The following is a 68,342-nucleotide window of genomic DNA, read 5'->3' as shown; positions in this document are numbered from 1 at the left end:
CCTGTCACCCCAGTGCCAAACACCAACCCTTAAGAATCAGACATTTGGGGCCCGAGCTGTGGCATAACAGGTGAAGCTCCAGGCTGCAGCACCAGCATCCCATATGGATGCCAGGTCGAGTCCCGGCTGCTCCACTTCCAGTCCAGCTCTCTGCTATGGCCTGGGAAAGCAGTGGAGGATGGCCCAAGTCCTTGGGCCCCTGCACCCGCATAGGAGACCCAGAGGAAGCTCCAGGCTCCTGGTTTTGGATCAGCCCAGCTCCAGCCATTGCAGCCATCTGTGAGGTGAGCCAGTGGATAGGAGACCAGCTGTATCACTCACTCACTCTGTCTCTCTGTAACTCTGCATTTCAAATGAATAAATAAATCTTAAAAGAAAAAAGAATCAGACATTTTTGTTAAAGGTGATTGCTGTTCATCTTTGAGTCATTCTGAAAGCTTTTCTGGTCAGAAGTACTACAGTATGCCTTGTACCAGATGTAATAGTACATGAATACTTTAGTGCCAAACTAATTTAATAGTTTTCTTCAGTTAAGTGGTTTGCTTGTTTTTAACTTCATATTTGAGTTGTGACATGGTAGAAAGCTGTCTCCTGGGCTCGGGCACCTGATTGCACTGCATTGTACTCTGAGTGGGTGGTCACTTTTGTAAAAGCCAGTCCCCAGGCAAGGCTCCTTGTGACTGGAATCCAGGGGATTGTGCATCGAGTATTGTGTTCCATTTCAAACTGCTAAGAACGATGGCAAGGCTGACAGTTGCCATTTTCTCTGACATACTCTCCCTGTCCTGAATGACGTGTTCTCAGGGTTCTTCTCTTTGAACTTTTAAGTACTTAAAAATCTTAACTAAATTGTAGGGCCTCTAGAGAGCAGGAGTGAGTGTGAGAGCGTTTAGTTCTATTGACCCCAAGACTAGCTACTTTCCATATGGGCAGTTTTGTTGGGTGTGAAGTTTGCCATAGAAAATAAAGTGGCTTTGGATGCTCCAAAACTCTCAGAACCTTGTAGAAACACCTAAAAGTGCAATCTGACATTCGGCTTTCAGAGCCAGCACTGTCTTAGAGGTGAGAAATGTGTGCTTGTGGGTAGTTGGCAAAAGCTAGGGTATCAGGCAGGCACCGTGGCTTAACAGGCTAATCCTCCGCCTTGCGGCGCCGGCACACTGAGTTCTAGTCCCGGTTGGGGCACCGGATTCTATCCCGGTTGCCCCTCTTCCAGGCCAGCTCTCTGCTGTGGCCCGGGAAGGCAGTGGAGGATGGCCCAAGTGCTTGGGCCCTGCACCTGCATGGGAGACCAGGAGAAGCACCTGGCTCCTGGCTTCGGATCAGCATGATGCGCTGGCCACAGCGGCCATTGGAGGATGAACCAGCGGCAAAAAGGAAGACCTTTCTCTCTCTCACTATCCACTCTGTCAAAAAAAAAAAAAAAAAAAAAAAAAAAAAGCTAGACTATCTATCAGAGTATCTGCAGCTTTCCCCAGTTAAGTAGACAATACTGATTTGGTCCATCTGGGGAATGATTCACCTGCCAGTCAGCATCACTGTCCTCCTTAGAAATATGGCTACCTGCAAGGTTGTTGAGAGAAGCTGCCCTTATTTTAGGTGGCACTGAAGGCTTCCAGTCACCTGCTGCAGTGTGACAGCAGGAACGAGAGGTATCAGGATGGTCATCGCAGTTCATCAGCCCTCTGGAAGAAGCAAGGTGGCAGGTTAGGGGGTAAGTGCTCTTTCCTGAGAGTAGGTTCAACGTGAAAAGTGCATAGAAGTTTCAGATTCATGGGTATGGGGGGAATCCTCTGTGATTTTTCCCTAGACACATGTATCCCTGTGCTAACAGTTCCCTGATTCAGGTGACAATTGGATGGGGTTATGTCTCATTGTCTACAGAGCGAAGAAAGGACTAGAGTGTTTTGCCAGGGTGGGAAGTGTGGTCTGGTCTTTGGTGCCTGAGTAGATGCTGATGCATGAGTGACCACCAGAGGGCAGTGGTGACCCACAGCTATAACAACCATGAGGTATGTGGTCAGTGAATCTGCATGGACAAACCTGAGGGGCTTTTGTTGGGGTGAGGAAGGTTCTTGTAGGATTGGCTTTGTTCCTTGTGTCCAGAACCAGATGAGCCAGTGCCCAGTTTTCAGGCTCTTAGCCCTACTCCAAGTGAGGGAGAAGCTTAGTGACTCGTATTCCAGCCCAAGGCCTACTAAGGAGTGTCAAGCTGTCTCCTGCTTCCTATTGCTCTTGTAACCAACAGACTGAGCAGGGTCCATGCCAGGACTCTTACCGACCTGCCTGCAGGTTGCATGAGGGCAAAGCCTCCTCATTCTTTTTTTTTTTTTTTTTTAACATTTACTTTATTTGAAAGGGTTACAAAGAGAGATCCTCCATCCACTGGTTCACTCCCCAAACGGCCATAACAGCCAGGACTGGGCCTGACCGGAGCCAGGAGCTTTATCTGGCTCTCCCATCTGGGTGCAGGAGTCCAAGGACTTCTGCTGCTTTCCCAGGCGCACCAGCAAGGAGCTGGATCAGAAGTGGAGCAATTGGGCATCAGCGGGTGCCTATGTGGGATGCTGGCATCGTAGGCCATGGCTCAACCCACTATACCACAACGCCCAGCCCCCGGTTCATTCTTCCTGTGAGCACAGAGGTCCCATCTACCTGCATCTCTCGTTGTGCACTGTTGCCTTTTCCCAGAGGCAGCAGGCCTTGTGCTGCTTGACTAGCCCAGCCTCACTTGCTTGCCCACGGACTCAAGGCAATCAGGACATGGCCCCTTAGCCCTGAGGATGGAGGCCTGGGGACAGGAAGAGCAGGGCTGGGGGCCATGGTGCAACCTGGAAGTATTCCTCTCTTGTCTGACTCTGTGGTGTGTTTTGGGCCCCAGGCTCTCCAGTCTTCCAGGCCAACAGCTGTGAGCCTCCAGGGCCGCCACCCGGAAGCCAGCTGCCTCTTCGTGGGGAATTCTTTGAAATTCTAGGCTTGGCCATCTGGGTATGCAAATATCTCCAGATTTGCTGAGCCCACCAAGTGGCTGCAACCCAGGCAGGGCTATGAAAATTTACCACCACTACCCCCAGCTGCCAAAAGGTGCCTCGGGGCTCTGAGGACACCCAGGCTTTTCCTACTGATAGATTCTGGTGGAAGAAGGTCTTGGGTACGCCCCAAGTCCTGCTCTGCTGGCTCGCCATATGAAAGAGTTTTACGTCCAAAAGAAGCTCTGGACCTAAGAAATAAGAAAGTCCCTGGAGGAAAAAGGGGAGCCTTGGTCTGGCCTGGCTAGAAGGGTGAAGCTCCATGCTGGAAAAACTGCTGAGCAAGCCCAGGCAATAGAGCTGGTGCTTAGGCAGCCCAGAGAGGGCCAGTGGCCTGGCCCCCACAATGCCTTGCTCTCCTCCAGGCCTCCCCTTGGGGCTGGTTATCTGGCTGCAGCAGGAGGAATGTGTGCTTTGAGTGGGGAAGGGGTGGTCAGGGTCAGGGCGGAAACCTGGGAATGTAGACTCCCTGCCTGCCACTGTCCCTGTTGGAGGGAGGGAGCCATGGAGAATGTGGCTGACAGGCTCCAGGCGTGGGAGAGTGTCGGCCGGCCGGGCTCTGAGTGCGTGCAGGAGGGGGCTGTGCCTGTGTTCAGGAGCTTGTGAGAGTGAGAGAGTTGTGAGCACGAGCATTCCTTAGTGTTTATGCATATGGGTGTGAGCCGAAGGCTGTGTGGCCTTTGAAGAACAGCAGTCAGATCTGGATTTGAATCACAGGCCCATGGCTTTTCAACTGTATGATCTTCAGCAACTAATTTCTGTCCTTAGCTTTGATTTTCTCATGTAGAAGATGAGCACTTGGCCTTCAGCCTGGCCCATAGACAGTGTTTGGTGGAAAATGGCCTTAGCAAAAAATTTCTAACAATTTTTTTGAAAGGCAAAGTTAGAGATCTTCCATCCACTGGTTCACTCCCCAGGTGGCTGCAATGGCTGAGGCTGGGCCAGGCTGAAGCCAGGAGCCTGGAACCCCCTTGGTGTTTCCCACCTGGGTGTCGAGGCCCAAGCACTTTGGCCATTTTCCGCTGTTTTCATTAACAGGGAGCTGGGTCAGAAGTGGAGCAGATGGGACTTAGCCAGCCAGTACTCACAGGGTACCTGTGTCACAGGCAGTGGCTTAACCCGCTGTGCCACAACACCAGCCCTGGCTGGATCTGATTAAAGGGGTGTGGCTCTGGGTACTTACGGGTTCAGGGAAGTAGGTGTACAGTGGGATGGCTTTCTTGGGTTTCTGTACAGGTCTTAAGTCTGTTCTTCTCTGGGCAGAGCCAGCTTCCTGGGGTGCACTGTCAGCCTCTTTACAGCCCACCAGCTCACCCACCTACACTTGGCAAGGACAAGAGAGTGCCCACAAACGGGAAGGCAGATGGACAGGCATGCCCAGGCAGCCTGTATGTCCTACCTAGCATCTGTTTGTCCTTCTGCTATTGGGCGAATGGAGGTGTGCGGGGGAGTGGGAATGGGGAATCCAGCTGCCTCTGGAGGGGTGGGGTATTAGGGCAGACCTCCCCCAGCTTTTTCCAGGCATTGCCCAAGGAGGGAGAGGGAACTACTGGGTGATCATGGGATAGCATCCTTGCACTCCGTCCTAGGTCAGCTGGCCCATGCCTGTCCTTCCTAGTCAAGGAAGGCCTCTGCGTGTGGGGAGGTGCCTTGGGTCACTGGGCAGGATTTAGGATGGCCACAGAGAGGTTAGGGGATTAAATTAACCAAGGTCACAACTGAAGTTTAGGGGGAGCTCCCTGGCCACCAGGGATTCCTGGAAGCCCCTAGGTGGGCCCTGCCCTGAGTTGGAGGAAGTGAGGACTAGAGCCCAGCTGGCCTGGCGCTGGAGCCCCAGGAGTGGTCTGTAGGGGTGCTGAAGGACTGACACACTGGCCCTGCTCCCGGGACGTGCACTGCTGCGAGTGGGGGAGGGGAGAGGAGACTGCTGGGATCTGGAGCCAACCCTGCTTCCTGCTTTGAATTTGGAATGGGGAGAAATTTTCTGGGAATTCTGTGACTGATGCCTTGGTTTCTCTAGGAGGAAATGGGAGGGGAGAGAATGTGACTAGAGACTGCCCCTGGGGAGCTCACTTGGGAGGCTCTGGGGCCCTGCGTAACTGGGTGGGTGACCGTTGTCTTTGTGAGTGGCAGGAAGTGGGGCCAGTGTGCACTAGCTGAGTTGCACCTGGTGAGAGACGGTGGTTTCCTCTCCATGGGCCCACAGCCTGAGCCTGAGCCCAGCCTGCTGCCCCTGTGGGGGTTGGGGGTTCCGGGTGGGTGTGGCTGTGTGCTGGAGGAAGTGAGAACAGAACGCACACATGCAGTGGAGTGAGTTGTGTTGTTTCCCAGGTGTGTGTGGTCACAGAACTAATTTTGCTGCTGAGGTGAAGCAGGTTCTTGGGGAGGAATGGACCGGCCTGGAGAGAGTGATGCTAAGTAGTCCGCCATTACCCAAGTACAGATGGGTCTTCTATTAGTAGTGACCCACGGCCCTGTGTGGCGCGTGCTGGCCGAGTTCCTGGGCACCTGTCCTGCCAGCACGCTATGAGTTGATGCCGCTCTGCCCTGGCACGGCATGTGTTTACTGTGCCATGTTGCAAGGGGGGAGTCAGTTCCTGGGGTGCAGCTTGTTGTAGTCTGTATTGGGGCTCTTGATGCATCGTGTTGCCGATGTGCAGCACCACTTAGTGTTGAAGAGAGTGAGGCGGTGAGGGTGCGTAGTGTGTACTGTGTGACTCCCTGCTGGTGTGTGGTTGAGACCAGCTAGCCCAATGCCTGGCTCATGAGTGTCTGGTGTGGGGTCCTGTTGCAGCGGGGTTGTGATAGTGTGGCTGGTTGTAAGTCAAGGTGTCGTTCTGAGCGCAACCCTGTTGCGTGTCCATACAGGCCAGATGTGTGACCCTGTTGTGTGGTGACTTGGGTCAGAGACTGGTGTTTCCCGATACAGACTGTGTCCGAGTGACCCCGCCGTGCCGCTGTGCCCCTTTGCTGGGCTGTGTGTTTTTTGACCTCAGCCATGGGTGCCCCCACCCCGGCGGCCCCGCCGCCCCTCCCCCGCGCCGTCCGCCCTCGCCCGCACGGCGATCGATCGCCATTGATTGTCCCTGACGAGCTGCTCCACTTTCCAGCCAATGTCAGGAGGGGGGATCTCCGCCGCCCTGGCGGTGTCATTTCCACACACTCCCTGGGCTGCCGCCAGCACAGGCGTCAGCAAGAGCCGGCCTGGATCGCCCGGAGCGCGGACCGGACCGCCCGCCCTGCGCGAGAGCCCCCGACGGCGCGGCCGGCGCGGCCCCCCTTCCCCGGGCGGGGTGGAAGTTCTCCCCACACGAGTTCGAGCGGGACCCAGCAGGAGGGGCGCTCCGTCGCTGCGCCTGTGCGTCCGGGTGGGGGCGCGGGGCCGTTTCCGGCGGGCGGAGGCGCCAGCGGGCCAACTTTGCCGGCCCAAACAGATGCTAATGATTTTCCGGGAGGCGCCGGTTATCTCTGGCCCCAGCCGGCCGGTGTGCCGGGGGCCCCAGCCCGCCACAGACACCTCCTCCTCCTCTGCCCCCAGCCCAGGAGCCCGGGCAAATGACCACCTTGCTCCGGGTGGTTGGTGGGGGGCGCCGGCTGCCCCAGGTGGCCCCGGGAGCTGTGGCTGCGTGGGAATATTTGTTCCTTGTCCTGCTGGTCTGCTACTGCCTTCCCGCTGAGCAGCTGTCCAAAGCCCACTCCCTCGCCTGGAAACCGAGCTGCTTCGAAGCACAACCCAAGGTCATACGGACCCTCAGCTGAGCGAGTCCCCTTCGCTGGGAGCCACCCCCTCCGGGACCCGCATTCCCCAGCGTCCCCCCTCGCCGGGGGGCCGGAGCCAGTTTCCAGACTCCCCGGGTGGAAGTGCTGACGTGGCTCTGGGCAGCTGTCTGGGGCCGGGAAGCGGGGCAGATGTCACGCAGCCCAGGGGAGGAGGCGGCTCCGCGGGGAGGGCGGGCAGGGCCTCTGGCAGGGGGAACCGCCTCCTCCCCCTCGGGCCTGGCTCTGTCCGTCTGGAGCTGGGGCACAGACGCTGGGCCAGGCTGACCCGCCTCGAGTCTCGCTCCAGCTCCTCTGTGTGGCCGCTGACAAGTGCTGCAGCCTCTCTGAGCCTCTTCCCTCCACCTGCTTTGGCTGGGCGAGCCTCAGGTGGAAGCTGAGGTGTGCAGAGCCCCCGTCCCAGCATGCCGCACGCCGCTCCAGCCCAATAAACGTCAGCTGTTATTACTGTTGTCTCTGCAAGTGGGAACTGGGTGTGTCCGCACGCCACACTGAATCCCGAGGGTGCCAGCTGGCTTCAGAGGTCGTTCGAGCCGGCCTCCCTGCCTCACTACCCTGGCCCTCCGCATTTCTCATGCCTGCCTAGCTCTGTGCCTTCCCCTGCAGTGTCAGCTCCTCCTGACTGCCTGCTGCCAAGCTGCCCCCTCCCCGCCTCTTATCCGTGTGGCTCCCTCCTATCTGGCGGCCACATTGGGTCCCTCGAGCAGCACAGCCCCCTGGGAACAGCAATCGATGGGGCGGAACAGCCTCCCTGACAGATGGACCCACGGAGGCTGGGCTGCTTCGCAGAGCTCCCTAGGAAACCGGAGACAGGAGCTGAGCCACCATGGCTGCCTCCTAAATAGAAATGGGAGGGGGCGGGGAGATGAGGACAAGGAGGAGGCAGCGCTTCCAGCCAGCCCCCAGGCTGGGCTAGCCCTTCAGGGACGGGCCTGGGGGAGCTAGGCAGCCCCCACCGTTCTCCCAGGGCCCAGAATCCTCGTGGGGAGGGCCCATAGAGGTGGGATGTGTAAGACACCTCCGTGGACAGGTGAAGAGCTCTGCCAAGCCCCCTGTGGTGGACACGATGAGTCCAGAGGCGGGTGGGCAGGCAGCTCACCACATTGCTAAGGCCAGGGGGACCGTCTCTGCCTGTGGGTGCCAGGTGATGCGCTTTAGCGCCTACGTGGGCACTGGGGGCCAGCTGGGGAAGCTCCTCCCTGGCTTTACCTAAGGTTTCTCCACCTCAGCACTGACATTTTGGGCCGTGGGCTCTTTTCTTTGTCCTGTGCATTTTGTAGGATGTTTGCCAGCATCTCTGTCCTCTGTCCCTATTGGTCCCAGTAACAGCAGTTGTGACAACCAACAACTGTTTCCAGACGTTGCCAAATGTCCCTTGGGAGGATTTCTAGTCCAGAACCACCAGTCTGACCCCAGGACCTCCAGGGGGTACCAGGGACCCTCTATAAAGAGGGGAGAGGGCAGTAGGTCTTGCAAAACAGCCCCATCGCAGCTGTCTCAGCCCCAGGACAGGAGGTAGCTTGCCTGAGATGGCAGGGCTGTTGGCGTCACTGCTCAGCTGTGCCAGGCTTCAAGCCAACACCTCACTGCTGCGGCTACGGGTCCTGGGGGCGGGGGCGCAGGCGCAGTCATGGGGGTGCTAGGCCTGCCTAGGTGGCCGGCCTTCCGCTCAGCCAGCATGGGTGGTCAGCCCTCTCCCTTCCCCTGGTGACCGAGGAATGTCTCTGCTGTCTCCCTCTGGGTCAGGGTGGGGCTGGCAGCCCTCAGAGCCAGTGTGGGGGCTATAGCCACGAGTAGGAGGATTGTAGACACAGGGCCACCTGAGTGCTGAGCTAACCACTGCCTACACCAGGAAGGGAGGCCCTGGGGGTTGGCTGAGTGGCGCAGTGTCCCCAGCCCACCACCCTTGAGCCAGAGGATTCGGGATGGTTTCCTCTGGAGCCATTTTCTTCTCTTTCCCAGGCAAGCTCTCTGGTCTCACTGCTGGGAAGTCCCTCCCTCTGTCTAACCTACTTCCTTTCTTCTTCCAGCACCAGCCCTGTCCTGGCTTGCATGCTTGGGCCCTGGCCGAAACAGCGTGCAGCATTGCAGGCTGGCCGGCCAGGGCGGGGAAGAGACCCGCACCCGGGTAAATCACAGTCCGATGAGGATGTGTGCCGGTGGAGGGACAAGGGTGCCCAAGTGGGCAAGGCGTGGGGATGGAACTGGTGCTAGATGACAGACAGCCAGGACACACCGACAGCACCAGCCTAGGGGTCCCAGGGTGTGGGGAGGATGGGATAGCTAGGAGGCGGGCAGTGGCTTTGTAATCAGAGATGAGCCTGGCTGGCTAAGGCAGCAACTTGGGGCTGGGGTTTAAAATAGCGCCTCGGCCTGGCCAGGATCGGGTTCGGGTCACCCACAAGGCAGCGTGGCCACCAGCATCCGGCTCGGGTTTCTTGCTTTCCCGATGGTTTGGCAGTGGAAGAGGGGGCTACCCTGGTAAGTGGACCTGAGGAAAGGGGTCCAGGAAGTAGCACCACAGCCTGCTGACCCGGCCCTGACCTGTCTCCCTTCTTCCGTGCCGTCCCCAGCGCGAGACAGACTCGCTCCTGCACGTCCTGATGCTCACTCCGCCAGTAAGCGTGTATTTAGCACCAGCTGGGGACCAGGCCCTGCACAGAGCGTGGAGGGGGCAAGGCCCTCTCCCTCCAGGTTTCTCTGATGCTCCAGCCTCTTGTGGGGGGTTCTCAGCATGAGGAGTCAGGGGCAGAAACACCGCCGTGGGCTGCAGCGGGGAGAGGATAGTGCTCTCCAGAGACATGACTGTCCTAGAACTTTCCCGGGGTTCCCTGGAGGGAGTGGCCGAACAGATGGCCTGGCACCCCTGTGGCCACCGTCTCCAACAGCAGGCTTGGATCAGCAAATGCAGTCTGGTGATTGTCTTGTGTCCAGGGAGCCCAGGCTGCCCGAGGAGTAGGGAGACGGCCCAGAGTATCCCCTCTCATTTCTCAGCAAAGTGACTGGTGGTTGTGGCCCTGCCTCTCCCAGTACGCTGTTGGAAAGAGAGGAGAGCCGCTTCCCACAATGCAAGAATTCTGTCTGACCGTAGTCCCTCTCACTGCACTCTCCCTGGCTGGCATCTCTGGACCTCTGGGGGGCCTGGCGGGTAGGAGTTCTCCCCAGCGCTGGACCCGAGTGGGGGTGGCAGGTGACAGAAGGTGGAGCTAGGGCAGGGCTACCACCTACCTCTTGCAGAAGCAACGGCCAAATGACAGAGCTCACATATATATTTAAAAAAAAAAAATCGCCTTGTGTATCTTAATGATTTCTCAACAACCACTGATTGAAACATGCCCAGTTTAGCTGTGCCATAGTAACTTTTTATATTTCCTCAGGGAATCATTTCACTGTGGATCTCTTCTCAATCTGCAGTCGCGATTAAAAGTTGCTCTTGTTTTTTCTCCTCTCTGGACCCCCAGATGCCTCCCGAGAGAGAAGGTGGGCGTACCATCCATCCCCCTCTGCTAGCTGGGGGCGGGAGCCCAGCCTGCCTGTGGTAGTACCTGCGGTGGCGGGGCCAGCAGCGTGACACTGGGAGAGCCGCTCAGTGCCCCCCTCGCCACTCTCCCCTCACACCCGCCCCAGCTTAGAGATCTGAAGGTTGTGCTTGAGAGCACAGAAGCGGTGCAGGCCCGGCCCTGCGAAGACCTGGTTCACGGGGCGGGGGCAGAGGACTTCCTCCACGTGGTGTCCCCACAGAGGCACCAGGGTGCAGGGCGGGAAGGATGCTGAGGCCCTAACCAAGCCTCTGCCCACTCAGGGCAGCTTCCTGGTGCCGCCCTGCAGGTGGAGTAGGGGGGGGCTGTCTGCTCTCTTCTCCCCGGAGAATAGGGGCTGGTGGGGTTGGTCCTGGACTCCCTGAAAGGCAAAGGTTGGCCGTCCAGGGAGGCTGCAGGGCAGGGTAGGCAGCTCTGGGAGTTTCTGCGAGCCCCCCAGAAAGCCGGGTCAGTGCAGGAATGATTTGCCCAGGTGCTAGGACCTCCGGCTCTGACCCCTGACCTTTGACTTCTGGCCTGGGGGTGGGGCCCAGGGGACGCAGTGGCGGCCCTGGGAGTTAACGATTTACAAGAGGCCCCTTCCTGAGGCCTCCCTCCTCCCAGGCCCGGGGGCAACCGGTGACTGCCCAGGCGGCGGGGCGAGACACAGAACCAGTCCCACCAGTTCAAAGAGCAGTTCCCGCCCCGCCTGAGCCTGAGCACCCCACTCTCGGGAGTCAGCAGGGCACACGGAGGAGGGGGTGGTGGACGGGGGCCCCCGGTCTGGGGAGAGGCTGGGCAGGCTTTAGAAGGGGCTGGGAGACTGCTCTGCCCTCTGGGGCCAGATTCCTGAGCGGAGGCTGACCCCTCACTTCCAGCCTCCCCACACCCCACACACAGCCTGCGGGCCCCGTGGGCCCCTGCCCAGGTGCCCTCCCCTCCCCCAGCAGTGCTCACCCCTCCCTCTTCCTGAGTCCAGGGGCCAAGGAGCCACAGCTTCGGCCTCCTGCCGCGTCCCCCCAGTGGGACACACACATGTATGCCTGGAAAAGCCAAGGGCTATGCCGCCCCTCCACGCACGCCAGCCCCGTTCCCGCTGGATTCCTTGTCACTGGGCCCGGGTGAGCGGAGTGTGGAGGGAGAGAGAGTTGGCCTGGATTCTGCTCTCTCCCAGCCTGGTCCCCAGAGCCCCCTTCTGCCCCTTTCTCTCCCCCTGTTTACGCAGGTCAAGGCCGGCCAGGGAGCAGCAAACTGGCTTCTCCTGCGCCTTCTCCCTTTGCTCTCCCCCCCCCCCCCCCCATCCAGTGGCCCCGGGTGGGCAAGGCAGAGACCCAAGGTCCAGTGTTGAGGTGTGTGAGGCCCGACACCCCACACACCTCCGCCCACGCTGGTACCCCTCTGCCTGCCAGGGGGTTGTGGCCGAGGTCACGGTGCAGGGCAACCCCACTGAAGACTGCGCTGCTCCTGCCCCTTGCTCGCGTCCTTTGTGATACAGCTGAAGGGACTGGGCCCCAAGAGGGGTGGGCCAGGCGGGGCTGAAGACCCCGATGATGCCTGCACTCCCAGCCGTGCGGCCGATTCCAGGCACTGGGTGTTTAATCAACGACAGACATTAGCTGATAAACAGTGGTGGGCACTGCCTTGGACAACGCCTGCTTTTGCCGGTTTGTAATCTCCAGCAGGTGCTGTAGGCTGAGGATTAGGTAAGCACATGCACAGCCAGCGACCAGGAGGCATGGCGCCGGCACACAGCAAGTGCTCCGAGCTGTTGGCTACAGTCCTCCTTACCTGCACCTCCTTAGAGCCAAGCTTCAGGCCTGAGGCATGGGGGGTGGGGGTGGGGGCCCTCCCTCACCCTCAAATCATCTTTATGGGTGGTGGTAGTGGGGGGGAGAGGGAGGGGGAGACAGGTGAGCACATGAAAGCTATTTCTATGCAGTGTGGTCACTGTGGCCACAGGAGGGGACAGATGAGGGGCCCCCAGCAGGCCACAGCGTGTGCACCCAGCAAAGGGAGCTCAGGAGGCAGTGGGCGGGCCTGCAGTGCTCATGCCTATACTTGGATACGCCCCAGTGGGTTACCTTTTTCTGATCTGCACAAAGGCTACGTGTGGCCCCAGCTCGGGCTGGGAGTGGCAGTCCCAGAAGGTCCCCATGTTCTTGGGCTTCAGTGAGTTCACAGGCAAGCCAGATGGAGGCCCGCAGTGGGCGGTGTCTGCAAGGCCACAGCTGTGGGGGAAGGCGGAGCGCAGGGCAGTGAGCCTCAGGCCGTACCTGCGTGTGAGACTCCGCACCTGGACAGCAAACCTCCTTGCACTTGGAGAACAATCTTGGTGCTGATCTCACTTCACTGTCCTCATCTGAAAGATGGGGAGGAGAGTGCTCCTGGGCTGACGAGGGGCCTGCACTGTGGCGCAGCATCCCATATGGGCCCCGTTTCGTGTCCCGGCTGCTCCTCTTCCATTCCAGCTCTGCTATGGCCTGGGGAGGCAGTGGAAGATGGCCCAAGTCCTTGGGCCCCTGCACCTGCATGGGAGACCGGGTAAAGCTCCCAGATCCTGTCTTCATCCAGGTTGTTGTGGCCATTTGGAGAGTGAATCAGAAGTGGGAGATCTCTCCTCTTTCTCCATTCTTATTTTTTTTTTTAAGATTTATTTATTTATTTGAAAGTCAGAGTTACAGAGAGGCAGAGAGAGAGAGAGAGAGAGAGAGAGAGAGAGATATACACAGAGCTGTGGTGATCCAAAGCCAGGAGCCAGGGGTTTCTTCCAGGTCTCCCACACAGGTGCAGGGGCCCAAGGACCTGGGCCACCTTCCACTGCTTTCCCAGGCCATAGCAGGGAGCTGGATCAGAAGTGGAGCAGCTGGGACAAGAACCCGCACCCATATGGGATGCTGGCACTGCAGGTGGCAGCTTTACCCGATACACCACAATGCCAACCTCTCTCCCTTTCTCTTGGGACTCTGCCTTTCAAATAAATAAGATAAGTGAGATAGTACACTGTGACTGTGGAGCGTAATGCCCTGCTTGGGGTAAGAGCTGACTGAATGGCTGGCTGGCAGGGAGACTCCACAGGATTCAGCGGTGTGCGTGCGATCTGGGGGCCTGGACTGCCACACCCCTCCCTGGAAGACAAGGCAGGGAGATGCTGTGCTCCTCCATCCCCAACAGGTGTTGGTGACTTAAGGAACTCACTTGCTGACTGATTGGTCGAAAGAATTCAGAAGTAGGTTCTCCAACAAAACAACACTTAAATATTCCTTCCTGGGGGCGGGCGCTTTGGCGTCGTAGGTTAAGCTTCCACCTTCAGCACCGACATCCCATCCTATATGGGTGCTGGTTCAAGTCCCGGCTGCCACACTTCCTATCCTGCTCTCTGCTATGGCCTGGGAAAGCAGTGGAGAATGGCCCAAGTGTTTGGGCCCCTGCACCCGCATGGGAGACCCGAAAGAAACTCCTAGCTCCGGATTGGCTCAGCTTCAGCCATTGTGGCCATCTGGGGAGTGAACCAGCAGATGGAAGACCTTCAGTATCTCTCCCTCTCTCTGTAACTTTGCCTCTCAAATAAATAAATCTTAAAAAAAAAAAAATCCTGGCCGGCGCCGTGGCTCACTAGGCTAATCCTCCGCCTTGCGGGGCCGGCACACCGGGTTCTAGTCCCGGTCGGGGCACCGATCCTGTCCCGGTTGCCCCTCTTCCAGGCCAGCTCTCTGCTGTGGCCCGGGAGTGCAGTGGAGGATGGCCCAAGTGTTTGGGCTCTGCACCCCAGGGGAGACCAGGATAAGCACCTGGCTCCTGCCATCGGATCAGCGCGGTGTGCCGGCCGCAGCGCGCTACCGCGGCGGCCATTGGAGGGTGAACCAACGGCAAAAAAGGAAGACCTTTCTCTCTGTCTCTCTCTCACTGTCCACTCTGCCTGTCAAAAATTAAAAAAAAAAAAAAAAATTAAAAAAAAAAAAGAAAAAAAAAATCCTTTTTGGCGGTTGAGAGAAGGGCGTGGTGGTGACCGTGGTTACCACTGAGGGCAGTGCCCTCCCCCCGCCCCCATCCTTCCTGCACGTCCCTCACTGTCACACTTCGTCTGAGATGGAGAGTCCAATGTGGGTGGCTTCACGTGACAATGCCCGTCCTTGTGGACAGCTCTGCCCTTGTTCTCTCTGGTTCCTGTCTGCATGGGAAAGGTGAGGGCCTGGGTCTCTGTGGAGTTCTTAGCTGCGAGGAGACGGGGATGACAGCCAGATCCCTCCCCGTGCGCTGGGCTGGGCACACATCAGCACCACCCTATGCAGACCTCCCCCCCCCCCCCCGCCCCCGCGCTGGGCTGGGCGCACATCAGCACCACCCTATGCAGACCCCCACCCCCACCCCGTGCACTGGGCTGGGTGCACATCAGCACCACCCTCTGCATGGGGAAGCCATCACCACTCGGACACCTGGCCCTCCACCACGTCCAGGGCTGCAGCCCCTCGCCCTCCCGTGGTGGCAGTAGGGTGAGTCAGTGTTAGCAGGAGAGGCAGGTGGGGGTGGGCTGGGGCACCTGCACCTGGGATCCTGCCTCCCTCATCTATGCCCTGATGTGTGGGGCCGAGGCTATGAGGGATGACCATTTGGGGGTGCTCATTGTCTCAAAACCATGTTTCTACCACAAACACCTTGCTTTTACTCACCCGGCAAGTCCATCTGGAATGGCTTGGAAGGAGGTGAAATGAGCCGATTCTGTGGCGCAGCAGGTTAAACTGCCACCTACAGTGCCAGCATCCATATGAGCGCCAGTTCAAGTCCCGGCTGCCCCGCTTCCTATCCAGCCCCCTGATGATGCTCCTGGGAAAGCAGCAGAAGATGGCCCAAGTGCTTAGGTCCCATCCACTTGGGAGACCCAGATGAAGCTCCAGACTCTTGGCTTCAGCCTAGTCCAGCACCAGCCGTTGCAGCCATTTGGGGAATAAACCAACAGATGGAAGATTCTCTCTCTCTCTCTCTCTCTCTCTTGGTAATGCTGCCTTTCAAATAAAAAAAGTGAAAAGAAAGAGTTACAGAGAGAGAGAGGGGTCTTTTATCTGCTGGTTCATTCCCCAAATGGCCACACAAGTCAGGGCCATGCCAGGCCAAAGCCAGGATCCAGGAGCTTCATCTGGGTCTCCCACATGGGTGCAGGGGTCCAAGCGCTTGGGCCATCTTCCACTGCTTTCCCAGGAACATTAGCAAGGAACCAGATTGGAAGTGGAGCAGCCAGGACTTGAACTGGTGTCCATATGGGATGCCGGCATTGCAGGTGGTGGCTTAACCCATTACACCACAAGGCCGGCCAGGTAACTCTGACTTTCAAATAAATAAATCTAAAGAAAGAAAAAAGAAAAAGACGAAACACCTGCCCAAGGAGCCATTCCTTGACCCAGCTGGTCAGGGAGGACACTTCTAGCATCGGTGCAAAGAAGGAGCTGGCTGGAGGGGGTGCCCAAATTATCTGGCAGGGGTTCCTCCTGTGGCCTGGGATGCCAGGAGTGAGAAGCAACAGTTTTCAGATGGGTTCTGCCCTTTGACACTCCATAACCCCCTGCCTCTGGGCTGAGTCAAGGCCCCCAGGAGGGTGGGCACGGCCACTTCCCTGGAACCCCAGGCCCGACAGCCATGCCTGGGAGACAGCCAGGCCGCAGCACATGGACGAGGGGAGGAAGCAGAGAGGTGGGCGACGGTTTCGCTTCTCCCACTGAGCAGCCTGTGGTGCAGTTAACTCGCTGCTCTCTGAACTCCAGCTGGTTTCAGGAGGTAAGGCTGAACCCTGGGCTCCTCCCCCTCCCCAGGGGTCTAGGGGCAGCGCCTCTGCACAAACCCCAGGCGCAGGGATTCGGGAGAATGGGAGAAGACGTCCACTTTGGGATAACATGAGCCTGGGGGTTCGCTCTGTGGCTGCTTGCGAGGAAACCCTCTGCGGCAGTGGGCAGCCCAGGCTGGGCAGATGGAGGGGCCTGCTCGGCTGGGTCCACACCTCCAGCCAGCGTCTGTTGGGCACTGCTCTGCCCCAGGCACTGTTGCAAGCTCTTGACTTGGGTCAGTCTCAGGGCCCCACAGTGCAGTCGCCTTAGCCTCAGGACCTCGGGCCTGAGTAGGAAACAGGATCAGTTTCCTCGTCTGTGAAATGGGGACAGGAATCTCTGCTCCCTTGCTGCCCAGGCCCGGGGTCTTTGCGCACGCCCGCCCGGAGGTGCGAAGCCGGATGAGCGCTCTCCCGAGGCTTGTCGCTTCTCACTCCTCTGAACGAAGTGGGCAAAGGGACGGTGCTTTTTTTTGGAAAGTTGCAGGGTGGGGGTAGGTGAAGCAGGGCTCACGGGGCGCTGCGCCTGGGTCGGCGACGTCAGGGAGTGGGGAGCTAGCGGCGCAGCGACTGCGGCTCCAGCTCAATGCCTGGCGGCATCCAAGTGACCAGAGCAGCGCCGGGAGGGAGGCGGCGGGAGGAGGGAGGGGAGCCGAGGTGGAAAGGGGGGAGGAGGAGGAGGAGGAGGCAGCGGCGAGTCCGGTCCGGGTTTTGCCGGCAGCCCCCGGGCAGCGTTCAGAGCTCCTGCCCGGGCGGGCGCGCGGCGGCGGCGGCGGCGGCGGCGGAGCCTGAGCGGGGATGTAGAGGCGGCGGCACTGGCGGCGGCGGCGGCGAGAGCAGGCTCCCGAGCCGAGCGAGAAGAGCGGCCGAGCCTCGCCCCCGAAGCCGGCCCCGCGTCCCAGCCCCTGCCCAGCCCGCGCCCAGCCATGCGCGCCGCCTGCTGAGTCCGGGCGCCGCACGCCGAGCCCTCCGCCCGCCGCGCCGCGCTCCGCTCGGGGGTGATTAGTTGCTTTTTGTTGTTTTTTAATTTGGGCCGCGGGGAGGGGGAGGAGGGGCAGGTGCTGCAGGCTCCCCCCCCTCCCCGCCTCGGGCCAGCCGCGGCGGCGCGAGTCCGGCTCCGGACCCGGGCACGGCGGGCGGCTGAGCGGAGCGCACCGCGGCGGCGGTGCCCAGAGCGGAGCGCAGCTCCCCGCCCCGCCCCTCCCCCTCGGCCTCGCGGCGACGGCGGCGGTGGCGGCTTGGACGACTCGGAGAGCCGGTAGGTGTCGGGCCACAGCCCTCCCCCGACCCCCCCGAAGGCCGGCCCCCTCCCCTTCCCCGCCTCCCTCCCTCTCCTCCCCCGGGGCTCGGTGCGCGGCCGGGGCCGGAGTTCGCTGCAAGTCGGCGGAAAGTTTGGCGGCGCGGCTTCCCCCGAAGTTCAGGTGCGGAGAGCCGGGGACGGGGAAGGAGGGGTCCGCGTTTGGGAGGGGCGTGGGGCGCCCGCAGCTGGAGCCGCGGAGCCCCCGGAGCCCGGGAGACCCAGCGCCGGTGATCGCTCGGTGGCCGCTGCTATACCCAAGCCTCCCGGAGCCGCAGTGTGGTCGGTCGCAGATCACTGAGTTCAGACAAAAAGAGGGGTTTTAGGGTCGCGGACGGCGCGCTGGGCGCAGTGGAGTGGGGCCGGGGCCCTCCCAGCGGGGTCCCGCCCCCTCCCCAATGACTCGAGCTGGCCGGCGCAGGGGTGGCGGGCGCCGGGGGTCTCACCTCTCGGCGTTGGGCGGGCGCTCCGCCGGCGGGGGCGGCTGGTTGACGACCTCGGGTGCGCACTGCCCGCCTGGGACCCCATTCGCAGCCGGGGTTTGGGGGGGGCCACGGCAACTGCTCTGGGCGCCCTACACCACGCGTCGCCGAGCCTCCCCCTCCACTTGGAAGAGGCGGCGGCCACTTCTGCATTTCCCCTCCGGCTCCTCGCCCCCGCTGCCCGCGGGGTGCCTGGCGGGCTGATCAAGTTTGACCTTTTTTTTTTTTTCCGTCAAAGTAGCACCCCCGCCGTCCCGGTGCCCTGCGGCCGCTCCCGCCCTCCCCAGCCCCGGGGGCGGCGCTCGGCCGTGTCCGAGCCCCGCGTGCGCCAGGCTGCGGGCCCCGGCCGGGGAGGCTGGGCGGGGGTGTCGCTCCAGCTGCGGAGCTGGCGGGGGGGGGCGGGGGGGGCGGGCGTCTCCGGAGCCCCACGTTCGCCCTGAAGTTCGGCCCGAGCCCCCGCCCCTCCGCTTCCCCGGAGCGAGGGGCTGGACGGCCGCGAGAGGAATGTGTTAATTTTCTGACCGGGGGAAGTTGTCCTCGCCCGGAATGGGCCGTTTTCCGGCGGGGAACGCGGGGTGCGCCTGGCTTTGTTTATTTGTAGGGTCGACGAAAAGTGAGAGACCCCGGGTTTTAAATGGGGGGCCACCTCCGGGACCTGTCAGAAGAGCTGAAACGCCCAATGAGGGAGCCTAATCTTTTTTTTTTTTTTCCGCCTCCCGGGAATCGGAAGGGGGACCAGGAGGCACCCGAGAATCGGGGGTTCTTAGTGACTCGTCGGGAAAGACCTGCGCCCGGGGTCTGCAGGTTTTGGTGGCCGCGCCCTGTTTTGGCCCCTGGACCCTGGGTGGTCCGAGTCGCGTCTGCGGAGAGGGGCGCCGACGGGCCAGCCTCCGGGTCCCCTCCTTCGCCTGCGCCGCGGGCGCTGCCTGGAGCCCTGGGTCTGCGGCGGGCCCAGCGCCGCCCCCCCACCCCGCCCCGCGTTCGCGCAGGAAGCGCTGGGGAGGGGGCGTGTGTGATCGCTCGGCCCTCGCCCCCGCCGGAGCCGCCCCAGGGCCGCCGGCAAACAGAGTCCCTTTCAAGTTTTCCGCTGGGGCCGCCTGGCGGGGGCTGCGAGCGCGGTCGCTGCGGACTTGTTTGGAGCGCGATTTGAACGCCCGGCGCCACCTCAGCTGCCCCAGCCCCGCGGGGGTGGGGGCGCCCGTTCGTGCCATGGGAGCATTTAAATTAAGACGTTTGGGGGAGGGGGGCTACTGGCTTTAAGCTTGACCTGATCCCACGCCCGAGAGACGCCGTACCCTGGGCTCCCACCGCCCCTGAAACCCAGGAACTGGGACGCCCAGCCCCATGCAATCCCCTTTTTGAGAGCGTGCGGGCAGGCTCAGGCCAGCGCTACCTACCCGTGACTGCGGAGTGTTGATTTAGCAGTTTCCCTAGATGAGAGTGGAGCTGGAGCTGGGAGGGGGGTGGCCCGCTCTGCAGCTGTCACCCCCCTCCCAGAACGGAAATTGTCATCTCTCCTTGGGGAGGAGAGGGCACCCGGTGAGGGTTTGAATTTTGCTCTGGGAAGAGGTTGGAAGAGCACTGAGGAGCCTGGCTTCTGAGTGCCCTGTGCGCCTGGGAGCTTGGTGGGAGCCCCCACCCTGGCGGAGAGGCCCCTCTGCCTGTGCTCCCGGCGGCCTGGGGGCGGGGGGGGGGGGGCTGGAGGTTCCTCTGCAGAGGACAGAACCCTTGGCTGCCTAGCTGTCGCTCAGTGCCTTATTTATGTGTGTGTTTGGGCTGGGCTGTTCCCCCCCACACACCCTGCTCAGCAGGTGACCCTGGCCTGGGCCTCCTATCTCTCCGGCGACAGAGCCTGTTGACTTACCCGAGGCCAGCGGCCTCGTCTTTATCACGTGAGGCCTGGAATGTCCACTTGGCTGGGCCGGGCTGGGCTGGGCTGGGCTGGGCCGGGCTGGGCTGGGTGGGGGAAGGGGCGGGGAGGATTCTACATCCAGGGCTGGATCGTGAGAGGCCTATGTTGCAAGGGTTCCCGCTGAGACCCTCCACTCTGGCTGCCTTTTTTCCAGCCTTGACTTGCCTCGTACCCATTTGGCAAGTGTGAAACTGAGGCCCCCAGGAGTGCAGGGGCGAGATTGCTCCTCGCTAAAAACCTAAGGCTTTGGGCATTCAGGACCCCACCTTGGCTAGGACCCCACCTAGCTGTGCACGGGAGGGTGGAATAGAGATGGGCTGAAGTCAGCTGACTTCGGGGCTGGGCAGATGGCGGAGAGCAGGTGAGCCCGATCCAGGCCTGCTCTCCTGGGGCTCCTGTCTGGCCTGGCGATTCCCCAGGCAGGGCGCTGTGGAACCTGCCCTAACCGGTCACCGATCACCGATGGGGCGGCAGCTCACTCACGGTCGCAACTGCCCACTCTTCCCCTGTCTCGTTCCTTGGCCTGATGTTGTGTATGGAGCACCTACTATGGCCCCCTCCTCCAGAGGCAGGCCCAGGATGGAAGCTCCGCCCCCTTCCCCACCCCCTGGGGCTCTCCCTCTGTTACCCCTACCACCTGGTCCTGTCTTAGCCCTGTGTGTGGTTGTGTGTTGTGTGTGTGAAGTGTCCTTGATGAAGTGTATTAATAGTTAAACTCTCACTCATAGCTGGAGCTCACCAGACCACAAAAAGCCTGCCCCGTTACTCACGCGCTACTGCCCAACAAGAATATCCCACTAAAGTTTTTTTCTGCTTTCTCTTACTTCCCCCTCGCCCTGTCTGCCTCCCCCCAGTGCTGAGGCCACCCTCCCGGGCTGTTGGCAGTGAGAAAGGACTGCCCCTCCAAGGCCCAGGAATCCCCCACCTTCCACCTGCTCCCGTAGAGGCAATGCCCGCAGACAGCGTTATGCTGTGTGGAGCCTGGTCCATGGGTCTGGGATGTGGGGCTGGGGGCATGTGTGTCTGTCGTGAGTTCACGGGTTGAGGGTGTGTGGCTTTTGTGAGTCGGCGTATGTGTCGGGATGTTGACGTGTGTGAGCGTGAATCGGAGGCTGTGTATCTGAAAGGTGGATGTGGCCCTTGGACCCTGGCAGCCTCTGTCTGCTCTGTGTTGTGTGTGCTTGGGATTTGGGAGAGTTGGTGTTCGTGATGTGGGTGTATCTGTGTGCTTTGTGTAGGCTTCTGAGTCTGGGAATGGCTCGCTCCTGGGTGGTGTGGATCTGAACTGTGAAAACGTGCATCGGGGCTGGCTGGCCAGCGCTGTGTCCGGCTCCAGGGGCTGGTGGCTGTCTGCTCCTGCCTGCGAGCCTGCCTCCCTGCTGCATGGGCGCGTGTGCGTGTGTGAGCGTGTTTATGGGAGCATGTGTGTGCATGTTCGTGTGAGTGTGTGAGCATATGTCAGTGTCTGCATGTGAGTGTGTGTGTGTGTGTGTGTGGGTACGTGTGTGCGTGTCGTGTGGTCTTGGAGCCCGTCTTCCCACCCCACCGCAGCAGTCGCTGGGCAGCCTCTGCGTCTGTTTGCCTGCTGGGAGTTTTGGAAGCCTCGGAGGGAGACAGGCTGGGGCCGGGGTGACAGCGCGTATCCACGGTGATGGCAGCCTGTGATTACGGGAATAAAAGGATTTTAAGGTCATGGGTTTTTTTTTTCCTTGGGTTTGTGTTCCCCCCTCTTTGGAGCCAGTGGCAGCAAAGGGCCGGTGCTGTGTGTCTGTGGGTGGGGAAGTCCGCCCGTGCAGGTGAACATGGATGTGAGTGGGAACACATGTGTGAGTATGCTTAGCAGAGCCCGCGAGAGGGCATGGGTCTGGTTGCCTGCTCCCTGGGTGCGAGTCCATACGGCTGGTCCCCAGGAGAATTCCCAGGAAAACTTCTTACTTCTGGGCATCACGTGGGGCTGGAATCCTGCCGTCCTCTCTGTGCTGAGCAGAGCGATGTGGCCCCAACCCATAGCTGCCCCTCTTCCCATGTTGGGTGTCTCTGGCCAGAGACCGACTGGGCCCAGTCACCTGGGCCAGGCCACATCTTGGGGTGTCGGTGGCCCTGGCCCCGCTCCAGCCCCTGTAATTGCATTCTGCCGCCTAATCCCCCGCCAGCTCAATTAGATCGCAAATTCTTCTTCATTTCCTGCCTCTGATGCTGGCCTCCCTCTGGGCTCACAGGGCCTGGGAGGCAGGGAGGGGACCTGAGGGGCCTGGGGGTGATTAGTTCTTGGCACACTGGGTCTTTCTGGGCCAGCCGTGGTATCCCCGTGCTGGGGGCGGTGGCTGGTGGTAGCCTGGAATGGGATTTCCAGGTAGACCTGGTAGATGACTCCAGCCAGGTCTGGACCGAACCATCACCCGGGGCCCGAAGGCTCTGCCTCCCGCCACCTGCAGCGCAGCAATGGTGATGGAGCCCCTCGCTCGCTGAACTCCCTTCCTGTGGGGCCCTCTTGACCGTCCTCCTTGGTCGCTTCCCCCAAGACCAATGCCCCTGAGCAATGGTGCCAGGCTCTGTGAGACCTGGCTAGCCGGATGAGTGACAGATGGGCAAGTTGTGCTGTCTCTACGCACCTCAATTTTCTTCGCTCTGAAATGGGACTGTTTTCAGGCGAACACAGGGATGGTTGTGCAGTGCCCAGCCTGGGTGACTGGCCCAGTCGGCGTTTAATACAAGTGGGCTTTGTGACAGACTTTATATTCCCCAGGGACTGGGACGAAGAGCAACAACTCGTTGCTCTCCATTAGCTTTCCTGTCTCCATTCTACTCTTACCAGATGTGTGACCTTGGACACATCACTTGGCGTCCCGTCTGTGAAGTGGGACCGATGCCTGCTGACCTCACGGGGCGCTAGTGTGTTCAGATGCTCGGCCCCAGCAGGTCTTGGACATGTTGCAGGGTGGGGTGGGATTGGCTCGGGGACCGGGCACTGGCCAAGGTCAGGAGGCTGCGAGCGGGGCCGAGTGGGGTGGGAGGGCGAGGGGATGACCTGCTGGCTCAGCTGAGCTGAGCGGTGAGGCACACAGCCTTCCTCCTGCCGCTCTCAGGAAAGTGGTGGCTTGGCTGATTTTCTCTCTGGGCGGGGGGAGCTGGGAGTCTCCCCCTCCTCCCCCTCGTGCCCCCGGGAGGCGCCGGTGGCCGTGGCCGGCCGTGCTGACAGGCCTCCTGGCTCTCTTGCTAGGGTGGCTGGCAGCTCGGGGAGGCCGGCTGCGCCCAGATCAGCCCCAGGGAGGGAGCGACCGCGAAGGTCTCCCTGCCCTCCTGTGCGGGAGCAGGAGGAGAGTGGAGCGGGGCGGGGGGGGGGGGGGCGGCTGTGATGGAGGTGGGGGCCTCCCTCCGCCTCAGGGTCCCCCGTCGCTGCTGCCTTCTGTGACCTCTGTCACTCACTGGCCTGGGCTCTTTAATATTTCATGGCCCTCCAAGCCAGCCCCCTGCCCCAGCCCACACGGCCCCCTTTGTCTGCCTGCCACCCTCCGCCCCCCGCATCCCTGTCACTGAATTACTGACCCAGAGGCTGCCTCTGCCTCCCCCCTGCCGCCCCCCACCCCCGCTGTGCCTGCCCCTGGCGCTGGCACTGGCCTGTCCCTCGTCCCTCCTGACCGGCTGCTCCCACCCCCACTCGCGACACCTTCTGTTTCCACAGGGTCCTCTCCCCTCCTGACATCCCTGCCCATCTCCCTGCCGTTGTCTTCCATATCCCTCCCTGCCTGACCACCCCCAGGGTCCACCCCTCCCTGCCTGTCCCGCAGCTGTGCCGGCCGGCCAGCGTGAGAGCTGCGTGTATTTATTTTTCTGTTTGTTTGGGAAGAGGGCAGCTCTGGGCCCTGGCTGCTGTGCTCTGCTGAGAGCGGCAGGCAGGCTGCCGCGCTGGCCTCCCAGGAATGCGGCCGGGACGCCCCGCGCTATATTTACTCCCTTCCAGCTGCCGGCCCCAGCAGGGCAGAGCCAGGCCTGCCCGGTGGCCCCAGGGGAGCCCTGGACCCACCCTCCCCTGTCTGGCAGACCCCACATGGCCCTTGGACCCACTGCTCCCTCCCTTGCCCGTGAGCCCCCCTGACCTCAAACCAGCCAGGCCTCCCACAGGAGTGCTTGGGTGCCACGCCAGTGAGGGCAGCAAGTGTGGGTGCGGGGGGCCTGGGCCATGTGGGGGCAGCCCCCGGCGGACCCTGCACCCCTACCCCGGGACCTAGCCCAGGCCCATAATCCCATGGCCACAACTATGCAAAGCATGTTTCTGCCCTCTCCCCTCGGGTCTGGCCCCTGCTCTTGCCACAGCCCCCTGGGCTCTGCTGTGGCCCCTGGCAAGGGCAGGGCGGGGTGGGGGCCTGAGCCGGCTTGAGCAGCCCTGCCAGCCCCTCAGCCAGCCTCGAGTACTTGAGCGTCACTCGCACACCTGCATGTGTGCAGAAGGGCTCCTTACCCATGAATACCTGCTGGATGGCACCTTCCTTGGAGGCAGGGCCATGCCTCCTGTCATTGAGTCCCTCATTCATCAGATGCTTAGAGGGGGTTTTTGAGCCCGCTCCTTGCCAGCTTTGTAGTGGGATGTGGCAGCGGCTCCTTCCTGTACCCCAGTGCCTGGCACCGCGTCTGGTTTGGAGAGCTGTAGCTGCTGCTGTCCTCGGTGGCTGCCTCTGACTCCTATTCCCGGCGGCAGCGACGATGGCCAGCTTGCCCCAAGCCCTCGCTGTGCACAGCCTGCTGGCCCAGCGACTTGGGTGCCCTGGCATCCCCACATGCAGATGAGGAAACCGAGGCCTGGAGCACTGGGTCCCGGCCGGCCGCAGGCTCCGCACCGTCCATACTGCCTGATGCTCATAAGGGACTCCCCGAACTCTGGTGGCGCACGGCTCTGGCTGCTTGCCCCTTGGAGGTTCCCTTCACCCCTAGCAGTGAGCCTGGGAAACAGGCTGATTGAACAGAGGAAGGAAGGAAGGAATGAAGGCACAGCTGCCTGTAGGTCTGAGCCCTGGGTGGAGGGAGGGGAGGGGAAGCTGCGGTGAGAGCCGCGCTAGTGGACAGACACGGCAGTGAAGTTAAGGGGACAGGCTAAGAGGCCGCTGGGCCTCAGTCTTTCCATCCATCAGATGGGCTTGGGAGCCTTCGCCGTGGCTGGCTGCCAGCTGGCCTGGGAGGGACCGGGACTGTGGCGGGAAGGAGGAAGCAGTGGGTGGCGAAGACAGGAAGATGAAGCGTGGAGCTTGGCTTGGAACCTGAGAAGCAGGGAGGCCAGCCCTGACCTGATGCCTGCCCTCCCTCCGAGCCGCGGGGCTCCCGAACCCCCCAGCCACCCCCTCGCGTGCTGGTGTGGGCTCACTTCCTGACATCTGCCGGCTCAGTGCCCCCCCCCGCCACGGGCCTACACCAGCTCCTCCCCAGGCCCATAGCCCCCTCCCCCCCCAGCTGCTAGTTAGTTCCTGTTGACACGGGTGGAGGAGACCCACCCCTCCCAAAGCTTAATGGGAGACTGGCTACCTGGGCCCATGGAGGGCAGTAGGGGCAGACCCAGCTCCTTCTCCTTGGGAGCCCAGGTCTTGGTACCCTAGGAATTTTTGGTACTGGACTCTCACATCACCGTATGCTTAGGGTAAGGGGGATTGTTGACAAGTGTGGTTCGTGTGGTGTTGGGCTTCCAGAACCAGCTACTGCTGGAAGGACAGTGGTGACCGTGTGTCTGTCTCCTGGGGACACTGAGGCCCAGGCCTGGCTTCCCTGAGATCACAGAGCACGATGCCCTCAGGTGACATCAGCCCACACCTGGAGCCCCTGCGGTTCCGCCTGCAGCCTGCTCTTCCCCGAGAGCTAGCCCAGGAGGGGGCAGCGAGGGGCACGGCTGGCCTGCAGGCCCAGGAGGGGTCCTCGCCGCTGCCGCTCCGCCCGCCTGCTGCCCACGCTTCCCCAGGCAGCAGCGTGAGGAGGAAATGCAGGCTGTTGCTTCCAGCGACAGCCGGCAGGGCCGGGCGGCTTCCCAGCTCCTCCTCTGACTCACGGCTGCCTGCAGCTCCCCCTCCCCTGGGGGCCTCAGCAGCCCCATCTGTGCAATGGGGAGAGGAGCCTTTGTCCCACAGGCCGTGTCACAGACACAGTGCAATGGGCATCTTTCTTCAGGCCATGGTGGGCTGGGGGGTTGGGAGAGGGGTCCAGAGGGGCCACCTGAACACCCCTGGAAGTCTGGGCTTGCTTCCTGGGCAGAAAGCGGCGGGCAGCGACTGGAGAGGCGGACAGACCAGCAGTGGGGCTCTCTCTGGAAGAGCCTAGGCTGGGAGTATGGATGTCCCCCAGCCCTCACTCTCCCATCTGCAAAGTGGGGGTGTCATCCCAGGGGCCTCAGCTGGGGCGGGGGCGTCCTTGGCTGCAGGAATGGTTGGGGTGTGCTCTGGTCCAAGGGGTGACTCTGGAGGCAGGAATGAGGGTGGGGGGCGGTGGGAGGAGGCCAGCTGCTCTCTGTGAGCCAGAGCGTTTCCTCTGCTGCTCTCCTGGGAGGGAGCTGTGCGAGCAGGAAGCGGGGCAGTGGGGGGCCAGCGGCCCCGGGGCGGTCTGAGAAATCCCAGGCCTGGCAGCTGGTGGGTGTGCCCCTCACTTTCGGGAGGGCTGGAATGCACCCCCTCTCTGTGGTGGGGGCTAGGGCTGCCAGGCGGGGCTGGGCCATGGGCCAGGGTTCAGCCTTCCCCAGGGGCCCCGGGTGCCCTCCACCCTGTCCTAGGCTGCCGCCGCGGGGGTGGCAGATGCTGTTTCATCAGCCTCGGCGAGTGGGAGGCCTCCGGAAAGTCCTCCTGGGAGGTTCCGGGGGGCAGCGGGGGCGTGGGCAGCTGCCGCCCAGCCGGGGCTGGCTCACAGCGGCCTCCGAGGACCCCCAGCCTGCAGTCACAGGGATCGGGCGTGATGCCTCTAGACCCTGCTGCCCTCCCTCCCCACCCCCGTCCCCCACTGCCCACCGAGCGTCTGGGCTCTGGCCCCCTCTGGTCCCTGGCTGCGCCTGCAGAGCCCCCCGGGAAGGCTGGGGAGGAGGCACAGCACGCTCAGCACAGCGGGTGCCCATGCAGCCAAGTCTTTGTGCGAGCTGTCAGAGACAGGCATGTGGGGAATTTGGTGCATGTGGGGCTAGGGGAGGCAGCCGGGCGGGCAGGCGGGCAGGGCGGGCTGGAGGGGGCTGCCTCCCGGCTTGCTGGACCCTGCAGAGCCATGGCTCCTCCCTGGACCTGCGCGGCCAGGGGGAGCGAGACTGATCCCGCCAGGGCTCCGGTGACAGAGCTGACGCTGGGGAAGGGACGCCCTGTCAGCCGGAGCCAGGCAGGAATCCTGGTTGTGCCTGACTGTGGCCTCCAGGAAATAGCAGCTGTCATGCCTCCTCCAGCCTGGCACAACTTGTTTCCTGGCCAGGGTCCGGCCGGGGCAGATTGGAGGAGCCTGGTATTGCCCGGTCTGGGCGAGGAAGAGGCAGGATGAAGAAGGCCATGTTTATAGGCCTGAAGGCACCCTGGGGCCACAGGCAGGGACCTCAGCCCCCTACCCCTGCCAGTCGCCTCTGTAGTCCACTTGTCCCTGGTTCCTGTGGGGCTGGGCAGGCGCAGAGCTGTGATGTGTGAGTTTTCATTAGCTGTGAGCACGTGGGGGGGCGGGTACTGTGTCCCACCCCGGGGTCACACAGCAGACTCCCCACCTTCCTTCTCCCCTCTGTGGGTGGGGCCAGAGGGCGCTGGTGAACACTGGGGGATTGCTGGTTTGGGGGGCCTATATTTAGTCTTACAGAGCCCAGGGGGCCCTGGGAGCAGCTGTTGGGGGGGTGCAAAGACAGAGGCCTGGAGCTGCATTTAGCCTGGACAGAAATATCCTCCCCCCACTCACCCACCCACCCACTGGCTGGGCGGCCAGGCTGCGGGCTCGTCCCCTGAGGGGCAGCTTGCCTGGGCCTGGCGGCGGCGGGACAGGCAAGATGACCCGATAGGCTTTTCCCAGCTCAGGTTTCGATGAAACAGGAACCGGAGCCGCGGCCAGGGCCGCGGGGGCCAGGGCAGCCGGAGCCTGGGGGGCCGGGACTGCCTCCCCCGCCTCCCCACTGCTCCCCATGCTGCAGCCCTGGCTTCTCTGAGGCCTGGGGAAGCAGCAGGTTATTTATCAAGCCAGCCTCCCCGCTGCGGCTGCCCGCGCCTCCACCCCCCACCTCTTGCGCTGGCGGCCATGAGCCCAGCAGAGCAGGGTGAGCTGGGCGGGCGGGTGGCGGGATTAGCTCAGGAGACGTGAGTCACCCCAGCCCCGGCAGCCCGCGAGGCCCTGCTGCCTGGCAGGCAGCACACACACTCACGCACCCCCAAGCACACAGCCAGGGGCACATGCTGTGGACCGACCCTGTGGCTCACAGCACACGTGGTTCCACCCAACTCCACATGCACAGCTGACACACACGGGGCACACGCGGCCACATAACGGCCCTGCACACGTGACGCCCACGTGGGCACTCCAGAAGCACACTTGCTCCCATGCACATACATGTACACACGTGTGCCTGCACACTGGCACCTACCTAGGTGAAGGGACAGCACAGATGCACCAGTCAGACATGGGCGTGTCCCCTCCCCTGGGAGGAGGCCACACTCTGCCTCATGGGCCCACACACTGCACTTGTGTGTCCGCCGCACCTGCTGCAGGCGCAGGGTCCGGCCTGAACCTAGAAGGTCCTGGGGCACACACTTGCACACCTCACGTGCTTGGCACTCTGCTCACCCGAATGCCCCTCTTTAGGCCGTCACCGAAGAGCCCTGGCCTTCAGCCCGGTGGCGTCAGCTCTGTGAGGCGGGGCTGGACAGGTGACAGCTTCCCCCAGCACTGAGGCAGCCCAGACGTCCTTGGTGTGTAAGTGTTAAAGCCACCTGCCCTCCAGTGTGGGGGTAGCTGGGGGAGGGCTGCAGAGGACCAGGAAGAGGAAAGGCTGGAGAAGGAAAACTGTGGAAAATCAATTTCCCAGGAGTGCAGAGTAGCCGGCGGGGGGTCGAGTCTTGGAGAGTGTGTTGTGTGTGTGTGTGTGAGAGAGAGAGAGACCGTGTTCAGGGGTCTGCCTGCTCACCCTGCCACCCCTTATTCTGTTTCCTTGGTTCCCAAAGCTTCATTATCCAGTGTCACCTACCCCTACCTTGCAGCCCCAGGCTTAGAGTCCAACCATAGCCCTGGTTCTTGGTCTGTAGCCCCGCACAGTAGGTGTGAAACTGTTCTAAGTACAAGGAGGGCCTGTGCAGATAGGGTGGTGGAACGCCCGGGCTGGGTACCTTGGAGGTCACGACCACGTTCCAGGTGCTAAGACCCCAGGAATAGCTGTGGACACAGCCAGCTAACACCCAGGCTGCAGGCTCTCTGCACATGGGATAGAGAGCCCAGCGGGAGCAAGGACTCAAAGCAAGCAAGCTCCCACCCCCTTACCCCGCAGCAGCCCCAGCCACCCTCCGTGCCCCCCCATCCCTGGTAATCAAGAAAGGGACAGGGACTCAGGCATCCTGAGAATGAACAGTGGGGGCCAGTCAGGAAGGCTGGATGTCCTCTGAGCCCACGGCCGTTGGAGTTGGGCGGGCCTAGGCCCATGCCTGGCTCGGCGTCTCGCTGTTGCGTAATTACGAGCCAGTCTGCAAACCTCTGACCTCACTTTTGTCACCTGTGAAATTGGTATGAGCCTCGTCTGTGTCTCAGAGCTGCAGGACCTGAAGTGGATGGTGAGGCGTGCCCTCGCTAGCACTTGCTGCGTGCACCTGGCTCTCCAGGTGAGTCTGGCTCCCTGTGTCCCCCTCGCACCTGCCCTGCCTGTCTGGGGCCACACAGCAAGGGCTCCTTGGTTAGGCTGGCTTCTCAGGTGCCTGTGCTTTGGTATGGAGTAAAGAGACTGAGGGCTGGGCTCAGGGCTCGGGGTGGGTTGGACCCAGGGCAGAAATTGCTGGGGACTTCACAGTATGGGAGGACCCAGAGAGTCGCAAAGCTTCCCCTGTTCCCCGCCGCCAGTAGTCACAGCAAGACCACAAGTCAGACTGGAGCCGGGGACTTCTGACTGGCAAGCAGGGCCTTGGCAGGGTGGCGATGGTGGGGGGCTTGGCACATGTCTGTGTGGCAGGGCTGCTGGGGCCGTGTGGGTTCTGGGAAGGACTAACAGAGTGGGCAGGCAGAGAGGAAAGACTGGTGGGAAGTGTAGGTGGCTTCCTGTGGCCAGAGGAGGCGGTGCGAGCCTGGCCCGCGTGTGACCTTCAGATCATACCGTGTGCTTGGCGCCCTGTGGTGGTGGTGGTGGGGGGTGCTCTGGCCAGGGACACTGAGGTGTGAGAGAAGGGCTTGAAGGCAGAAGTGGTGGAATCGGGGCCACAGCTGGGTCATCCCACCCCGCCGGCCTGATGGTGACAGTGAAAGGAACATCACAGCTCTGCTTGCTGAGTCCCTACTATGCGCTGGCCCTGCACCGAGAGCTTCACCTGTGTCCTCTGCGGGGCCCTGGCGATGCGGGGGCCGCTGCCAGCTGCATTTCATAGATTGGCCCGGGGCTCAGCGAGATCGAGCAGCTTTTCTGAGGTCACCCAGGCCGGAGCCTGCAGAGCTGGGAGAGGGCCCTGGCGCCCCCACTTACCGTTACCCTGAGCGCTGCTCCCGGTGGGGCCAGCCCCTCAACTGCCCTGGGCCCACCGATGTCGGATGCCAAGGGCCTTGGCACTGAGGACCCCTCAGGCCTGGGGAGGGTGAGCCCTGCTGGCTGTGGCTTCCGGAGGGGGCAGGGCACGCCCTGGGGAGCAGGTTGCTGCCCCTAGGGGTTGCAGGCAAGTTGTGGGGAACTCCGTTGCTGGGCTTGTGAGAGCCATGTGGGGGCCGGGGTGGGGTGACACACTTCCCCTGGCCCCCACCTTCCTGGGGGCTCCTTTTCTCTCCTACCGGGGAGCCCTGCAGGGAGTAGCTACGAATGTCCTCGTAGGGACACTTCCTCCCAGGGCACAGGGGCGGCTACAGCGACCCCCTCCTCTCACCAGAGTGCGGCCTTGCCAAAGACAGCCCCAGCCGCCACTGGCGGGGTCGGGCCGCCAGGTCACCAGGACAGGCTGGCTCAGCTGAGGTTCGGCTCCATCTCAGTTGAGCACCCCTGCGCACAGTTAGGTGAGGGAGCCTGGCCACTGTGTCCCCATCTCCCCCCTTGCCGGGCCCAGGTGGGCAAGCAGGGCTCCCTGGATTTCAGCCTCCACTGTTGACAGCTCAGGTGACCTTGGCCAGTCGCTGCCTCACTCAGCCCCAAGCCCTCAGCTGGGAAATGGGACAACCACGCTGCCCGCCCTGGTCTGCTGTGAGGGTACAAGGTGGTGCAGACAGAGCGGGAGACGGGGCCCCTCCCCCCCGCTGTCCTCATGGCTCCTGTGCCCCCGGCCTGAGGAGATGGTGCCAGTCTGCTGGCTCAGCCGGCTTGGCCGCTGACCTTCAGAGCACCCAGGCTGTCAAGGCCGCCCGCCTGCCTGGCGGGTGGCGGGCGGGGGGAGCGCCAGAGCTCCTCGCCTGCTGCTGCCCACCCCTGCTCCCCTCTCCTCTCCTCTCTGCGCCTGTGTGCGAGCTAATTAATCTCAGCCCCGTTGGGAAATTAGAACGCCGCAGCCACGGCCTCCTCCGCCTTGCAGCGCCTGTGCGGCTCCCGGGCCATGCCAGGCCCCGCTGTGGTCAGGGGCACCGGCGCGGGGGTGGGGGCAGGATGGGCCCCGCGGGCCGTTAGGGGGTTCCCTGAGTGCCGCACCTCCTGGCCAGGCCGCCTCCCTACCCAGGCTACATGCAGAAGGGGCCAGGCAAACAGGAAGCCTCGGGGACCTGCGCGCCCAGGGCCCTCGCTGACTGGTCCCCGGGCTGGCAGGGTCACCCTCACCCCACTCTCTGCCCATGATGGGGTCCCCTTGCCTGCCCAGCTCGGGCTGATGGAGACAGATGTAATTATGGAATTTTGCTTGGGAAATTAATTTGAAAAAGTTAATTAATTGGCGGTTCCGGAGGTGGCAGGCTCCACGCCCGGCCGGACTTGCTGACGTCAGTGCTGACCCACTGTAGAAGTGTGGCTTCCCGGGTCAGCTGGGGGGCCCTGGGGCAGGTAGATGGACAGACAGGGAGGAGCGAGAGGGGCCCAGCTACTGTCGGTGCGTTCCCCAAGCTGTCCCCTGACCCCTGCGTCCTCAGCCTAGACCAGGGAACCTGTTCCTAAGGTGCCTGAGCCATGTTGCTGGGCCTGCTGAGAGCAGCCGTGACTGCAGGGTGGGGCAGGTGTGTATGAGGCTGTCTCTTCTCCGGAGTGAGCAGGCTAGCTGTAGAATCCCGCAGGCAGCCCCTCCCAGGTGAGGCTGATGGGGGCCTTAGACTTGACTCTGTCCCCTAAGGCCGTGTGGCCAACCCCTTCCATGCTGCCCACATACCATTTTGCCCCCTGGCCCCCAACATGTGGCGCCTACGTGTGCATGCAGGGGGACCCCTGCCCCCCACCCGAGCCTCAGGAAGACCCAGCTGGGATATGTAGGGACCCTCCCCACCTCCTGGGGCCCCATGGGGCCCCTGACCACAGCCTCATGTGAACCAAGTCCTAGTTTCTGGAGGAGCATGGGGGCATTGGTGCAGTCTCTGTCCAGACCTGGGTGGCAGAGGGGGTCAGGGCTGGGGCAAGGGGCAACCCGGCCTGGGACAGATCAGGGAAACTGGCATGCACGAGGCCAGTGAAGCGAAGAGAACGCGGGCTCTTGGGAGCCCTGGGCCTGGGTTCCCCAGAGCTGTGTGGCCTCGGGCAGGTCTCAGCTGCTGTGAGCCTCGCTTTCCTTCTGTGGAAAGGTGAGGATGATCCCAAGTGCAGTCAGAGGGTTGTGGCCTGCAGCGAGGGAGCCCAAACCAGTGAGTGAGGTCCAGGTGTGGGAGCCAGGACGGTGCCGCAGCTGGGGCCCGAGTGGGTGGGCGGGCTTGGGAGGGGAGCCTGGTCATTCTGATGGGCCACAGCAGCTGAATGACTGCAGAGGAGCTGGTGTTTATGAGGCCTGACTCGGGCGCCGGTCCACCCGGGGTCCACCCTGGGATCTGTTGGGCGCATCCCATGTCGCTGTTGTGGCCTGTAGTTCTGGGTTTCTTCCAGGCCTGGCCCCCACTCTTGGGTTTAAATGGACTGCAGCCTCACCCTGAGCATCGTGTGTGGGCTGGCTAGGGGTCAGAGGAGGAGCAGCTTCCTCTGCCCACCTTACCTCCTCCAGGAAGCCCTCCAAGGGACCGCCCTCAGCAGGTTGGCCCACCTGACTGAGAACACCGGGCTCCTGCTCAGGTGCAACACATGTTCCAGGGGACACACAGATGCGTATCACCTGTGCAGGACCCCGAGGGTGGGGTCTGTGGTCTCCTCTCTGTACCCTGGCGCCCAGCACAGGTAGTGTGGGGAGGTGGCACAGGTGTTGGATTTTACAGGTGGGTCAGGTGCGGCCTGTGAGGACACTGCTCAAACACGGTCACACAGCCTGCTGGGAGTGACTCCCCAACTCTGAAGCCCTGTGCTCCTTGAGGGATTGGGAGTGAGGGCACTGGCTGGGGGGACCTCTGCCTGCCTTGTGGGGGGAGGGGCTGCCGTGCGCAGAAGCAGGCGCTCCCTGCGTGTTCGCCATCGCCATCGTCACTATTACTCAGGCGCCCGGGGCCCCGCGGCTGCCGCGGCTGGGCTGGGCCTGGGCACAAAGCTCTGGTCTGCAGCCCCTAATTACGGGCTCTGAGCAGCAGGCCTGGCTTGTATTTTGCTGCAGGGTCCCACCTGCCCACGGCTTCCCCAGCCCCCTCCCCGCTGCTGCTGTGCCGAGCTGCTGCCCCCTGCCCAGCCTCAGGTAGGGGGCCTAGCCCCAGGCACGGCCTCCCCAAATTTCCCTCCGCCTCCCAGACCTCCGGGGCCATGAATCATTTATGAGGCAAAAATGAAACCAATTAAGGACAAACTTTGAAAGCCTCTAATTGCTGCGCCTGGTGGCACCGAGGAAGGAGGGGAGGCAGGCCTGCTCCCGCCGAGCCGCCTCGGCCCAGGCCTTCCCGGCCTGCCACGGACGTGCCTGTGCGGCTCCGGCGGCCGTGGCTGCCGCCCCGGCGCCCGCCCGGGTCCCAGGCCGACTAATTAGGCCCGGCTCCCTCCCCACGCCGCCCGCTGCCCGCTCCAGGCCCGAGGTGATGGCGGCTGTTCCTGCCCTTCTGGGGCCTGTGCCCCAGAGCTGGCCGCGTTTCTCGGGGCGGGAGCCAGCTCTCCCGCCCAGCTTAGCCCAGACAACCCCGGGCCGCGCTGTCCCTGAGCCGGCGCTGGCCCCTGTGGGGGTGAGGGTGTGGGTAGGTGCTAGGGCTCCAGGCTGGGATGGCCTTGTTCAGTCTCAGGAGGCGGGGCTTGTCCGTGGCCGCCGCAGTGGAGGGCTGGGGCTCTGGGACGAGGGGACCCGCGGTGGAGCACGAGATCTTGAATGGTGCTGCAGGAGCCAACTCCTCTCGGCCTCAGTTTCCCCGTGTGTAACCTAGCAGGACTGGCTGGTTGTCTCCTGAATTTGGCGTTCTGAGGGCTAGGCTTTATGTGTGCCCCTCCTGTCCAGTGGGGACTGGGGGAGGGGGCGGCGTGCCGCCCAGCAGGCCTGCCTCGCTGTCCTGCACCCCAGGTGCCAGTGACCGCCCGCTAGCTGCACTGAGGGCCAGGCGGGCCCTGGGCACTCAGGCACGCTGTTTGCTGAAACCGAATTTCCGTGCTTGTGTTTTTCCATAATTATGTTAGCAGGTGGGATTTTTCCTCGGGGAAGCGGTTTGAGGGGAGTGCCACGGCCGTCCCCGCCCGCTCTGAGCGTGAGCTCACACTCTGCCCGCAGCCCCGCTGTAATGATTTTTTAATTATGCAGCCAGTGCTCGGAATTGCTAATCCACCCCCAGCCCAGCATGCCTCCCGTAGCTCACACCCAGCCCGAGCCGGTGTCCCCCGGAGTGCCGGCCCCAGCTCTGAGCCCCTCACAGAGATCCGCAGGCGGTGGACCAGACAGGCCTGGGGTGCCCCCTCTGTCTGCAAGCTACAGGCCCTGGGGGGCGTGGCTTTTGTTGTCCCCCACCTTCCCCCTGGCCTCCACCAGGACAGGTGTGGCTCTGGGAGGGAGAGAGGGCAGTGCTGAGTGCCCACCCCTGAGCAGTGCAGCCACACCCATGTCAGGAATGGGAGCCCCTCTCCAGCCTTGTGTGACCCCCAAGGACACACACACAACACAAGCACAATCTTTGTCCCTGTCACACCCACATTCACACTTTGCTTTCCTTCTGCACACACAGTCTGCCACACAGCTCAGCTACACGCGCACAATGGCCAGCTCTGTGCGTCTCTCACACACACCGCCACACCTGAAGGCCCAGGCACCCCCTGGAGACCCCACTGCCGCCCCCTGTGCCCTGCAGTGCCCCCCCACCCCCTACTGGGAAGCGCTCCTGGCTCCCGCCTGGTGGGGGGCTGCCTGTGGCCGCGCTGCCTGAGCCGACATCGACCCTGGCCTGGGGGAGGTGGGGGGGTTCTGTGTGGCGCGGCCGTGGCGCGGTGGCGGCGGCGGCTCCTCTCCAGGCGCCCAGCTGTGGCATCTGTCAAGGTCAGATAGCGACTCCGGAACCAGCCGGCTCGGCCCCACGGCCCCTCTCGCCTCATTATTTTTGTGTTCCGGGGCTGTGGCGACACCTCCCTCCCTCCCCCGCAGCCTCCCGCCTCTTGCCTGCCTCCCCCACGCCTCTGCAGGGAGGGCCTGCGGTCTGGGGGCTTTTGTTTTCCAGTTTTTTCCACGCTCTGGCCAGGCAGGCGGGTAGACGCTGGCCAGAGCTGTTGGACCTTGAACGGCAGACAAGACAGGTGCCTCCCTCCTGGCTGGGATGGCTTCTCCGCTGGTGCTTTCTCAGAGGGACAAGAGTGAACCTGGGTGGAGCCCAGCCCCCACCACGCCCCCCCCCCCCCGCCCCGCACCTGCGGGCAGCTTCCTGTTTCCATAGGGGCCCTAGCACCTGGCACCAGTTCTGTGTGCAACAGCCCCATCCCAGGCTCAGGCCTCTCAGCCCTGACACAGCTCACAAGTGCACACACAAACACTGGGGCTCACACAGCCTAGACAGGCTGGGAAACGCACAGACAAGACCCCACCACGTCATCTGCTCTACTTGGGCCCTGAGGGAGGCCACACAGAGACCCGCACCTGCGCTGTGCTGTGTATCCATCCACGTCCCATTCCACTCCACGGCAGGGGACATCTGAGACTGGACACGGTCACTTGGGTGCACCTGCAGCCCGTTGTGTGCACAGCCTGCAGTTGTCCGACGTGCCTCCAAAGTGGACGCACACAGATGCGCTTGTACCTGCTGCTGCTCTTGACCACACACACTCAGACCCAGGCCCCAGATTTCCTGAAGGGTTGTCGCTCAAGGGGCTGCTGTCCACTGAAATGCTGGGGAGTGAGCTTGAGGCCTCTGCTTCATGAGCCTCGAGTTTGGGACAAATTTGCAAGTGGTGGCTTAGAGGGCCTGTCTTGGCCCCCTGGCCAGGCTCACTGTGCACACCACCCTGGCCCAAGAACACCAGGATAAAGCAGGTGGGGCTTCCAGGTGGGTAGTGATGGTCTTGGTGGCTGCTGGTGAGGAGGCAGGGTCCCTCTTTCCACCTCCAGCCCCTAATTAGGGTGTGTGGGTATTGGGGGAGTGGGATGTGGGTGGACTGCAGGCCCCCCAGGGTCTCTGGGGTAGCCCTGACCGTCCACTCGCTTCCTCCTCCAGCTGGGGACTGCTGTGACTGCCCCCAGTAGGAGAGAGGTAGCTCGAGGCTTAGTGGTGGCTGGGCCCCCACCCCCCAGGAAACTCAAAACCCTGGGCCGGCCGCGGGTGGCGGGTTAGGGCAGGCACAAAGAGGGCCTCTGTGCAGCCCGGCCTGGCTGCCCACAGGATTCTGGGGGAGGAGGCAGGAGCCGGTTTCCGTCCCGTTCTGCTTCCTGCGGAGGCCGCCGGAATGCCCGGAGCTCTGGCCCGTCCAGCCCACCCGCAGCCCCTTCCCCTGTGTTCTCCTGGGCCTTGGGATACAGCTCAGACTTGTCAGCAACGTGGCCCTAATGGGATTTGCCCAGATCCTGAGAGCCACCCTCAGGGCCCACGGGAAACCTAAGGGTTCTCGCAGGCTCAGAGCTGGATGGGGCCTCATTGTCTGGCCATGGCCCCCCCATGTGCCTCGGAGCCAACGTTGGAGAGCGAGGCCCAGGAGCCATGCAGACCTGGGTTCAAATCCTGGCTGTGCCACTTGCTGACCTTATGGCCTTAAGCAGGGGGCTTGACCTCCCTGGGTCTTAGTTGTCTTACAGGATAATGGGGCTGCTAATAGATACAGGGTTGTAGAGAGAATCTGAGGAGTGAATGCCTAAAGGTGCAGAACAGCGCTTGGCAGAGAGTGAGTGTGAGCGCGGGTACAGTGTCCTCTGTGGAAATGGGCAGGGAGGGCCTGGGTGCCCCACATCACCTGGGCTCGTCTCAGCCCTGTGCTCTGCGAGCCACATCGCTGGAGGTGTGCGCACCTCCTGGGTCCTCCTCCTGGGACTTGGGGGAGCAGAGGGTCAGCACCTGCGATTGTTGCTTCTGCCCCTCCCTTTCCTTCCCTGCGGGGCCCCTGGAGGACCCTGCAGCTTGGGGTGAGAAGTAAGAACTGTTTAAGAGGTGGGACTCAGTTGTTGGAAGGGGCTTGGTGGAGTCACCAGGTCCCTGCCGTGTGGGGCGTGTACTCCCCTCTGCCCACTGCTGGGCTCGCGCGTTTCTGAGCAGCTTTTCCCGGCCTGTCCCTTGGGGCCGCCTGCCAGGAGAGGAGGCCCTAGGTCCATGGACTCCGATGGCAGCTGCTTCTCCATGACCACCCCTGCCTGGGCATGGGGCTCCGTGCAGGAAGGCTGCAGTCCTCATGGTGCCATGTGGTGGGGGGAAACCGGCTCAGAGGCCTATGCCAGGGTCACTGAATGGGGAGGGGGCCTCCTGGCCCCCTGGCTCTTCTGGGGGTGGCGGCTGGCCTGTGGAGGTGCCTGCCGAGGGAGGCCCTGTCTATCTGCTGCATCCCGGGCTCCCCATCTCACTCCCTTTGAGCCCCAGCTCACAGCATCCCTCCTGCCAGGGCCTCTCTGTGCCTCTGGGAATGGACGGGTCCCCTCCTCCAGCTGATTCTGGGATCCCTGTAAGGGGGCGCTTTTCCACCCCTTTTGTCTGAGTGGCAAACTCAGCGCTCAGGAGAGCCTCAGGGTGGTGCCTGCCCTGGGGGACAGTGGGGGTGCGGCCCCCCATTCTGTCCTTGTCAGTGTGCTTTGGGGGGACTACAGTGATGCTGAGGGCATGTCTGGTCGCAGACTGGTCAGTGGGCAGTGTCTGTGTGTCCTGCTGTGGCTGGTCGCGCCCTGTGCTCCAGTGGGGGCTGCATCTCGCCAGTGTGCAGCTCCCTGGGCCCCAGCGGGGGTTTTCCCCCCTTCTGGAAACTCCCCGGGCTGAGTCATGGAAATCAGAGAGGCAGGCCCCCTGCCCCCGTCCCTTCAGTCTGTGTGTCCATCTCCTCCTGCAGAGACCAAGGTGGCGGCGGCAGGGAGGACCACAGGCAGAGCAGGGTGCCCTGAGCCAGCCCCCCCCCCCAATGGCGGGGGCTCCTGCAGGCCAGTGCTTGGGGTCCTGAGTGCCGCCTCCTCCAGGACCTTCCGCCCCCTGCAGGTGGCTCTGAGGGAAGCCCTTCCAGCCAGTAGGGAGCGGGGAAGGGGCGAGCTCTGCCCTCCGTAGCGGTTGCACAACTCTAAACGTAGTGAAAATCACCGAGTTACACATCGAAAAGGGGGTGGGGTTTATGGTATGTAAACTATACCTCACTAGAACCATAGACACAAGCCTGCCCGGTGGAGACCTCCCAGCCCCACACCCACTCCCCCAGCTCCCTCCAGGAAGACTGCCCCCGCCATGCCCCACTGTGTGGGGCTCACAGTCCTCAGTGGTTTGGGTGAACCCAGCCCCACCCCCCCGCAACTCCCAGGAGGCAGCACCGCAGGGCACGGTGCTGTCCTAGGGGTCCGGGGCAGGGGGCTGTGCACAGGCAGTGTCTGAGCTCCCATGTACGTGTGTGTGAGCCCCAGCCCAGGACGTCCGCCCCACCCCCCCCCGCCCCCCGCCCCCACCACCATCTGGCCTGGGTTTGGGATACAGCTCTGCTGGGGGTGAGGCGAAGGCTCTTCTGGGGCTAAAGATGGAGTGAGGGCACTGCCACCACCTCGGTGACCTCATTGCCAGCTGACATTGTGATGTCACTGGCCCAGTATTCCAGGTTCCTGCCTGGCCATCTGTGAGCTCCCAAGGAGGGGGCACTCCCCGGGGTGTGTGACGGCTCACCCCTTGACCACCACGGAGAGGTGACAAACCTGGTAACCGTCCTGGGAGGTGGGGACAACCTTAGGGGTAGCTGGCCGCCTTGCCCTGGCCACTTTATCAATTGTCTCTGTAGAACAAAGCCTGTCAGAGCAGGGTGACTAGGCCCTGGGCTCTGGGGTCAAGTTCTACCCCTCCAGGGCACTCACTGCTTGCGTTCAGGCTGAGAGCTTGAACTTCACTGAGCCTTGGTTCCCTCAGCTTTGGAGCGGGTTAGTAGTTCCCATCTCCTAGGGTTCTATAAGGCAAAGCAGGAAGAGCACAGGGCCTGGGACACAGTAGCTGCTCATTAAATCTGGCTGATCAGTTAGGGAACCTGAGTGTCAACCTTGGCGCTGGGGGCAGCGAGTGGCCACCCTGCTCTTCCCAGCTCGGTGTTTCGCTCGGGCACTGAGGACAGGAGTACCATGTCTCCCCTGGCCTTGGGCAGTGTGTGAAGGGTCTCTCTGGTCTCGCCCTCCCCTGGGCCTGTCCAGCTGCCTCTCCTTGGTCTCGGGCCTCTGCGAGCCCGGTCACCTGGGTCCCTGCCCTCCGTCCTGCCCACCCCACCCCGTCCCTGGTTCTCCAGTTTTCCAGCTCTTCTTGGGACTCTCTTCTCCCCAGCACCTGTCTCCGTTCTGTCCCCGCGCCCCCCCAGCTCCCCATGACTTGCTCCCCTGCCCCTGGGCTCTGTCCCCGCCCGTCAGCCCCTGGTCCCAGCTCCCGGCCGCCCGGCTCCTGCGCGGACAAAGGGGTCCTTTGTGGGCTGGCCGCGCTGGCGGGGCGGCGGGGCGCTGGCTCCGCATTGCTGATGAAACGAGGCCCTTTGTTGTCCCTCCTCAGGCGCAGTATTTCTTTTTGGGGGCTGGATGCGTTCCTGGCAGGGCCGATGATGGATGCGCCCGCCGCGCCCGCCTGCCCGCCAGCTTTCCCTCCCGCTCCTTCCCGCTCCGCATCAACGCGGCCCCAGCTCCTCCCCTGCTGCCTGGGCACTGCCAGCCCCTTCCTGGCCCGGGAGGGGGTCGCCGGGTGCCCTGCAGTGGGAGGCTGCGTCTGGGAGAGCGACCCCTCCGCGTTCTCCCCTTCTATGAGTAGGGCAGCTGGGATACCCTGGGACCAGGGCGGCAGCTTTTCCCCAGGGGCTGGGGGAGCTGAGCCAGGTACAGGGGCGGGTTTGGAGCAAGTTTGGGGAGCAGGCTTGGAGGACGGGCTGCTGGTGTCTGCCCACGCTGCATGGGAGGGCGGCGTTACCTCTGTGGGCCACATGCACACGGCTTCAGCTTTTGTGGCTGACAGACCAGCGTTCTGCCTGCGACACCTGTTCAGTGACATATCACGTCCTCTGGACGCAAGCTCAGCATGTCCCAGGGCTGGGGAGGACGGGGGTGGGTGGCGCCCGAGGCGGGGCAGAGAAGCAGAAGGTGAGAGACGCCAAGAGAGGGCCAGGCATAAAGAGGCCCGGAGGTTGGGTCCCCACCGAGGGAGACAAAAGCAGAGAGAAGCGCGCGCGCTGGCCCTGACGCAGGCAGCCTGTGCTGGAGGGAGCTGACTTCTAATTGACCTGCCCGCCCCGCACGCAGAGCCAGGCCCCGGAGCTGGGAGGAGGGCAGGAGCGAGCAGAGCGCGAGCAGCGCTAATGCAGCTATCGATTTCTGCACCCGCCAGCAGGCCGCAGAGGCGGGGACGCACATTGCTCCGGCCCGGCCTGCAGCCCACCGGCACCTGCCACCCTTGCCCGGGGCTGCGGGCTGTGGTCCAGGGGCAGGAGCTGGAGGAGACCACTGGGTGGTTTCTGGCCCTGATGTCACCAGCCCTGGTCCCCCACACCTGACCAGGGCCACGGATGCCTGCAGGGGTCACCAGTCTCTCAGAGTGGCTGGAGAGCCAGTTTGGGCTTGGCCTTGAGGCTGTGGGACAAAGCAGGGCTCTCCTTGGGCAGGCACAGCCCCGATGCCCCGGCCCATCCTGGACACTGCCTGGTGGGCACTGCTGCTGGTCCAGTCCTTGCTCCCCACCACCTGGCATCCCGGGAAGGAGCTCTAAGGGGGCCGGTACCTGCTGCTGAGGGCGCGGGAGCAGCCCCTGGAGGCAGAGCCGTCACCTCCTCACGCGCGCCCCTTGCGGCCAGCCGCGAGCAGTCCTCATGGGGCGAGAGCCCTGCCTGCTCCGAGCAGGGTGTCCCCGTTTCCCCTTTGGTAGATGCAGAGGGGTGGGCTCACCGGCGTCGGGACCAGTGGGGCCCTCGCCCTGGAGGCTGGTGAGGTCATCTGGGGACAGGGATGCAGTTTGGCGCTCTGGAGCTCAGGGCGGGACGGGGTCCGCCAGATGTGCGCCTCCCCCTTGAGCCGCCAGCTGCTCAGGGCTGGGCCCGCCGCCACCCTCTGCTTCCCTCCCTCCGGTGGGTGCTGGGCCGCAGCAGACTAGGAAGGGGCCGGGACGGACAAGACCCTGCTCCGTCTCCACCAGCTCCCCTCAGCCCCGGCAGCTGGCTGCTCAGGTCCTTTGGCCTTGAGGCCTGCGCAGAGCGGGCCTTGTCCTGGGAAGCAGCACCTCGAAATGCGGACGGGCCCAAGGTCAGGCTCCTGCCTGCCCTCATTCCTTTGGGGATCCCCTCCTGCTGAGAGCAGCCCGGCCAGCTCCCTGTGTTCTTACTGGGACCTCGGCCTGCTCCCGGCCTCTGGGAGCCAGGCTGCAGCACCACAGTGACCCACGTAGAGGCGAGTGCCGTGCGGTATGTGCCCCGGTGCATCCGCCCACCTTTGGGGAAGGTTTGTTCCCCGGCTCGGTGCCACTGCCCAGATGCTCCTTGAAATAAGGGTCCTAAAAAAAAAAAAGAAAAGAAAAGAAATAAGGGTCCTGGGCCCTCTTGTCAAACCCCGCGATAGACAGAGGCACACGTGGTCGTCCCTTCTGCAGGACTTGTCAGAGCCTTGAAATGGCTGGTTTGTGTTGGAAATCTAATGAGGCTCCAGAGGCCGCTTCCCAGGCCCTGTGCTTGCCACATTCAGCACTTCTCAGATGGGCCGGGGAAGGAAGTGGAGGTGACGCGGCCACCCTCAGGCTCATGAGCACTCTAGCTCCCTGCCACCCCAGTGCAGGAAGGGTTGCCCGACTCCCCCAGGCCACAGGCACGCCCGAGAGAGCTGGCTGAGCCTCCGCGGGGCTCTGTAAAGCAGGACTGCCAGCCGCCGCTTCATAGGAGCCTCGTGAGCCTGAACAGAGACAGGAGCTGTAGGGGCTTCACGGCTGGGGTTAACGCACACCAAGTCAGGCTGTGGGTGCGTCCACCCGGGGCGGGGGCGGGGGTGAGGGAGGAGTGTGTGCACCCCCCTGACCCGTGTCCTCTTGTCCCGGCAGAGTGAAGACCCTTCCTCGTGGCCACCTGCCATGTGCCGCCCGGAGCAGTGAGGCCCAGCCGGTGTCTCTGTTGTGGGCAGCAGGGCCAGTGTTCATCCGTGAACCCCGGCAGTTGGCAGGCTCCCCCGGCAGCGGGGTCCGGGCCTCGGCCCCACCATGTCGAGCCTGGGCAGTGGCTCCCAGGATGCCGGTGGCAGCGGCAACAGTGGCAACAGCGGCGGCGGCGGCGGCAGCAGCAGCACTGGTGGCGGCAGCAGTGGCTCCAAGGCAGGAGCGGCAGACAAGAGCGCACCCGCGGCCACGGCCACCCCGGCCTCGGTGGCCGACGACGCCCCGCCCCCGGAGCGCCGGAACAAGAGCGGCATCATCAGCGAACCCCTCAACAAGAGCCTGCGCCGCTCGCGCCCGCTCTCCCACTACTCCTCCTTCGGTGGCAGTGGTGGCAGCAGCATGATGGGCGGGGAGGCTGCCGAGAAGGCGGCCGCAGCCGCGGCCGCGGCCTCCCTGTTGGCCAACGGGCACGACCTGGCAGCGGCCATGGCGCTGGACAAAAGCAACCCTACCTCAAAGCACAAAAGCGGTGCTGTGGCCAGCCTGCTGAGCAAGGCTGAGCGGGCCACGGAGCTGGCGGCCGAGGGACAGCTGACGCTGCAGCAGTTTGCGCAGTCCACGGAGATGCTGAAGCGCGTCGTGCAGGAGCACCTGCCGCTCATGAGCGAGGCGGGCGCCGGCCTGCCTGACATGGAGGCGGTGGCCGGGGCCGAAGCCCTCAATGGCCAGTCCGACTTCCCCTACCTGGGCGCCTTCCCCATCAACCCGGGCCTCTTCATCATGACCCCGGCTGGTGTGTTCCTGGCCGAGAGCGCGCTGCACATGGCCGGCCTGGCCGAGTACCCCATGCAGGGAGAGCTGGCCTCCGCCATCAGCTCGGGCAAGAAGAAGCGGAAACGCTGCGGCATGTGTGCGCCCTGCCGGCGGCGCATCAACTGCGAGCAGTGCAGCAGTTGTAGGAACCGAAAGACTGGCCATCAGATTTGCAAATTCAGAAAATGTGAGGAACTCAAAAAGAAGCCTTCCGCTGCTCTGGAGGTAACGGCGCCTTAGCGGGAGGTGTGTGGGCTCTTGCGTCAGTCTGGCAGTCCAAACCCACCCCCGGCTCCCGGCCCCTCCTTTCCTACCTATCTGGGCAAGCGTCTCGGGGGTGCCCGGCCAGCCCCCTGGGGCCCGGGGGTCTGACTTTGAGACACCAGTTCACTGCTTCCAAGTCAGAGCCACATCCTGAGACCCCACCAGGCTGTAGATTGCACAGCAAAGGCCCAGCCCAACATCACCTGCTCAGCTCTGGGGTCCCGAGCCGGGCACTGAGTCTGACTCGCACACGTGACCTAAGGCTCTGGGACTTGCCCCAACCCGGCTTGGGGGGCCAGTGCTGTCTCATGGACCCTGTGGCCTTGAGAGTCAGCCCTGCACTTGCCTCCCCGGAGCCCAGCCTCTCCCCTGAGCTCCCCCACAGGCAGAGCTGGCTGCCCTGCTCAGGCCCAGGAGAGCCCTAGTTGCCAGATTTGGGGAACCTGGTGTCGGGGTGACCGGAAGCCTGGGGCCCAGGCAAGGGCCTGTCTGCTGCAGAACTGGCTTAGAGAAGGCGCAGGGGCTCCCGTTGAGCTTTCTCTCCACCCTGTGGTGGGGCGTGTTCCTGTGCCCCCAGACGTGGCAACCTTGCTGGCGTGCCAGGCCTGGCACAAAGCGTCTTTTCAGCCTGCTGTCCCTGCTCCTGTCCCCGCCCCTCTGCAAGTGGGCTTGACGCAAATGTCCAGAATGGCTGGGAAAGGCCCGTGGCATCCCAGCCACGGCCTCCTGGCCACCCCCACAGGCCGGCCCCTAGACCTCCTGTGTGCACACAAGATGCCCCCTTCTGTCCACTGTAGACACTCAAACCTGCCCGGGACACGGCCTCCTGTGTAGACAGCACCTGTGAGGACCGCCAGATACCACCCCACCCCTACCCCGGCTCCATCCATCCACCCGGCACCATCTCGCCTAGCGTGAGACACGCTCCCATGCGCATGTCCAGTGCGCGCATCACAGAGAGTCACTCGGCCCCCAGGTGCAGCCCAGCCACCCCACCTGGCGCTGGCTGCCTTTGGACCAGGGGAGGGGCTCTTCCCGTCTGTGAGGAGGGCCCCAGGGCGGCCAGGAGGCCAGGAGCTCCGCAGAGTGGCTGCACCCCTCCAGCCGCAAGGCCGTCGGCGGGGAGCGCCTTTGCCGCAGGCCCGTGCGGACCCTGACTGAACTCTCTCCTTGTTTTTGTCTCCCGCCCCTCCCCCGCCAGAAGGTGATGCTTCCGACGGGAGCCGCCTTCCGGTGGTTTCAGTGACGCGGCGGGACCCCAAAGCTGCCCTCTGCGTGCAATGTCACTGCTCGTGTGGTCTCCGGCAAGGGATTCGGGCGAAGACAAACGGACGCACCCGTCTTTAGAACCAAAAATATTCTCTCACAGATTTCATTCCTGTTTTTATATATATTTTTTTTGTTGTCGTTTTAACATCTCCACGTCCCTAGTATAAAAAAGAGAAAGAAAAGAAAAAAAAATTAACTGCTTTTTCAGAAGAGCAACAACAAAAAAAAAAGAGGTAAAGATGAATCTATAAAATCCCGAGACTTCCTGGGCAAAGAACGGACAATCAGTTTCCTCCCTGTGTCGATGTCATGTTGTCTGTGCAGCAAATGCCGTTTTGTGTAGAGAATGTACATTTTCTGTAACCTTTTGAAATCTAGTTACTAATAAGCACTACTGTAATTTAGCACAGTTTAACTCCACCCTCATTTAAACTTCCTTTGATTCTTTCCGACCATGAAATACTGCATAGTTTGCCTGGAGACTCCACTCACGTTCATAAAGAGAAGGTCGATGGCACCGTGTAGCCGCCCTCGCTCCACCCGTGCGGGCAGCGCCGCAGCACCGCCGCCGCCTGCGAGGAGCTCCGGGGAGGGGGGGAGGGCGCGCCCCCCCACCCCACCCCGGGCCCAGGCTGTGCTGCACCCACGGTCGCCAGACGGGGCTCCCCCATGGCAGCAGTGGTGATCTGACAAGCTGAAAGTCCTCTTGGTTTGTGCATTGGGACTGGGGGAGCTCGCGTCTCTACTTCTGATCCTGGCTACTTCCCTTAGAGAAAATATTTTTTTTTTTTTTTTAAATCTGGCCTTGCTGATGGCGGCAGAAGAAAGGGCTTCTTGGCGTGGTCCCTGCCGGTGGGGGTGGGTGCCCAGGGGGCCCCTGCCCATGGCCAGCTTCCTGCTGATGAACATGCTGTTTGTATTGTTTTAGGAAACCAGGCTGTTTTGTGAATAAAACGAATGCATGTTTGTGTCACGAAGTGCTGCTGCTCCTTGCGTCCTGCAGCTCCGAGGGGCCCGAGGGGCCGGCTCAGGGGCTGGGGCTGGGGCTGGGGCTGGGTCGGTGGGACCACTCTGAGGGGAAGGTGGTGGCCCAGGCACTGAGAGTGGGGGTCCCTTAGGGACAAGCGGCCTCGGGATCCACAAGAGAGCAGAGTGGCCGGCCCCCAGCTGCCCCACCTGCCGGCTTGCACCTGGGGGTCACCGCCCACCGGCATTCACTGGAATTCCTCAGGCCTGGCCAGTGGGAAGCGGGGGTGGGGCCCACGCTGCCGGCAGGCTCTTCTTTTTCTCCTGACCTGGCTGGGATCTGGGTCCCCCACAACCTCTGATGTGGCAACCCCCTGGCGGGGCCCAGGGCACACACACTCACACCCTCCTCCACGTGGCCTCACTTCCTGGGGGTGTCCTTGGCCTTGGCTGCCCCCACCTCCAGAGGGTTTACTGGTGCAAAGCTGTCTGGGACCTCAGAAGCCACATGCCTGGGGAAGCCCCCACACAGCCACGCGGTGGAGACTGCACGACCAGGCCGGCCTGGAGGAGGAGGAGGCCCGTTCACCCACGGCGGGGGCGGGGGTGGGGCGTCCTCTTCCCACCCCTCTGCTTTGAGCCTGGCTGAGACAGAGGGTAGACTTAAAGAAGGACTTCCTGGTGGCGTGGGGGCCCGGCTCCAGGTGAGTGAGGGGACTGGGAGAGTGGAGTGGGCAGTGGGGCGGGGGAGACGGGCTGTCTCTGCCATTGTTCTTGGGAGGAGAAAGCAGCCGTGGGGGGGCTGACCCCCCAACCCTCTCCCGGGTGTCACAAGCTCCCTTGGAGCACAGGGGCTCAGCAGCCTGGCCTGGCACAGCGGGGGCAGGCGGGGGCGGTGGGAGGCAGCTTTCAACTCCATCTCTGCCTGGGAAAAATTCCCTTTCATGTGGCTGCCTGTGATCTCTCCAGGCGGCTCTGCCGAAGGGGGGTGTCCAGCAGGGAGGAGGGGGAGGTGTTGGCAGCTGGGGGGCACCGACACCCCCCATAGGAGGAAAACTGCAGCACCTCCGGGACCCCGAGGGGGCGGAAGGGTCCACTGGAGGAGGGGGGCCGGCCAGCAGGGGGCACCGGGGCAGGAGGCCCCTGCCTGCCCCCGCACGCTGGCAGCACGCAGTCTGCAGATGGCCTGGGCCGGCCCTCGTTGGCACGCCTACAGGTATGGGGTGGATGGCTCTGGTGCCAGCCCCGGGCGGGGGGTGGGGGGTGCTGTGACTCAGCCGGCCTGTAGCTTCAGCGTGCCAGCCCTCAGCCCAGCCATGCCTCCTGTGCCACCCCCCACTGCAGAGACACCCGAAGCTCCAAGCCGCCAGCCTGCAGCTCGGGCCTCTTCGTGCTTGGCTTTATGGGAATAGCGTCTGGAGGAGGACAGCACAGGGGTAGCTATGAGTCTGAACCTCATCTGGAAAATGGGACGATAGTCTCTCCCCTTCGGGTTGTCAGGATGAAATGAGATCACACAAGGGGAGGGCCTGGCTCCCAGTGTGCACTCGGTCAGTGGCAGTGGCTGTTGCTAATTTAACACTATTCACCGAAATATTACGAAGATGTCTCCCATCCTCTCCCCAGGCTGTGAAGCTCTAGCCACCCCCTCTCTCCCCTTCCCCCTCCCCCGGGTGCCCCACCCTGCCCTGGCCTCCTGCTCCTGTCCCTGTCCATGACGGCATGGTCTCTGTTGGAGTCTGCGAGTCTTCATCTTCCTGAGCCTCCCTGGGTCCCTTGTGTCTCTGGGTCTCTCACCTCCGGTCTGTTGGCCATAGGCGCACACCTGCTGCTCTCCCCTGACAGAGCCTGCGCGGAGACGGCACCGGGCAGGCTGTGTGTCTTCAGCCGTCCTCAGCTGAGGCCCCCGGAGCCTTCACCCCAGGCACCCTGCACCCCCTCCTGGGTGGTGGGCATGGTAGAATGGGGGTTGAAGAGGCTGGGCGCACTGCACACTGGGCTAGAGAAAGCCTGGCTGCTGAGTAACCCCTGCATGGGCTCTCCTGAGTGGTGTGTGTGTGACATCCGTGTGACATGCACCCTCATGTGGCCGTGGCTTAGTGAAGCCAGTGGCCATACTCTGGGGTGCTCTGTGACATGGCACGTGTGATGCTGTGACATTGGGTGATTCCACGTGTGTGACCACAGCCATGCAGCACTGATGTTGTAGGTCATTGCTTGACGCTGTGATAACACTGAGTGTGTGACATTGTATCTGTGTGACGTGCGGCAGCCGCCTGGGGACCGCCATCCGGGAGTGATTGTACGTGAGCCGTGCTGTGCCTGGTGCCCAGGGTGTGGCCCTGGGATGCTGCTGATCACTCTGGCGTGTGTTCACCACATGCACCTTGTGTCCTGGGTGCCCGTGGTCCTCCTCAGTGATGCTGACACCCTTGCCACGTGCGTCACTGCCACAGCCTGTCCCTGGGTCTCTGCCCTGACAGCCAGGCAACTCTGGGCAGTGAGTAGGGGCTCTGGCAGCCCCTTCCTCCCAGCCTGGCCCCCAGGCCCAATCTGGATGGGGAAGCTGGCGTGGGGGCAGCAGGCGCAGTTCCCACGGCTGCTGTGGCCCCACTCCCAGCCCCATCACCGCGGGCTTCAGCTCCACAGAATATCCTGGCAACCCCAGCCTCTTTGTTCTCCACGGCCGCCAAAGGCCTGCCCAGTGCCTGCCAGGCGCCCCTCCCCCACAGCAGTCAGACCTGGCCTGACCTGGTCTCTAGCTGTCCTTGTCGCTCGCTTTGGCGGGGGCCCTGGCCCCGGCCCTGGGCCTGACTCTGACTTTGGGCTGGGCCTCTGGCTCTGCTGCAAGCTTGTTCTGGGCAGTGTGTGCAGGAAGGAGGAGGCAGGACAGCTGCTGTGGCTGCACTGGGTGATCGTGGCCCGGAGCTGGGCTCTCCCGAGTGTTTCCTGCAGTGCCAAGGCCAGTGGGAGACGGGCGGTCTCCCATCCGGGGCACTTGGACTTCGTCAAGTAACTAGTTCTTTGGCTCCAGGAAACTACCAGACAGGCTTGCCCCCATTTTACAGATAACTCAGACAGAGAACGAGACTCGTCCAAGAGCAAGGCTAAGCTGGGGCTGGTGGCGGGGCCCTGATCAGAACCCAGGCCCCCAGCTGCCTTGGGAGAAGGACTGGTCGCCTGCCGAGGAATGGAGAGGGGCCTGGGAGTGCACACCTAGGTCCTTCCTGCTTTCCTGGTCCCCATGTGTTACAGCCAGGATGTGTGTGTGTGTGTGTCCTTGTAGGGTGACCTTGGCCAGGAAAGCACACAGCCAGGAGTTGTGGAGTGGGGTACTCGTCGGCAAGGTCACCTCAGTTCAGGCCTCCCGGCATCTCCAACAGGGACAGGAGGCTGCCAGCCCAGGGGGCAGATGCTGGCTTGGGGCCCCAGCCTCCATTCCCAGGCCCAGCCTAGCTCCGGACTACGGACTACGACAGAGGGGGGTGGTGACAGCCACACAGCTGAACTGGAGTCAGGCCGCCTGCATCTGACCTGGTCACAGCACAGCTCCCGCCGGGCCACTCTGCCCACCTGCAGCCGTGGCCCCCGCAGCCCCCAGCATGGTCATAATGCGGACCTCAGCCCCAACCCCCTGCTGAAAGGGGGCCGGGCACAGAGAGGTACCGCTGTCCCCCAAGGTCACACAGTCCTGCGGGGAGTCCTGGGCCCAGAGGCGCGTGTCTCCCTCGAGGGCCCTTCCTGCCACATTGAATGGGGAACGGCTGCGATGATGGAGGGGGCATGGAGGGTCCCCCGAGGCTGCCGGCCAGGCTGCCAGAACGGACACTTTCATCTCTCTCCGCCTGTCGACCTGCCATCTCTCGCAGCATTGAATTCCCCTCCTGCCCAAGAACAAGGGCTGCCTCAGATTCCAGGCAGCAGGGCGTGAAGATGGGGCAGGCCCAGGGGAGGGAGGCCGGGCCTGCTCTGGGGGGGTCCAGGCCTGGGCACAGCACGAGGGGGCTCCATGGCCACTACCCCAGCCTCCCGATTAACTCCCCAGCAGAGGCAGGGCTGCTTCCAGTCCCATCTCCCTCCAGGGGCCCTTCCTGAGCCCTGCAGCCTAGGCCAGGCGTCCCCGTGTCCCTCTGCCCCCCATCTCCATGCTGATTGCTTTGGTTAACATCAGCGGGCTCCAGGGCCGCAGGCGCGAAGGGCAGCTCGGACACCTGGCACGAGGAGGGGAGAGAAAACAGCTGTGAGCCAAACAGTCCTTACCGCCTCTCTCAGGGCATTCCTGTCACCTGTGCGTTTCCAACGCTCACTGCTGCGCTGCCCACAGGTGTGGGAAACTCACCACCAAGGACCTGCCTACCCAGCGCCTCCATGCTCCTTGGTCAGAGGCATAGGATCCCTTCCCGCCTCCAAGGCGGTCAGCTGGGCAGGGGCCAGTCCCCCGCACGCACTCAGCGCTCACGACTCCAGGAGGGCACTGGTGAGTTAGCCCCCCCCCTTTTTTTTTTTGACAGAGTGGACAGAGAGAGAGACAGAGAGAAAGTCTTCCTTTGCCGTTGGTTCACCCTCCAATGGCTGCCGAGGCTGGCGTGCTGCGGCCGGCGCACCACGCTGATCCGATGGCAGGAGCCAGGTGCTTCTCCTGGTCTCCCATGGGGTGCAGGGCCCAAGCACTTGGGCCATCCTCCACTGCACTCCCTGGCCACAGCAGAGAGCTGGCCTGGAAGAGGGGCAGCCGGGACAGAACCGGCGCCCCGACCGGGACTAGAACCTGGTGTGCCGGCGCCGCAAGGCGGAGGATTAGCCTAGTGAGCCACGGCGCCGGCCAGCCCCCTTTTCTAAACGACAAAGTTGGGGCTCAGAGAGGCACAGAGACACACAAGGCTGCACAGGTGCCTCTGCTTGTGGGAGGAGGCCTCCAGCACCTGGTTACACTTCAGGCTGTGCCTGGGAGCACCTGCCCACCCACACCCAGGTGTGGGGTGACGCCCACTTCCTTCCATCAGCTGCTCTGCACCTCTGACCGTTTCATTCCTTTTTTTGTCTTGTTTCGCTTCGGGGGGACATATTTATTTATTGCTCTACAGATCCGAATGCCCCATAATTTCCTTAACCAAGCATTCTTGAGCCCAGAAAAGCCTGCAAACTAAGGGTGCTGTGTGGGTGGGGCCCAGGGGTGGAGGGCAGCCTTGGTATTCCGGGGGTCCAGGGTGGGCACGGCCTGCACCTCCACCTCCCTGGAGTCTCTCCGCCTGGTTCCAAAGCCTGCCAGGAGGAGGGGGCACCCCAAGTTTCGCTCTGCAGCAGTGGGGTCCGCAGGCAGCTGCCAGAGATCCCGGGGGAGTGGCTGCCGGGGTGAGGCCAAGGGCAGTCCCAGTGCCGTTGATAAGGAGACGGCCTCGTGAGCAGGGCAGCCAGCCGCAGTGAAGCCATGGAAACATGCCTGAGGTGTGAGGCTGGCCCAGCCGCCTCCCCCAGGTGGCCACCTCCCAGGCCTAGCGGGGGCGTGTCTTCGCCCTCCTGGGGGCTAGGCCTGGGCGCAAGCTTGCTGTCACCCCAGTCCGTTTCCCCGGGGCCAGGCTGGAGTCAAGCCTTGGGTGTGAGTGGGCTGTGTGGAGCCCTCAGGCCCCCGAGCCCCCTCACCCGCTCCAGTCCCCTGCTCCCTATCAGTGTGTGTGCATTATTTACCTTAAAGCGTTTTGATAAATCATAATAGTAGAGACACCTGCTGTCAAAACTGCAAACTGCATTTGAGGCTCAGCTGGTGGACGCTGAGGGTTAGAGGCCAGGGATGCGAGGGCTCTGATGCCCCCGGGGGGGCGACAGGCACGCCCTCCACCCCTTGTCCGTGCCTCGGCCCTGAAGGGACCCCTCTTCGCCAGCTGCTGATGAGAAAACCTTCCCAAGGAGCCTGTCCACCCCCCAACTGTGTTCCTCCTTCCTGCCTCCCTCTGCCTCCGAATTAATGCGGCAGTGACAGCAGCGCGGCGAAGTCCCCCGAGCGGAGATTAACTCCCGGGGCAGCGCGGGCGGGCTTGGCCATGGGAGCCTGGGGGTGGGGGGGCTGACACGCAGACCTCACAAGATTAATCACCCTGCAGCAGCCTCGTCACGAGGCACCCCGCGCTCGACCCCTGCCCGCAGGAGGGGCGCTGGGTCCCGTGTCGGGGGCCTGCCCTGCCTCCCCAGCCCCCACGGCTCCCAGTTCAACTCGTGGGAGGATTTGGGGAGCTGAGACAGCGCTCCTTTCTCATTTTCTCTTCCCTTCCCGGTGGCCCGCAGGGACTTGCGGACCAGCGGCAATCCTGCGGTCTCGTTCCCTCCCCCAGCTCCTGGTCTGGTTCGGCAGCCTGGGAGGGGGAGGCTGGGACTGTTCGGCCTTCCTACTTGCTGGGGCTGCTGGCCCCCATGGACTGCTGCACTGGCTGCCTGGGCTGCTGAAGTCCTTGGACCTGCAAGGCGGGGGGGGGGGGGGGTGTCAAAAGAAAAGGCAGCCTAAGGCCAGGCGCCAGCAGGACGTGCACATAGACTTCCCTCTCCGCAGTAAGTATCACCCCTCAGGGATGCTGAGAGGAAAAGGCTGTGTCCCATGGGCAAGGTGCTGTCAGCCCTCCAGCCTTGCACCTCTTGGTTATCAAGAGATGCGAGTAGCCTGGGAGAGCCAAGGGGGCTTCCTGGATGAGGAGGTTTGGAGCCTTGTCCTTCCCGGTCAGTGAGGAGGCCGCACAAGAGGGAGCCCCAGATGCCATGAGGGCCAACTTCAAGATCCAGCATACATGAGTGTATTTCATGGTGGGTTCTGGACCCTGGAGAACCTTAGGAGGGGCTGCCAGCTGCAGCGGAGCCTTTCGTCAGCCTGAGTGTTGGGGGCCACTTCGTACCCTCCCCGGGCCCACAGGGCTGGGGTGGGGGACCAGCCAGAGGCCATGATCCCCACTACCTCTTCTTTAGGGGAACAAAGACGTCTTCCACATGGGGTTTGAGCTTGACAGGAAGTGACCTGTCTGCTGGGGGCTTGGGTCACTCGTACAGGATGGGGATCCATGGTACAGAATGGCCAGGCTGGGGGCTGGTGTCGTGGTGTAGCAGGTGAAGCTGCCCCCTCCCATAGCAGAGCGCCGGTTCAAGTCCCGGCTGCTCTGCTCACCATCCAGCTCTCTGCTAATGTGCCAGGGAAAGCAGCCGAAGATGGTCCAAGTGCTTGGGTCCCTGTACCCATGTGGAAGACCTGGATGGGGTTTCTGGCTCCTGGCTTCAGCCTGGCCCAGCCCTGGCTGTAGCAGCCATTTGGGGAGTCCACCAACAGATGGAAGATCTCTTTCTCTGTGTGTGTGTTTCAAATGAACAAATAAGTAAATCTTACAAGAAAAAAAGAAAAACAAAAACAAAAACAAAAAAAACCAAGGAAAGGCGGGGCTGGCTGGAGGGCATCAGTATCCACTCCCTTCCCACAGGTGGGGGTAGGACACCTGCGCCCCCCAGGCCCTGAGCTAGGAGCAGCAGAGTCTTGGCTGAAAGAATTGGGGCTGCCACTGCCGTCCATGTGCTCCCGCTCACTGGCTCCATGGTCACATGACCAAACGCACAGCCAGCCCTTCCTGGGCTGTGCTGTCCCAATTAGTGCCAAGGGGGTTACCTCTCCGCATCAGTCAGCCACCGTTTTAGGCCTCTCCTTGGAGTTGAAGAGCTAGGAGGGTGCAGCCATTTGGGGGTCATGCAGCCCTTCCCCTGCACCTGTTATGCCCCCTTTCCCCTCGTCTGCTTTTCCATCCACACCCCCCTCACCCCTGACCCTGTGGCCAGCAGCCTCCATTGCTGTCATCTGTTGTCATGGGAACCATGCGGCTGTGACCTGGCACAGGCGGGAGCACACCCAGAGCTCCTCGCAGGGGATGCTGAGGGTAGCTGGGGGCAGATGTGGGCACCAACCTGCCCCTTGGCTGGGTGCTAGTGCACCCCCCAGGGAAGCCGAAGCCCGCATGGGGAGGATGACACAGATGGGGGGTGGTCTGGAGTGCAAAGGGTCAAGGTCTAACTGTCCCCAGTCCCTGAAGTCCCTGTCCCTTTCCAGGCCCACCTGCCTAACCCAGCTCCGGGCTGCTGGTGGTGGGGAGGGGTGGTGGGTACCTTTCCATTTCCCTCACTGCCAATGGGAGCGCAGAGCCCTGAGCTCAGCTCATTCTCCAGGCTAAAAATACCAGGGAGGCAGCAGCAGCAGCTCCCCCCAAACCCTGGCCACCACCTCCCCTCTCCGGCACAGACACACACACAGACCCAGCCTGGACCAGACACTAGGTGCTGCCCACCCACCCACACCATGGTTCAGGAAGGGTCTTGAAATCCCACCACTGAGACCCAGATCCACGGTCCACTGCCACCTCTGACCCCAATTTGTTGTGGGATCCTGGGGTAGTCCTTTGGTTTTTCCTCTCTGGGTAACATGGGTATTATCTGGCTGCCCCCACCTCATTTAATAAGAGTAGCAGCCCCACCAGCCCCCTGAGCATGCACCGGTCACAAGCTCCTTTTCCAGACAAGCTCACTGAGGCTGGCGCGGGCAGGGTGCTGAAGGGCCGCTCACCTGGACTTCGGCTCCAGCCTGGACCTCTCTTGCCCTGCAGTGGTCAGTTGAGCTTCCGGGAGCTCCAGGTGTTGTTGAAAAATAGACCTGTGCCCCCCTGGTGGGGCAGGGTTCCTGGTCTTGTGAGCTGGGCTGAGAAGGGGGTGGGGAGTCCACACTGCCCTCTCCCCAGGGTCTGGTTGGGCTTGCAGGGTGTGCCTGCACCATGGTCTGTCAGAGGGCTGGCCAAGGCGGGGCTGAGGGTCTGTCCTGCCCACCCAGGGTGTGGCTGAGGCTCAGACAAGCAGTTAGCAGAGGCTTGGGGTGAACGTCCATCCATGTTGCTCATGTACTTGGCACTGGGCAAGGCGAGGGTTAGCAGCCAGCTGCCCAGCCCTGAAGGAAGCTGCGGGGTTCACAGTGACCCTGCAGCTGAGGTCAAGGTGACTGTCCCCCTGTCCATCTGCCCTGGCCCACGTCTCCTTTCCACCAGCCCTGGGCTCCAGAGTTCATCGTCGCTTTCCTATTCTCTTAGGAATCCAAATTATCTCGGTGCATTGACTAGTTTCATCTGAGAACTGGGGGGGGGGGGGGCCCACCACTTGGCACTGGGCGCCACACCCTCTGGGGCTCTGTCACTGAGTGGCCACCCCTCCCCCCACCAGCCCTGCCACCCACTTCCACTGACAGTTTGAGACTCCCAGGGCTCACCTCCCCTCGTACCAACGTTTGGAGCTGGCCAGGGTATGGATTTTCTGAGGGGCCACCCTAACCTGCTTTTAGGCACACGCCCTGCGTAAGCAATGCCAGCTCTTCCCGGAGGTAGGGAGGTAGCTGTGTGACCCTGGGTCGGACACTTCGTCTTTCTGGGTCAGTTTTTCTGTCTGTAGAGCAGGTGTCCGACAGCACCTGGCTACAAGGGTTGTGTGAGGTTTAAATGAGACGTCCCCATTCTTCCTGGAGGCTGGCAGCGAGGGTCGTGCTCCGAAAGAACGCAGGGCCATTTGTTCCTGAATCGAGTGCCCGGAGCTGCCTGAGTCGCTGGGTGTCGGAGCCCGAGACAGCAGCTGGAGTCCCCAGCTCTGCAACCCAGGTCTCCCAAAAACAGGCCATGCCCCTGAGTTTTATGAACGTGCTTTCAGCCCATGAATGAGCGCTGTCCCGCAAAGCATTAATACACTGCACCACACGGGTGGGGAAAGTGAAATGGCAATTAGTGATTAGAAGCGAAGCTGATGCCCACCTCTCGGTGCTGTTACCTCTTAGGAAATTACGAGAGGCGGCCTGGGGGGAGGATGGTCGTAGGGTTCCGGTGGGGTGGGGAAGGGGCTACCTCCTGGAGCCTCATTTGGGCTTTGGAAGAGGCAGGCCCGGGGCGAGGGGTCTTCGATCCTGGGCTGTGGAGTGGGTGCTGGGACCAGACCCTGGGCGCGGGCCTGGGTTCTGCCTCCTGTGGGTCCCTGGGTCAGGACCTTCCACTTGCCAGGCCCCTGATTTGCGCATCTGCAAAGGCAGGCTAGTAACAGAAGCTCCTCGGGCCCAGGCAGGGATCCAGGGAGATGAGTTCCAGGAAGCACCCAGCCAGGGCCTGGCGCATAGTAGGTGTTCATTCTGTAGCCAGGATTGGTAGCAACATCATCCCCGCCACGTCTCCCTGTGAGGATTTCACGGCCAGCTGCCCTTTCTTAGGCTGCCCGTGTGCGGTGTGCACCTGGGGTGGGGACGGGGATCCCGTTCTGTAAGATGAGAAAAGCCAGGCCCAGCCAAGGGGCCAGGGTCACACATCACTCCAAGGCGGGGGCGGGGGCGGCCAGGAACAGTGCTCCCCACACAGCGCAGTGCCCACCAGGCTGAAGAGGTGTCATGGCCTCCTCCCTTTCCCCTGCACCTGCCCGTGCTGGGCCCCAGCTGAACTCCGGAGAGCGAAGGCCCGCGCGGCGCTCTAATCAGAGCGAGGCCGCAGAGCAGCACGGGGAGCGGGGATGGGCTCGGCAGGTAGCAGGGCCGGCGCAGCCGCAGGGAGGCTGCGAAGCCGGCGGCCAGGCCGGCGGTGGGCTGCGGAGGGTGCGCGCTGAGGGGGCGGGAGAGCACGGCGCGGGTGAGTCACCGTTTCTGGGCCAGGCAGGCGGCGGCTGCGGAGCGGGGGGGCGCATTCCTGGCTGGCAGGGCGGCCGGCACTAATGTCTTTCCCACATGGCCCCGAGTTCCCCGCTCGGCACGATCACACGGGCAAGGCGCTCCCGCGGCCACCCCCGCCCCAGCTGCCGCCTTCCCACAGCGAGGGGAGGGAGGGGAGCGCGCGGCGGAGCGGCCCCTGCGCGCCGGCGGGGGTCTCGCCCCGCGGTCCGCACCCGGGAGCCAGGAACCGGGCAGCTGTGCTCAGAAGCAGAGAAGGGGGAAGCGGCCAAAGGCAGGCGGCCCCTTGGCCACGTCTCAGCCCCCTCGACCTCCCCTCCTCCCACGCGGCCCCAACGCTGCCCGCCCCCTTCCCGCCTTCCCGACCTCTGGGCGCTGGGTGCGGTGCGGTGGGGGCCATCCCAGGCGGAGGCGCATCCGGTGGGGGCCTGGGCAGGGCGACTCCTGGAAGAGGCCACACCCAGTCCCGGTTGCCTGGGGTGGAGGACGGCCCTTGGAGGGGACTCGGAGCGCTGCTCTCCCACGCAGCCCCTGTCCCTGGGGCAGGCCCTGGGGGGAAACTGAGGCTGGGAGGGAGGGCCACTCAGAGCTCCCGGTCTGTTGGGGGGAGCTGGCGGGTGTCCCTGCCAGCTGGGCTCAGAGGCGCTAATGACAGTTAAATGTAGGGAGTGAGTCACCTCGGGGCGGTGGGGGGGCTGGGACCACCCCCAGATGTGGAGGTTGCAGGGAGGTGTGTCTCCCACACTCCACCCCCTGCCCCTGGCCTGGTGGGCGGGATTCTGACCTAGCTGACCATCCCGCGCCCCTCCCCCCAGCCTCCCCAGACTAGCTGGCCGTCTCAGGCGCGGGGGCAGTGGGACAACGAGGTGGGGGGAGACCCCAAACCCCAGGAAGGGGCCCAAGCATCTTAAGGTGGACCAACACCTGGGATTTCTAGTGGCCCTGGGCCCTGGCTAGGGATGGGGTGGGCCCAGGCCACACTGAAGATCCTCCCACCCCTACCTCTGCCTAGCCTTGCTCAGGCACCAGGCTGTGGCCACACAGGGCACGGGGACGTGGGTCTGTAGTCCTGGTGGCGGAGGGGGAGGTAGCGTGAGTGTGTGTGTGTGTGTGGGTGGGTGTGCGCGCACTGGCCCCGGGACTGGGTCTGTTTTTGCCTCGCAGTGTGTCTTCGTGACTTCATGTGCAACTGGCGTCTCCGAGTGGGCCTCTGTTGCAGGGGGCTTGGGAGGGAATGTGTCTCTGCGTGTCTCTGTTTGTCACTTCTATGTGTGCCTGTGTCGCCAGACCCCATCCACAGGGTCCCTGGCTCCTCCTTGAGCACCCCGCTGCTGCCACCAGGAGCCACGGGGTTAGGGGAGCCAGCCTGGGAGGGTGCTGTGGTGGTGGTGGGGTGAAGCGCCCGCCCGCCCGCGGTTTCCCAGATGGAGTAGCCTGGCTGGGTGGGCAGCACTAGGGGGTGGGCGTGGGCCGCCACGGGAGAGAGAGCAGGGGAGCCTGGGGGGGGGCCCTGCTCAGCAGTCCCCTCCCTGCTCCCTCGCTCCTAGCCCAGCGCCTCCTGGCAAGAGCTTATTTGCATGGTATTTACATTTCATTTGCATCGCGTTCAATTAAAAACCTGACCAGCTCCCGCCTGCCTGGCGCTGCCCGCCCAGCCTGGTGAAAATGTTGGTTGGGCACTGCCGCCTTCCCACCCCCCCTAACCCCCCCCACGGACTGACCGATGTGGGAGGGGTCCTCCCCTCAGTGAGATCATCTGAGTCACCCACCCTAGAAGTGACAGGGCTGGAAGCACAATGGAGAAACTGAGGCCCAGAAGGGCCTGCCTCAAGCTCCAGGCCACGGCTAGCGTCAGACGGAGCCGGAAGGGTGTCAGCAGTCACGGCTGTGCTCCACAGAAGACTTGCTGGGCCAGGAGTGGGGCCAGCACCTCGTGTGCAGCACCCACTGGGACTGCACCACCACTTGTTAACCCCACTTCACACAAGCCCAGGGCCTCTGTCAGTGTGACTTCCCAGTCCATGCTGCAGATCCCTGACCATGGCTCCCCGAAGGCCAAGCCTCCCTCCTCCTGGTGAGACAGGGTCATTTCCCCAGGGTCATTAACTCCAGGATAGGCCATTGCAGCCCTCACCCTAACCTGGGGGCTGGTGCTCTTATAGCCTTGCTGGTGCCTGGGTGGAGGAGGGAGCACCTGCCCTGTGGAAGTCCCTCCTGGCACCTGGCTGCAGTCTTTCCTGTTGCCAAGTTGCCCTCGGTGGGCACTGCTCAGAGCTGGTGACATTGTGAAAGGCAGGGAAAGACCCTGAAAATGAAGTGAACCCAGAGGCATGCAAGTCACAGAGCTAGGGGAGAAGGGCGAGCATGGAGATCTGACAGACATCCGAGGCACAGGGCAAGCTGGGGCCCGGTGACCCTCAAGGCCTGCCTGGAGCCCCCTGCATTTAGCTGGAAACTGGGAACTCAGTGCTGGGGAGGGAATCCGGGCTCCTTACGCTGCCCATGCAGGGTCACTCAGGGCCCGGGAGGCAGCCTTGGGCCTAGGTAGTAGCCTGGTGTTGACAGGACCCCCATACACCTCCTTCCCGCCCACACTTGGCGTTGGGGACCTTGCCACTCAGACCCCTCCCTGGCCAGGGTGACTGGTTCAGCAGTGGGTGTGTGACCTGAGCCTGACCAATTGGGTCCAGCTGAGTCCGAAGGCCGTGGCTGGAATTGCTGGCAAGGGGGGCATTGTCTGTTGTAGCAGCTTGCGAATTCTCTCCCCACTCTGAGGAGAGCTGCCCACTTGTGAAGCCACAACGGCCACTGATCCCCTGATACTTGAAGCCCAACAGTGTGGTTTGATTCTCAGAGGGAGATGGGCGGTGCCAGATTTGCTTCAGCCGCTGTGTGTTGGGTGTGTTGAACTTGCAGCCTCAGGTTCAGAGCTCGTGGTACCTCCGCAGCCCATTGCTTGCATCCAGCCTGTGTCTGTGTGGGTCTCCTCTGCCTGGAACTGGCCCTGCACTGACCACAGTACACGAGGTCAGCTTACTTCCTGGCCAGGTTCTGTGCCCACCCTTCTCTCCTCACAGCTGTCCTGGAGAGCCCCGGGGACTTCTGTGTCCGTGCCCACACCCGGTGCTGATGACCCTTTCCTGGGCCAGCTCTTGAAGAGAGGAGGGTTGGAGCGTGGTGGCTGGAAGCTTAGCTTGGGCTTCAGGCAGCCTGGGTCCCAGTTCCAGCCCATCTGGGTGAGCTTTGAACCAGCCGCTCCTCCTGTGAGTTTCCTCTTCTGTTTGTTTTTATTATTCATTGACATAGAATTGTACCAATGTATGGAGTTCCCAGAAATGTGGAAATTGTGAACTTCCAGATTTTTAAAATGAAGATGTTGGGGCCCGTGCCCAGGCATGGAGTTAGGCCACCGCTCATAACCCTGGCTTCTCATTTTGCAGTTCCCTCTCAAGTTCTGGCCTCTTTGCTTCTGATCCAGATTCCTGCTGATGAGCCTAGGAGGGCAAGACAACCCAAGTGCTTGGACCCCTGCCACCCACGTGGGAGTCCCAGATGGAGGACAAGGCTCCTGGCTTTGTCCTTGCCTAGCCCCAGCTGTCGTGAACATTTGGGGAGTGAGCCAGTAGATGGAAGATCTCTCTCTGTATCTGTCCCTTTCTCTGTCACTCTGTCTTCCAAAACATGAAGTCCATGGGGGGTGGTGCTGTGGAGCAGTGGGCGAAGCTGCCACCTGAAATGCCAGCATCCAGTAGCACAGCACTGGTTCCAGTCTGCTCCACTTCCAATCCAGTTTGTTCCCAGCTAGTGCGCCTGGGAGAGCAGCTGAAGACGGTCCAGTGCTCAGATCCCTGCCACCATCCGGGAAGTCCAGGATGGAGTTCCTTGCTTCTTTGATCTGGCACAGCCTGGGGCATTGCGGCCATTGGGGAGTGAATCTCTCTCTCTTCTTTTTCTCTGTAAATCTGCCTTTCACATAAATACTTCTTTATTTTTTTTTTAAGCAGAGAGATAAAGGTTTAAAAAAAATGAAATAGAGGCTGGCATCATGGCATAGTGGGTTAAGGTGTGACACCGGCATCCAATATGAGTGCCAGTTGGAGTCCCAGCTGCTCTGCTTCCAATCCAGCTCCCTGCTAATGCACCTGGGAAAGCAGTGGGGAACAATCCTAGTGGTTGGGCCGCTGCACCCACGTGGGAGACTCTGGTGGAGCTCCTGGCTCCTGTCTGTTCCAGGTCCGGCTCTTTCAGCATTTGGGGAGCGAACCAGCTGATGGAAAATTCTCCCTCCTCTCTTTTTCTGGCTCTCCTCCTTCCCTCTCTGTCACTATGCCTTTCAACTAAATAAATTAGGTAAAATGGGGACATCGGGTGGACGTTTGGCATTGCACTTAAGCTGCTGCTTGGGGCACCTGCATCCCATGTGGAGTTCCTGGATCGATCGCTGCTCTGCTTCTGATTCCAGCTTCCTTCCAGCGCGCTTCCTGGGAGGACGGAGTTCTGGGCTTCTGTCTTTAGCCTGTCCTGGGCCTGGCTGTTGTGGGTTGTGGGGGAATGAACCAGCAGATGAGAGCGCTCTCTCTGCCTTTCAAATAAATAAGTAAGGGCATGAATGTAAAGGGGGGGTGTGGAGAGGACTCTGAGTCTGCAGGAGAAGCACAGATGCCGAACGCAAGGCACAGTCAGCCCACAGGTGTTTTCTGGGCCCCCACGGGTGCCCCAAAGTGAGGGCTCCGCTGTGCAGCACCCACAGGCATGGGGCCTGCCTTCAGCAGCACCAGCACAGCGCAGCCAATCAGGAGAGGGCTCTTGCCGGCCTTCTCCTGCACCGTGGCCCTGGGTGGGGGGAGGTCCGGCCAGCCCCTCCCCCTCCGTCGTCCCTCAGTGCCTTGGAGCCAGCGCAGCCGCTCTGAGTTAATCTCCTTGCCCGTCAGGGGGTGACAGGAGGTGTCTGTCATTCGGAGCCTTGCCGGCTAATTGGGGCGCAGGCGGCGCGAGCACGGGAAATGGCCGGAGGGAAGGAGGAGGAATGAGGCAGGGAAGCAGCCTCACCTCCTTCCCGCCAGCTTGCGAGGGGGCGGCCGACGGGAAGGGGAAGGGGCTGGGAGGAGGGGACTCCGTGACCTTGGCCTGAGTGCAGGTCCTCTCTGGGCTGCGCGATATTAATCACAATCATACCGGAGAGCCTTTAGTGAGCAATTACTGTGCAGATCCCATGCCTGTGGAAAATCTCCCGTGGTTTTCTAGGGCCTTTGGAATTCACGCTGGACTCCTCCAAGGGCCTTGAGGACCTCAGGACCCATGCCCTCCGAGCTCAGCCCTCCCTGCTCCTTCTCCTGTGGCCATTCCATTTTCCCCCAGAGCAAGCTCTTCCTGCCCCCAGGGCCTTTGCACTTCCTGTTTGTGCTCCTTGGAACACCTTTCTCTCTCCCAGCATGGCGGGCTCCTGCTCCTTCTTCAGATCTCAGCCCGGCTAACATCTCAGGACGCCTTTATCTGCCCTATCCAGAAGTACTGGGTCTCTGACGCCCATGGGGCAGGGCCAGCCCCTGGTGCCAGCATGGTCCAGCCGCTGGTGCTGTTGGCATTCGGAGGAATGAACCAGTGCATGCAGGATCTCTGCCTGTCTGTCTCTCTGCCTTTCAAGTAAACAACAACGATAAAAAGAAGTAACGGTTTCAGGCATTCGCTAGAGTGCCTAATCCAATTTATTTGTCACAAAAAGTCTTTGGACCTTGATATTCTGGCCACTTCGAGGTGAGGAGACGGAGGCAGAAGGAGAGTCCCCAGTGACTGTAAGTATGGGACCTGGGCCCTAGGTGCACAAGGAGACGTGGCCAGAACCCTGGCGGGAGAGGTCATGGGGGCTGAGCAGCTCGGCTCAGAGCAGAGAGCACACGGTGCGGTGGGAGGGGGCTTTGGGGGCCTCCACTCGGCCTGGCCCTAGATAAAGGGGGGTACCGTGGGGGGCAGGCAGGGAAGCCTCCACACCTCTCCCTGAAGTCTGCGTCTACCTTTCTGGCCTGTCATCAGCTGCCTTTCCCGCTGTCCCTCGGCTGTCCCCCGCACCGCTGTCTGGCGGTCACGTGTCTGATGCCCAGCTCCTGTGCTGCCTCCTCCGGGAAGCATTAGTGTTTGTGCGGTGGTCATCTACAGGTGTCCCCACACCTGTCAGACTGTCAGTGTCTCCTGTCACTTGCACATGGGTGGCACCTACTGGGTGCCTCCAGGCCCGAAATCTCAACCTTGAGTGGGAGAAGGGGCTTAGGGGGCTGCAAGATGCCTCTGCCAGTCACAGTCCTCGACTGCCGATACCTCCGGGCCAAGCAGACCTCATGATGCTCATTCCAATGATAGCTGGCTCCAATCAGCACAGGTTGTTGGCCTGTGCTCTCTCACACGGGCCAATCACAGAGCTCCTTCCTCTCTCGTCCCAAGGGTCTGACTTGGTTGAAGGTGAGGCTGAGGCCAGGCCAGGCCCAGGAGGGTCATAGGGTCACAGTTCCTTCTTTCTGGTCCTTGCCACCGTCCTGTTACTGGCCTCTCCGTGGCTTCCTGGCCCGCCCCTCTGCTTCCGCCTGGCCCTAGCAGCCCTATCACAGGAACAGGGAAGCTCGAGGTCGGCAGGAGGCAGCTGGGCTGCGGAGAGGATGCTGATAGGGACAGGCCAGCCGCCGCCTGGCACCAAGGCCTCCTCTCCCTTCCCAACCGTGGTGGCAGGCGCCGGGCGCCCCGAGGTTTCTTGCTGTGCTGGCTGCCACCCCTGCCAACCCACCACACTCCTAGGGATGGATGGAGGGGCGGGCGCAGGCAGGAGTCCTGGAAGTAGTCAAGCTTAGGCCCACCCCCAGGCAGTCCCACCTCTTGCTCTGGGTCAGCAGGTAGGTGGGGAGGGAAGGCTAAGTGAGGGACAGGGCTCCAGGGCCAAGCCTCTGTGCATTCTGATGTTATGTGAACAGCATGCAAAACAGATGCAAATATTATGCAAAGCAGAACTTTGTTTTTCCAGTCAACAGTGCTCAGGTGCTCTGAAAGGGGGGCCCAGACACCAAGAGGAGGTAGGCAGTGAGGACAGTCATCATGGCTGCTGTGTGGGGAGTATGCCCCGTGCCAGCAGCTTCCTTCCTTGAAGGCCCACGGGGAGGCAGAGGGCAGGCGGGCAGGGCCGTTTCCTGTGAGGAGCTTCCGTGCCTTTGATGGCTTAGAAGACCAGGTAGCAGAATGGCCAGACTCTCCTGCTCTGGCCCCCAGCAGACCGGCTTGGGTTCCCAGAGCCACTTCAGTGCCTGTGACCTTGGGCAAGGCACTCCACCCCTGGAAGCTTCTGCTTGTTGGCTCATAAATTAAGAACAGGTCATTGTTCCGATCTCACAGGCTGGTTGTAAGGGCTAGGTGACACGTGTGACAGGTATGGACCGGGGCAAGGTGCCCGGCCCTGCACAAGGCTCCGTGAGTGGGAACCCTGACTGTGTGGTGACCACCTGACCACCTCACCCGCTCCAGCCCTGTGCATTTCTGGAGCACAAAATGCCACAGCTAACATCAGCGGTCCGGGCGTGTGGGATCCCACGGCAGCCTTGCCACAGCCAGGGCCGCTGAGCTGATGGGCAGGGTTGGAGGCCGCGCCCACACTAAGACCCCCGGGCAGCTCTTGGGGTAGCCCCAGCATGGGGAGGGGTCAGGATCCTGGGATGTGGAGGACCCTAAGGGGACGGGGTTGCCTCTCAGTGACCCCATGTGCCCAGGGTGCTCTCCACACAAAGGAGCGGTCAAGTCCTGCCCTCAGCAAGTGAAAACAAGCGAGGGGCAGAGGCCAGGCACCGCTGTGGGAGGTTCTGGCAGCAAGAGGCAGGTGTGTGGGGGTGCGTGGGGAGCAGGGGACCTCCTCCCATAATGACCGAAATAGACTAAGCATCTCCTCTTAACTGGGTTCTGTGGCAAACACTCCTCACAGCTCACATCAAGGCAAACCTCACGACCGACCGCTGTCTCCGTTACCAGCCACCTCCCTTTCTTTTCAAATGCTCCAGGAGACGGATGGCGAGGCTTGCCCAAGGCCACTCAGCCGGTGAATAGCACCAGGATTCGAGGCTTGGCATCCTCGCTCGCAGCTTTATCCTTAACCTTTGCGCAGCTCCTCCGTGGTGACCAGGGCCACATCCTGCTCCTCCACCCAGGCTTGCTGTCTGCCTCACCCGACACCCAGCTCTCCTGCAGAGGGAGACGGCCAAGCCAGCAGCCTCTCCTGCGCCCCCCTCCTGGTCCCCCTGCTTGCATTTTTGCTTTCCTAAGGTCTGTAGAGCAGCCAGAAGGGCCTGGCCGTGGGCCTTCAGTACAGCCCCTTCAAGATGGTACTTGTGACACCCACGTCCCGTGCAGAAGTGCCCGGGTTCAAGTCCTGCCTCTGATCTCCAACCCAGCTTCCTTCTAGGGAGCACCCTGGGAGGCAGTAGGCGAGGGCTCAAATACTTGGGTCCCTGCCACCCATGTGGGAGACCTGGATGGCTGATGGCTGGGTCTGGGGAGAGAAGCAGGAGTTGGGAGGTTTCTCTCTTTTTCCTTTCAGCCTCTGAATAAATAACTGAAAACAATTTTTTTTTTTTTTTAGTCCGAGCGGAGTCCTAGCTTGAAACGTATCACAGGTTCCTGTTGCACCTCCCAGAAGCCCCTAGCCCCCACCTGGCCTCCGAGGTCCTGCCCTATGTCCTCTTGGGGTCTAGGGTCCTGCCCACAAAGACCAAACCCACAAGGTGGCTTCTTTCCTGCCCGGAGTGCTGTCCTGTGCCCTCCACCTGGTGAGGCTGCACGCCCTCCTTGGTCTCTGAGGCCTCGCCTTTCGTGTCACCTCCTCAAAGAGGCCTGCCCTGACTACAAGAGCTTAATATGGTTCCCTCCTTGAGGCTGGTCTCACATGACCTATTTTGGTCTCTATGGCTCCTGAGACGCGCCGAAGGCAGCCTGTCCAACTGTTTGTTTACTTGATTATGGTCTGCCTGCCTGAACCGGAACGTAAGCTGTGCGAGGCTGGGGACAAGGCTTTGTTCTCTGGCGTCCCCACAGCCTACGGCGTGCCTGGCCCTCCGCGGGCACCCAGGCGCACATCTGAAGCACCGTGTGCGCCGCGTGACTGGGTCAGGAAGTCCCAGCCCGTCGGGGCCTCAGTGGCCGTCTTGTGTAGGGCTCTGCCTCCTTCTCCCAGCCTCCCAGGGAGGCGCTGGATGAGATCAGAGATGGCAAAACGCTCCCTCCGGGGGAGGCAGGGCACGACGCCCAACGGGGGATGAGGTCAGTGCGGCAGGCACCTCTCCTCGGTGCGGGAGGCACGCCGACCTGGATCCCGGACGGGACGGGGCAGGGCAGAGCGCGCACCCTTTGCTCGGGTGCGAAGCGCGCCCCGGCGGGGGCTCCTCTTCCCCCTCCCCGGGGAGGCAGGTGGAGCTGCGTCCTCATCTTTGTTCCCATCTGGAGCGCGTTTGGCGCGGCGTGGCGGGGGCGGGGCTGCGCCCCCGCGGTGCCCGGAGAGACGGGCCCGCCCGCTTATCTGATCTGCGGCTAATTGAAACTCCCTGCTCGCGAAGGTCAGCTCGGTCCCCTGACAGCTGCCGAGCCGAGCCGGGCCGGATGGAAAACCCGGGCTGTGCAGGGCCCGGCGGGGCGCGGGGGAGGGGTTGCGGGGGGCTGCCTCTGCGGCAAAGTAGACAAAGGCGGCCCCTCCCGCCCCGCGCGCGCTGCTGGGGGTCGCCAGAGGTAGCGGCCTTCGCCCTCACCCTGCGGGGCGCTCCAGCCGGGGTCACGTGGCCTGAGGCTACAGGGGAGGGGGGCGCCCTTAATCCCTACGCGCCCTCCCACCCGGCTCCCACGCCGGGGCCCCGTCTGGGGTCTCTGGGAGAGTCACCCCCAACTTCCTGCCCCCACCCCGCCTCCACGCCCCGGCTCTGAGACTTCCTGCCTCCCCGGCTCCGGGCAGCTCGGGCTGTGGGAAGCTGGCGGGGCGGGGGCGGCCCGGTCTCCCCCCCCACCCCGCGCTCTACGGGGCGCTGGGGGTCCGGGAGGAAGTGTGCGCGGTGGGGGGGCACGGCCCGGCCCCAGGGCCGCCTTCCGGTGGGGCAGGTGCGGCTTCAGTCCTCGGAGGGCGGGCGGGCAGGCCTGTTGTTAATGGCGTTAGAGCGGGGTGTGTGTAGGGGGAGGTGGGGGCACCGCGGGGGGCCCCGTTTCCAGGGTTCCGAGTGCGGATGTGGTGAGCCCTGGAGACTCCAACCCCGCCTGCCGCCCGCGAGGCGGGCCGAGGCGCTCTGCGGGCCGCACGTGTGGCCCTCACCTGCCGCCGGTGCGCCTAGGCTGCGGGGCTCTCACACGTTAACGCCCGGCCCGTGGCCTGGGCGCCGCCCTTAAAGCTTCGTTTAGGGCCTCGGCTTTCCCAGGCAGGAAGAAATACCCCAACCACAGATTTTCAGAATCACTTGCTAAGCGCGCGTTCAGCGTGAAGCGCTTTAGCCGCCCAACAGTTCCATCTTGCTGATGAGCAAGCTGAGGCGCGGGGAGGTTGTGCCGTGGCCGGAGTCACGCACAGTCACGCAGCTAGAAGGGAACCGAGGTAGGCTGGCTCTGAGCCGCGGGTGGTCTGGTCTTGGCAAGAGCTCCGGAGTTGTGCGCCAATATAGGTCGATTTCCCCGAGCGAAAAAAAGGCCCTGGGCGGCGTCTGACTGCACGCGTCCCCGTCCTGGGCTTGGGCACGTGTGTTGTGGCGCAGTCCCGCGTGCCGGAGCCCGGGGACAGGCCTAGCTTGGCGCACGGGTGCCCAGGTGCGACATTCCCGGCTGGGACCCGGCGGAGTCAGATGGCGGGGGCCTGAGCCGCGGGCAGGGCGGAGCGGGGGCGGAGAACTCGGAGCTGAGTCCACGCGGGCCGCGGCGCCTGGGAGGCCGCAATCCGGGCGCCTGCAGCCGGCGAGGCGCGGGGTGACGCGCGGGGGCCCAGCTACCGTGACCTCCTCCGCGGTTGCTATGGAGACCGTGCACTATAAATAAAAAAAAAAAAAGGAGGAGGAATTTCAAACCCGTTTTCTACGGAGCTTGGCGGGTGGGGGGAGGAAAGCTCTTTGAATCGAGTTTCCCATTTCACCTTCCCAGGCGGCAGGAGCGCTTCCCCCGCAGCCCAGCCGGGAAATTGCCGCCCCTCACGCCGCGTGGCGCCCCCCGAGGAAGCTAATTAGCGCTGCCCGGGGAGCTGGAGACAGGGGACCCGGCCCCGGGGGGCCAAGGCCCGCCTTCTTTGGGGAGGGGAAGGCGCCTTCAAATTGCCCCCCCTCCAATCTCTCCAGGCGCGCGCGCAGCCCGGTGCGGGCCGGGGCACGGGGCGCAGGCGGGAGGTCGCATCTGCAGCTTTGGCGCAATGAATCAGGCGCGGCCGCCGCCGCCGCCGCCGCCGCCGCCGAGCGCGTCTGGCATCCGGAGTCTCCCGGGATCGAAAATAATTTGGGCAAAGCGGTGGGAGGTGTGTGCGCGCGCGCGCCGAGGGGCGGGCGGGGGAGCGGGCCGGGCGGTGCGCGGGGCGGGGGGAGGTGCCATCCGACAGCCCCGCTGTGGTGAGAACAGAGTTGACACTTCTTTCCTTTCCACTTACTGCGGCAAGTACCGCGAGGAAGCTTAACCCTCTCGCTGCTTGGACCGGGCGAGG

General features: G+C 62.7%; 1 protein-coding gene across 2 annotated transcripts; it reads left to right on the top strand.

The window, feature by feature from the left end:
* Positions 1 to 17,286: 17,286 nt before the first annotated feature.
* CXXC5 (CXXC finger protein 5) lies at positions 17,287 to 45,982 on the top strand. Of its 2 annotated transcripts, none has more exons than XM_062189043.1 (3): positions 17,287 to 17,394; positions 42,613 to 43,701; positions 44,942 to 45,982. In XM_062189043.1, the coding sequence occupies exons 2-3, from the start codon at positions 42,769 to 42,771 to the stop codon at positions 44,984 to 44,986; spliced, it is 978 nt and encodes a 325-aa protein (XP_062045027.1). In that variant the 5' UTR covers positions 17,287 to 17,394; positions 42,613 to 42,768; the 3' UTR covers positions 44,987 to 45,982. The 2 variants fall into 2 exon arrangements, with proteins under 2 accessions (XP_062045027.1, XP_062045028.1); XM_062189044.1 differs by lacking the exon at positions 17,287 to 17,394 and adding an exon at positions 17,476 to 17,557.
* Positions 45,983 to 68,342: the final 22,360 nt, after the last annotated feature.

The sequence above is a fragment of the Lepus europaeus genome, chromosome 4 (assembly GCF_033115175.1).
Source record: "Lepus europaeus isolate LE1 chromosome 4, mLepTim1.pri, whole genome shotgun sequence".
Lineage (NCBI taxonomy): Eukaryota > Metazoa > Chordata > Mammalia > Lagomorpha > Leporidae > Lepus > Lepus europaeus.
This window is presented reverse-complemented; position numbering and strand designations above follow the sequence as displayed.

What these genes read in the sequence shown, in the direction of transcription:
- CXXC5 (XM_062189043.1), top strand. Translation starts at nt 42,769, where the DNA reads ATGTCGAGCCTGGGCAGTGGCTCCCAGGATGCCGGTGGCAGCGGCAAC. An exon ending in AGCCTTCCGCTGCTCTGGAG is followed by an intron (nt 43,702 to 44,941) that starts GTAACGGCGCCT and finishes CTCCCCCGCCAG; the next exon opens with AAGGTGATGCTTCCGACGGG.